General features: G+C 44.6%; 1 protein-coding gene across 1 annotated transcript; it reads right to left on the bottom strand.

Annotated features, from left to right (window-relative positions):
- Positions 1 to 8,456: 8,456 nt before the first annotated feature.
- On the bottom strand, positions 8,457 to 43,580 carry PTGFR (prostaglandin F receptor). The gene is made up of 3 exons (XM_075320255.1): positions 43,346 to 43,580; positions 35,788 to 36,625; positions 8,457 to 11,633 (listed from the first exon to the last, which is right to left on the bottom strand). Exons 2-3 carry the CDS (start codon positions 36,580 to 36,582, stop codon positions 11,298 to 11,300), a joined length of 1,131 nt encoding a protein of 376 aa, XP_075176370.1. The 5' UTR covers positions 36,583 to 36,625; positions 43,346 to 43,580; the 3' UTR covers positions 8,457 to 11,297.
- Positions 43,581 to 72,089: the final 28,509 nt, after the last annotated feature.

A 72,089-nucleotide genomic window follows, 5' to 3' on the forward strand; every position in this document is an offset into this window, starting at 1 on the left:
ACATTAAAGGGATCATCCAGTGATGACAATATCCATAGAACAGGTCATTGATGTGAGACTAGCGGAGGTCCGACACCCGGTGCCGCCAACGAATAGCTGCAAACTGCTCTGATCGAATGCGGAGGTAAGCGATGTATGGGGCAGAACACAACACAGACCATCATCATTGCCGCGTAATGGACTTCACCTCCAACCGATCTCATACTGATGACTAAGGATCGGTCCAATGGTTCAGTCCACGACATTGTACCCTAACATTCTGCATTCACCTTAACAATGTAATACCTCAATGGAGCGGAAACGGATCCCAGAAATTTCCAATAATATGTTTCAAGATGGGTTTTCTAAACCAAATAACTCTATGTGCTAATTCCTGTGTGAAGTCTGATTTAGGAAGAGTTTGACTTATTCCTGAAACAGCCCCCCCACAACTCAATTACTGGAGGGCCCCCCATAACTCAATAACTGAAGGTCTCCCCATAACTCAATTACTGAAGGTCCCCCCCGTAACTTAATTACTGAAGGGCCCCCATAACTCAGTTACTAAAGGTCCCCCCATAACTCAATTACTGAAGGGCCCCCCATAACTCAATAACTGAAGGTCTCCCCATAACTCAATTACAGAAGGGCCCCCGTAACGTAATTACTGAAGGGCCCCCATAACTCAATTACTGAAGGGCCCCTCATAACTCAATTACTGAAGGTCCCCCATAACTCAATTACTGAAGGTCCCCCATAACTCAATTACTGAAGGGCCCCCCCGTAACTGAATTACTAAAGCTGCCCCATAACTCAATTACTGAAGGTCCCCCCGTAACTCAATTACTGAAGGTCCCCCCCGTAACTTAATTACTGAAGGGCCCCCATAACTCAATTACTGAAGGGCCTCCCATTGCTGCCATCTTTGTGGTCCTATGAAGCTCGGCCATCTTTATGTCATTTTGGTACTGCAATGTAACGGCACACACAGAGACAGACAGAAAGAGACAGACAGAAAGAGACAGACAGAAAGAGACAGACAGAGACAGACAGACAGACAGAGACAGACAGAGACAGAGAGAAAGAGACAGACAGAGACTGGGAGAGAGACAGAGAGACAGTTACTATCCCGGGCGCCCGGATACTACAGCTAGTATAATATGAAAATATGGCTCTTGGAATAATGGAAGGAAAAAGTGAATATTTAAATATGTAAAATTGTCGGCTTTAGTCTGGGGTTCCGGGGGCCCGGCCTCCCCCGTCTGACCTGGCACAACACTCTCCGCAGTTATTGCTCAGCACTTTGTTACATTTGTTACATTTTTAATTACATTTCTTTGCAAACAGCAGAATCTTCTTGTTGTTTACAAGTCGCTGGAAATAAACAGAGCGCGGATCCTGAGCGCCGGCGCCGCGACGTAGGGAAGTCATTAGCGGTATCTCAGCCACTATTGATCATTGTAAAAGTCCCGGGGAGATATGGAGCGGATGCGGAGTAAATTATATCTTATCTGCAGCCTTCTGTTGTTTCTGCTCTGGTTATTTCACATGATCAGACTGCAGCGAGTACAGGGAAAGAGGCTGAGAAATTAACAGCAGAAAATATTATTATGTCATAATCTGCCTGAATTGCCGAGATTATACTGGGCTTTATGCTATTGAGGAAATATCCTATGAAGTCAAAGAATCTCATCAATTCCGCACAATGACGGGAGCAGTTAATCCTGTCACCACCTCCTGTTTGTGCCTTTCTGGTCTTGTTATGGATAATCTGGATTATCATGATTCTTGCCAGACTAAGTGGCCACCAAGGAGGTGGCTCCTGGTGGTCTACAAGATCCCCTGTGACAGGGCTTCCACTAGGACTTTCAGGGCCCCTGACTGGCATAATTTTGGGGCCCCCTTGAGACTCCTTCCTTGCTCCGCCTCCACCCCTCACACCTTCCACAGTCCCACCGCCAATCTTGGAAAAACTCTACCTCTGCACCACATCCTCACCAATCGCACATTAAGGCTATGACCCCACATGCCAAAAACCTTCAAATACGTATACAAGATGATCGATGCCCTTCCCCTGATGAAAAATTGATACCAAACACTTCGAAACGTACGTTGGGTATTTTCCTGAGGTTCTTTCCCGTGACCGGACGTTTATTCTGTTTTTACCATCACTGCTGGTGGATATCCATTGCCTGATATTGTCTGTATGTTATACCAACGTATATGGGATCCTGAGGGGATACATCCACTATGGTCACTGCCCAATATGGCTATATTATAATAACAAAATCATTGCCTTACAATTTTGTAAATGTTTTTGTGTATCCTGAATTCCTAGCGATTTGTATATAAGGCCTGGTTTGGGTACATTTTATGTGCTTTTAATGGATGTTCACATAATGTCTTAATAAACTTTTTGTACTATTTTGTACTATAAAAACTCTATGTTCCTTCTTTTCATATATTAAGATGATCTAAGTGTAGCTTATCCGACAATGCTGCATTTACGCAGCAGGCCTGGTTTGTAAACCAATAAATGAAGAGCGAAGGGGCCCCCTTCTGTTGGGGCCCCGGACTAGAGTCCCGTTTCCCCCTCCGGTGGCGGCCCTGCCTGTAAATCACTAAATACCGCCATGCACCACATCCCCCCCCCTCTAGCACTGCTATTCTAACCAGACCACTGCAGACAATCAGTGGGGGCAGCGGTCAGGTTAGAGGTGGTTGGTGACATCACAATTTCTGGCCAATCAGAGAAGATGGCAGGGGTGACTATGTCTTCTACTTTTGTTTTAACCCCTTGGCTGCCCACAGGGAAGTTTACCTGAGACCCATTCAAGTAACTTCTCTGCACGTTTGATTTTTATACAGGCATTGACCACATAAGGTTTTTCTTTATAAAATAGATAAATTTTGCAATAAATATGGATTTATCAATAATAAGATAATAATGAGATTTACTATTTTGCACTTTAGTCTGGTAAAGGCAAACTCTTCCGAGCTTCCACCATGTCCCCATGCAAAATCCTGGAAATCCTAAATTGCTGCATTCTGCGACTCTCTGAGTAGTTTCAGATGTTACTGCGCGGTCGGTAAAGTTATGATTATTAGACGGCAGTGAATCGATTCTAAACAAATCAATTTATTTTATATTTCTCAAAATTTTTGGATTTAGGCAAATACAAATATTAGGGGATACGCTATGCGATTATGACAAGTGGAGGGTGACGTGCATCATGGACATGTGTCATCGATCACCTGACGGGAGGGGTCCCGATCAACACCGGCACGTCCACCAGAAGAATCGGAGGGGGATGAGGATGGGGAGACAATTAGAGGACTGGGTGGAGAACGGCGGTGACAGGTGGACAGGTAGAGGCGAATATAAGAATATCATTTATTTAACACCTTCAATTTGCACCAAATTTATTCACATCTCCCTCCTCGGCATTGTGCAAATCAAACTTTAGGAAATTTGTTCAACTCTAAAGCGGGCTTTACACGCTACGACATCGCTAGCAATTTCTAGCGATATCGAGCGTGTAAGCACCCGCCCCCGTCGTGGATGCGATATCGTGTGATCGCTGCCACAGTGAACATTATCGCTACGGCAGCGTCATACGCACTTACCGGGTCGGCGGCGTCGCTGTGACTGCCGAACAATCCCTCCCTCAAGGGGGAGGGACGTTCGGCATCACAGCGACGTCACCGCAACGTCACTAAGCGGCCGGCCAAACAAAGCAGAGGGGCGGAGATGAGCAGGACGTAACATCCCGCCCACCTCCTTCCTTCCGCATTGTGGCCGGTGGCGGTTAAGGAGACGTTCCTCGCTCCTGCGGTGTCACACACAGCGATGTGTGCTGCCGCAGGAGCGACGAACCACATCGATAATCAACCATTACCGATTTTTGGTTTTGGAACGACCTCTCCATGGTGAACGATTTTGACCATTTTTGAGGTCGCTTAAGGTCGCTGGTAAGTGTCACACGCTGCAATATCGTTAATGACTCCGGATGTGCGTCACTAACAACGTGACCCCGACGATAAAACATTAACGATATTGTAGCGTGTAAAGCCCCCTTTATTGTTATACCGTTACAACAAAAGCTAGTATAGGGCAAGAGGGGCAAACGTTCCCGACCGTACACCTTCTAGAAGTCTCTACTGCCCCGAGGATGACAGCCAAGCCATCAGGAATATATCACATAATATCACCCCCATTCTGATTAATGAACAGTACTAAATTGAATCAAAAATTAACATTGATGTTTAATTAATTAATTCTTACAATAAGGTTACACCTAAGTCATCCAATCACCATATTGGAATTAAACCCAAGAAAGAAAAGAACGAGGAGAGGAGATCTCTGATTAATCCCGATCTTAAATAGAAAGAGGATGATCACAATGTATCACGGCTCCATACACAATATATCATATTATTCATATTTATAGAGTTCGATTCTTCATTCCGTCCACAGGGTGATACTGTGTTAAAATTAAAAATCTACTTTTGTTGCCTCCTCTTAGAGGTCCGTTCACCCCTTCATTACCCATGAATTTAATAGAAGCCGCGTCGCCTCCATGTGTTATTGATGGGGGATCATATATTTGATGACCAATGTTTCCAATATTTTCGCCCTTTGAATTCTCGTCCGGTTTCGCCACATGTTTCACAGTTACAAGTTGCTTTATATGTAGCAATTAAGGAATCTACTGATTTTATGAACTTTCTTTGTGACTTTTCCCCTACCAGTGCCAGTAGAGGGGTCCAGCCCAGGGTATGGGCATGTACCGAGTGTGGGCACTCAATGTATTTTTGTCATCTGCAAATTCCAAGGGTTTTGCAGGCAGAAGACGCTTCAGGACACAGCGGCGTCTTTTATACTAAACTCCTTTTTTTTACTTCTTTTCAACTTTTCAGATATCCTTTAATTAAACTGTGTTAAATAAACTAGTGAGCATCTTGCAAGCGGAAGTTGCCTGAGGAATGGTCGGGTCACTTCATTCATTGGCTTCGCAGCTTTGGAAGCCTGAAGCTGTTAAAAGAAGCTTGAAAGACTGAATATATTAACAGCGAGTCATTTTTACACTGCCGGACGTATATCCAGTCTATTTAGAGCTTATTTAGCGCTTTTTCAGGCGGGTAACGGAGCAGATTTCATCTGAAATACATGTTGTGTGCACATACCCGCTACCGTCAGTCGCCCAGCATCACGACCTGACATCGGGACTTTACACCGACCTACGGACTATTGTAATAATATCAAATCCACACAATCAATCATTTGCAAGGAAAACCATTTAATACTCGGACATTGAACAAATCTAAACAATCTGAACCCAATGATTCAAGACAGAAGACGAGAAACAACATTGCGACAACATTAAACATCAAGATACAATTTTTGGCTTTAAGCAGATTGACGAGATGAGGAAATCACAGCGCGGGGCAAGACGTCGTTCACAAAGTTGCTACCTGATCCTAAAAAATAACTGATTTTGAGAAAATATGAAAATGGCAATAACCTAGAGAATTCTCAAGATCTGACAACCCGAAGACTTTATGTTATGCTGATAATTATCATTTCATTTTAAGGTAAAACCTGACATTAGGGGATTGCGTTTTTAATCGTAAAATGGATGGATTTGTCCTATTACTTAATGGTATAAAATCCAAGAAAATTTAAAAATAGATTTATATAAAGATGAGCGATTCTGACGGAATTTCGACTTGCAAATTTGCTCAAATTCAACAGGAAAATTTGATTTTCATAAAATCTTAGTCGTAGGGAATAAAATTGTTGGTAAGAGCCATTTGTTATGCTCCCGGGTCTCTGAAAACCCCAAAGCATAATAAATTAAGGGGTTAAAAAACAAATTTTATATGTGTGTGTGTATATATATATATATATATATATATATATATATATATATATATAGAGAGAGAGAGAGAGAGAGAGACACACACATTTTTTTTTATTATTATTATTTATTGTTATTTATTTTATTTTTTAACCCTAAATTTATTTAATATATATATATATATATATATATACACACATTTTTTTTATTATCTATTGTCATTTAGGTTTTGTTTTATCCCCTAAATTTTTTTATTTATTTATATATATATATATATATAGATATATAACTATATATATATATATAATATATATATAAATTTAGGGGTTAAAAAATAAAATAGATGAAAATAAATAATAAAATATATACACACACATACACATATATAAAATATATGTGTGTGTGTTTGTATTATATATATATATATATATATATATATATATATACACATATATATATATATGTATACATTACACTCACATGTCCTGGCAGCTCACTGGTTGGCCCTCCGTTGACTCGCTTCCTTCCTCCAGCTCCTGTCTTCTCTTATGTCTTCAGTCTTCAATGACTTTAGCACTTACTGGGCCTTATGACGTACATACATCGTCCCATGGTTTCATGATGTCACAGGAGTAGACGTGGAAGAGAAAACCAAAGTGAGGAAGTGAGTCAGCAGAGAACTAAGCAGCGAGCTCCGGCACTAGGTGAGTAGCAAAGTTAGGCTCTGTTCACACTAGAAAAAGGATTTTTGTCAAGAAATTTCTTGAGAGTCTGAAAAATTAGTGCACTTGTGGTCAAAAAACGCACCAATAATGCACCGAAAACCACATGCGTTTTTACCGCGTTTCTGTGCGTTTTTGGTGCATTTTTTCCTCAGGTTGGTCCCTGCATTTTTTAACCATTATCTATGGCAAAAAAACGCAGGTACCTGCAGAAAAGAAGTGACATGCACATACTTGATTGTATATGTTTATGTATATGATATGTACATGTATATGAGCCTCCTGAATTGTAAAGCGCTGCGGAATATGTTGGCGCAATAGAAATAAAGATTATTATTATTATTCTTTTTCTCAAGAAATTCTGCAGAAAGAATGGTCATGAGAAAAAAACGCAGTGTGCGCAGTTATTTTTTTTCCATAGGTTTTGCTGGGGAATGGCTGCAGAAAGGTTACAACGAATTTCTGCAGCAAAAACGCAAAAAAAATGCGGGTAAAACCGCAGTGTGTGAACAAGGCCTTAGTATAATTTTAGTTTTAATCTTTTAACCCTCCCCCCAGCCTTAAAAAGACTGAAACAAGATAGTGGCCAATAGAATTGCAAATATTTAGATTCTGACAAATCCAAATTTTTAGTAAAATTTTAATTGACCTTGAATCAATTTGCTCATTTCTAGCCTTAAAAAAACCCATGATTTTGTTCATGCAGCATCCATGCAAATAATAATAATAATAATAATAATTTATTCATTTATATAGCGCTATTAATTCCATAGCGCTTTACATACATTGGGAACACTATCCCCATTGGGGCTCATAATCTAAATTCCCTATCTTTATGTCTTTGGACTGTGGGAGGAAACCAGAGTACCCGGAGGAAACCCACGCAAACACGGGGAGAACTTACAAACTCCTTGCAGATGGTGCCCTTGGTGGGAATTGAACCCAGGACCTCAGCGCTGCAAGACTGCAGTGCTAACCACTGAGCCACCACAAGACTGCAGTGCTAACCACTGAGCCACCGAAATCTATGTGATTCCGTGGTCGCAGACTGCAAAGAAGTCAAGTGAAATTTTAAAATTCAGTCTTCCTACAGCTGCCACTAGAGGGAGCTCAGCGCATACTGTATCTACATTGACCTCAGTAATAATGATGTCTGCAGGGAGCTCCCCCTAGTGGCGGCTGCTGGCAGACAATATAATTTCAGTCTATAAGTATTAAGTGGATTTGTAACTTCAAACACTTTTAAAATATATTATTAAATTAATTAACCAAAATTTTGAACATAGACAATGACATTGTGTTAAAAAACAATCACATTAAAGCATTTTAGTGCATTATCTTATTCTTATTCTGGGTTTTACACAAAAAAAACTCCCCGATTGCAGCCAGGAAGAGATTTTTCTACATTGTTGTTTTCTTTCCCAGGGACAATAACAATATTGCTAACAGCTGATAGTAAGATCTGCCAAAAACAGACACCGAGCTAAAGATAATAAGTTATATCATTACTTTAATCCTGGATTTAATAATCCACCAAATCTGATAATCCCCCACATAGTGACATTATATTAGAGAATTTCATAATATCACAAGACTAAATCAAGAAGAAAAATCAAATTAGAAAACATATTAATAGGACAAAGGTTTTCTGTCCTCACAAGTTAGTTTGAAGACTTTTAGATAACTTTTTAGTTCAAATTCTGAAAATTTCATCGTCGGCATCATCATTCCCAGAGTTATTTCTACTGCATTTCAATAAAATCTACAGAAAGTGACAGTATAGTAATTTATTAAAAAGAACCTGTCACTTGCATAAATATTTAATTTTCTTTTTTTTTACCTGGTGTAAATGCCGCCGTTCTCCTGAATCCGGCGATGTTTTTCTTTTGTTCCTGCTCCTCTCCATTCCTGAGATATGGTCTCCTCTTCCCTATCTATAAATCAAGTCTTGTTGCCAACTGGGTGTGGTCATCAAGAAGAGAAAAGTTGACGAGCACTCCCACTTGGCTAAAAACCCCAGATTAAAGAAGAGGCCGTATCTCAGGAATGGAGAGGCGCAGAAACAAAAGACAAACATCGCCGGATTCAGTAGAACAGCGGCGTTTACACCAGATATAACAATGACATATTAATGACAAGTGACAGGGACCTCTTTAATTTTATTATAAAGAAAATTTATTTTGAAAATATTCTGTGTTGAATTTCTTTTTAGCTAAATATTTAAAAATTGGGGGAGATTAAAAAAAAAATAATTACAAAACATCTTCAAATCAACAGCGATCTGTAACATTTCCATTTCTCATAAAATATACGTTTTCTTTCCTAAATAATCGAAATCTGATATTTCATGTTAAATACTTGGACAAATGTACAATAAAAACTCCACATACACAAATACAAAACAGATAGATCTCGACCCTGGACATAAATACTTTTATATACAGTAATATTGCACTATTTTAAAACAACAATGCTACAAAAAAAAAAGCACATGAAACAAAAACATTTAAGACATTTACATTCCTTCATTTTTTTTTTTTCTCAAAAAATATAGATTTAGTTTATCTGTTAATTGTCTATTTGTAAGGCAATACTGACTGTATGTGGCGTGGTGGTTTTGGAGAACATCAAACTTTTCATAAAAGTAGCTTAAAAGAGAACCGTCAATATATTTTTTTTAGGAAGTAACAATATTCAGAATGAATATTTTGTATTGTATCCATAAAATGAAAAAGAAGTGAAGAAACAAAAGATGAAGGAGGAAAAACTCATCATTTCGGTCTTTTGATAAGATTAGCAATCATTTAAACAGTTATGAGTTATCTTGTTTGACAACAGTTTGATTAAATGCTTTATTGGCTTCTTTAGTTTATCGGGATATTTCGACATTAGAGAAAATTTTGACTCTTGGGCCGAGGATCTCCTGTTGCTGCGCTCAATGCAATGGTTCACAAATGGACTAAAAAATATTAATTTTTAAGAACATCTCGATGGTAGTATTTGGTCACCCGGATTCACAACATTCTCTAACTCATGAGCAACTTCTATCTTGTAAGGAAAAAAAGTTAATTTGCAAATATTGTAGGAATTCAGGCCAATCTCAACTTTTTGACCCCTTAGTAAATCACTGAATAAAGGCCCCGTTACACGCAGCGACATCTCTATCGATCTCGTTAATGATGTGACACACCCAGATCGTTGTTACGATTTGCCGAGATCGCTCATTGGTCGTTTAGTAGTAGTCACACGTACACATCTCACAAACGATGCTACATCGTTTAGCGATATATTGTTTGACCAAGGCGGTCGTGTGGATGTTGTTCGTCGTTGGCAGGGTGTCAAACGTAGCAATACATCTGCTGCGTTCCAAACGACGAACAATATTTTGAAACTGAGCGACGTGTCAACGATCAACGATTTTCACCCTATTTGCGATCGTTCGGACTCGCACGTAGGTGTCACACGCAACGACGTCGCTAACGATGCCGGATGTGCGTCACGGAATCCGTGACCCCGACAATAAATTGTAGCGTGTAACTGGGTTTTAAGACTTGGTAATTTTTGGATTTTTCTTGCCATGGAACCATTATTATAACTTGTGTATTTCTAAGCCAAAATACCTAAAACCTGGTCTGAATGATGAGTTATGGCCGCACACTTTAGTGGGTGATACAAAGTGGCCAACCTGTTCACAAAGCTCCAACTTCCATGGGACCAAAAGGAGAAAATATTATAAATTAGTGAATCGATTTGATGTGAATTTTTAGGAATATGTTAAACCCGGTGAATTCAATTTGATATTCACAAAAATAGTTTACACAATGTAGAATGTTGAGCCAAAGAAGGCAAACATGACCTCAGGTGCAGGCTTCCACATAGATATCACATCACATGGTATAGCGCAGCCAATCAGGAGGGACTATCGGAGTCACTATAAAAGCCAAGGCAGGGAAGGCAGCTGCCATGTTGTGGTGAGTCTGGATTGTAAGAGGATATCACAGCTTAGATAGACATAACACACCCAAGAAACTGTACAGATACTGTGTGACAACTCAGCAGTGAAGAGCGTTTCCCGTTCGTTTACCCATAGACAGATATATTGAGGTCACCTAGACATTAATAAGGCTGTGTTGGTGTTAAAATGCTTAAAATGGGGTCAGATATAGTCCTGGGGGATCTCAGAGTTACTCGTCTGGACACTCTGGAGTACTTTTGATTTGTTGTTGGGTAACTGTCCTCCAAACTTTTGGGGACGTTGGTAATTTTGAATTTCAAAAGATTCTCTAATCTCTAGTAAATATTGAAACTGGAAAATCCTTTAAAATGTTTCTTTTTTGTCACAATTAATTTTTCACAGAAATTTTTGAAAATATTCTCTGATATTTTAGGTTAATTTGGTTTTAATATTCAGTTATCCTCAGAGGTTTCTCCTTATCATCACTTGTATATGAGCTTCACGACACTTGCAATGTCAAGTTCTCCACAAATTCAACGAGGCGAAGTTGCCAAAAAGTTTACATGAAATTATCGTTTCCACTTGACAATGATATTTCCATGACTTACAGTCTTCTTTTTGGCATACAATGAGGTCTACGTTGCCGGCCGTGCCACGAAATATTTCACTCTGGACTTTTTTTTTTTTGATGGTCCATGAGATAACTTCACCGATTGGTGCTACGTCACCACGACATAGCACCGTCACTTACATATTTGGAAACACCATTGAAGAAACGGCTCATTTACGTTCGAGAAGTTCACATTTTTGTTCCACATCTGCCTTTGGGGAGATGCTGAAGGTGTTTGTTCGCGAGCTGGCAGGAGAGTCTGAGATCGTTGCGACCTTCAAAGAGTTTTTGATGGAGCTAAATTCCCACGCGTGTAAACTAATGATTTCTACGCCACAGCACCGCCGGGCGATTCTGAACAGTTTCCTCAGGACTGTTTTTCGTAGAAGAATATAAACCCATGGGTCCAATATTTGATTCCAAGTGGCCATTCGGAGAGAAAAAAGTATTGTCTTGTGAGGATCCTGGGATCCATAATTGTTTAGTCCAATGTTTGCCATTGTAACCTGAAAAAAATAAAATGTGTCCATTAATTTTAGATTTTCAGTTGAAAAATATTTTTTTTTAAATTTTTGCAAATGTTTTCAAAATACAAAACCTTCTTAGAATGTGAAGCTGTCACTCAACCTCTCATTTTAGACCTTCAACCTGCAAAACTGCCTAAAGGCTGCTTTACACGCAGTGACATCGCTAGTGATGTCACTAGCGATCACACCCGCCCCCGTCGTTTGTGCGTCACGGGCAAATTGCTGCCCATGGTGCACAATATCATTAGGACGCGTCACACATACTTACCTGCCTAGTGACTTCACTGAGGGCGGCGAACAACCTCTTTTTTAAGGGGAAAGTTCGTGCGCCGTCACAGCGACGTCACACAGCGGGCCGCCAATAGAAGCGGAGGGACGGAGACCAGCCGCATTAACGACACGCCCACCTCGTGGCCGGAAGGACGCAGGTACGTTGTTGATCGTCGTTCCCGGGGTGTCACACGTAGCGATGTGTGCTGCCTCAGGAACGACAAACAACCTGCGTCCTGCAACAGCAACGATATTTGGGAAATTAACGACGTATCAACGATTAGGCGAGTACTTTTGATCGTTAGTGGTCGCTCGTAGGTGTCACACGCAACGACGAAGCTAACGAGGCCGAATGTGCGTCACGAATTCCGTGACCCCGACGATATCTCGTTAGCGATGTCGTTGCGTGTAACGGGGCCTTAATCGTATCACAAGCAGAAGCAGCCGACGACGTAGACAGTTCACGGCATGGCTCAGTGGCCAAAGAGCATAAAAGGCCACAAAGTCTGTTTTTTTTAAAATGTCACCTTTTTTTAATATTTTTAATGTTTATTCTCTCTTATATTGGAAGGTACGTGTCCACACAAAAATGTCAGATATCTAGGTTAATACTATGGTAAAACGGGACCAAAGTCCCGTGAGCTCAACGGCCACTAATGACACATGGTAGAATGCAGGTTCGACAAACCACTGCACATCTGGATGTAGAGTAAAACCCATTTGTGGGAAGGAGTTAAATAATGCGTTTGACCCTTTATTTATTCAGCACTTAGATCTGGAAATACTTAACGAGTGAGATAAAGCTGTGGGCAAAAAAAATAATAATGCAACCTCCGTCCCGGCCATTAGCGAATAAGATTGATGAGAGATTTTATATAGACGTGGAAGGGAAACTTTCCAGGACCGCGGACACGGCAGGTACATTGTGCACTGTGAGATGAGGTCTTCCTCAAATTCCCCAATTTCACAGACTCTCACCTCCCCCAACTTTACATTAAAGAAGATGAAATATTCAGTGGCCGAACCAATATATACAAATTAATTTCTAAAGATCAAATTGTATAGTCGCCATCAATGACACCACAATAACTATAACTGTTGGACATACAATAATTTGGCTTTATGTCAATTTTGTGCCTATTTTTTAATACTTTTTGCTTCTTAATTCATTGTTGCAAATATGTTTTTTTCTGTTTGTAATTAGTTTTATCTTTTTACTTTATTTGCTAATTTATTTATTGTTGCACATATATTTTTTCTGTTTGCAATTTATTTTACCTTCTTACTCTATTTATTTTCTTATTTAACTTTTGTATCTTTCATTACTATTTTTCCTTTATATTCTAATTGTTCCTTTTTTCTTTATTATCATACATTACACATTGTTTTATACTATTTTATGGGTATTTTTTTATTTTATTTATTGTCACATAAATGTTTTTACATACATACTGTATATATATATATATATATATATATATATACATATATATATATATATTTATTTATATTTATATATATTGTATATTTTTGCATATATACAAAAAAGGAATGAAGAAAACCCAAATAAATATATATATATATATATATATATATATATATATATATATATATATGTATATATACGGTATATATATTTTTTTTATTCCTTTTTTGTATTTTTTTGATTATTTATTTCTGTATTTATTGTTGTATAAATGTTCTCTATGTATCTATATAAAGTCTATTTTTGCAATTTTTAAAATCTTTTTCCTTATTTATTGCTGCATATATGTTTTTTGTTTTTTCTTTTTACTATTTTGGATCTATTTTTCCTTTTCTTGTATAATTATGTATTAATTGGTGCAAATACGTGTTTTTGGTGCTTTACTTTTTATTAGCACATAAAAGACAAAATTTTTGTACGGAAAGTCACAAATGGCAGTATATATTAATACTGCTCATGATTCTGCATTTTCCATTTCACTGTATTTTTCTGAAATCAGTGTGGATACACCAAAACCATAATATGTGCCCGGACTGTTTTGTTCAGATTTATAACACGGCACATGTAGAAATCTAATTGGGTCAGGACTAGGCATTTATATGCTACGATTTTATACAAAGACATTTAGACTTTTTTTTTCTTTTCGATTTAGTACATTTTTTTAACAAAGTATGTAAATAAATAAATATATACCGTGTATATATATATATATATATATGAGTTGATAAAATAAAGATGTTTAAGTCCTTTCCACAGGATTGTCGGGGATCATTACTCTATTTCAGGAGGGATTTATTGCCCCTATTGGTTCTAGAAGCACAGGAATTTTCCATGATTGTTTCTCAACTGTTCCTCCTGGGTGTGTTCTTGAGGACCACACCCACTTTTCTAACAAGGCCACATTTCTATACAGAGGATGTGAGGCCGTATCTCAGCAAAAGAATGACGCAGAAGCAAAAGAAAAACATCACCGGATTCAGGAGAATAGCGGCATTTTCACCAGGTAAAATGATGTAACAATTCTTCTTTAATTTGCAGAGATATTTGGGAAAGATGCAGCATGTACCAGTGCTGCTCTTCTCTACCATGCGCTTTCTATGATACTGTCTGACAAGTTGCGTGGAATTAATTGAACCCAGCAGAAGTCTGAAAGCTTTTTTGTTTATTGGGGCTTATGTATCAAGCTACAGGTGCCAGAATTGTGTGTGTGTGTGTGTGGAGGGGGGGGGGGGTGTGAAACAGTCTTTCACGATGCCGCAAGATTTGTGATTCGTTCTAGATATTTTGGGCACAGATCCATTATTGCACTTGCTTTCTTTTTCTTTGTCTAGTTTTTGGTGTTTTTCACCTGTTTTTCTTTTGCTCTTTATTTTTCTTTTTATTTGCACCTTGTTATATAAGTTCAACTATTATTTTTTCATATTTGACATTGTTGGCGGAGTTTGGGGTTTCCAGATGTTTTTGGCTGATACATCAATTGCAAGATTGCCTTCTGGTATTTTTATGTACGCCTGAAATTTCTATGCAAAATTTGCAACATTTTATGCTTAAAAAAGTTTCAAAACAAGTTAGGCTGCTTTCACACTACGTTTTTTTAACATGCGTCATGAACATTTTTTTGTTGTAAAAGCGGATCCTGCTTTTACAGCAAAAAAACGCATGCAAACGCATGTGTTATTTTGCAGGATCCTGTCACTTTAAGTTTATGGGCGGGCATTGGAGTCATGTGATCGGGAGTCAGTGGAACTGAACGTGATAGACTGGGAGCCGGCATCTGACAGCTGCGGAGGCTCGTAACCAAGGTAAACATCGGGTAACTTGCTTGGATACCCGATATTTACCTTGGTTACGAGCATCCGCAGCTGCTAGGAGCCGGGCTCCCTGCACACGTAACCAATGTAAACATCGGGTAACTAAGAGAAGCGCTTTGCTTGGTTACCCAATATTTACCTTGGTTACGAGTGTCTGCAGCTCTCAGGCGGAGGAGAGAGAGGAGAGGGAGAGGGAGGGGGAGAGAGGGAGGGGGAGAGAGACAGAGAGGGAGAGGGAGAGAGGGAGGGGGAGAGAGACAGAGAGGGAGAGGGAGAGAGGGAGGGGGAGAGAGAGACTGATCACCCGAGGCTGGTTTCTGTGCATGCTCAGTAGAGCAAGCAGGATCCTGTCTATCAGCATGCCACCGTTCACATACGTTTGCATGCAGTATAGTCAGGATCCAGCAATTTGCAATATTTGGACGCAGCTCAAAAACGCTACAAGTAGCGTTTTTGAAAAATGTTAAAAAACAGCAAGTCGCTGGATTCTTATTATAACGCACGCAAACGCAGGTGAACGCATGTTGACGCGAGTCCATTGCAAATGCATTGAAATGAAAACGCATTTGCACTGGATCCGGTTTTGCGTTAAAAAACGTTCAGGACGCATGTTAAAAAACGTAGTGTGAAAGCAGCCTTAAAGATAAAAATGAAGATCATTTTGAAGAATTTGTCTCAAAAAGCATCAATAAATCCCACAAGTAAAAAAAAATAGCAACTTCAAAAATACTACAAATGACAAAAGTGGGTAATTTTTGCTCTTTCTCTGATGAAATGGGCATGGTTTACTACGAAATGATTGTGGCATAATGTTTGCAAAAAACCAAAAAAATAAATAAATTTTGTCACGAACGTCTGGCACAAAGTTATCCAATAGGTAGTGTAAACTTAAACTAGACAATCTTAAAGTTAGGACAAACAAATAAATGTCTATGAGCTCGCCACGATGATTATGGTATAAGATAATTTAGTCAGATTTATGAAACAGTTTGAACTATTGTGATAAATCTGGTGAATTTTAAGACTTAGGCTATGTGCGCACTAGAAATGTGAAGTTTCTCAAGAAAATTTCTTGAGAAACTTCTGCCAGTGAAAGATTTCCGGACCTGCGGAAAAAATCCGCACCAAATCCGCACGCGGTTTTGCCGCGGATTTGCCGCGGATTTACTGCGGATTTACCGCAGGTTTGTCCCTGCAATAAATAATAAAGATAATCGATAGACAGATAATGGATAGAGGGAAAGATGGATAGATAGATAGATGAATAGATGAATAGATAGATAGATAGATAGAGGGATAGATGGATAGATAGATAGAGGGATAGATGGATAGATAGATAGAGGGATAGATAGATAGAGGGATAGATAGATAGATGAGAAAAACCTATATAATGTTCCACCTCCCTGCATTTTCTAAGCTGGCACCCTTTGGTGACTTTCATGTGGCACTAAAGGGTGCTTAGCCTTGTATTTAGCCATAAAATAAATAAATAATTAAAAAAAAACGACATGAGGTCCCCCCATTTTTTGTAACCAGCTAGGGTAAAGCAGACGGCTGCAGCCTGCAGACCACCGCTGGCAGCTTCACCTTGGCTGATAATCCAAAATAGTGGGCACCCCACGCTGTTATTTTAAATTATATAAATAATTTAAAACAAAAAACGTGCGGTCCCCCCCATATTGGATCACCAGCCAAGGTAAAGCGGACAGCTGGGGTCTGATATTCTCAGACTAGGGAGGTCCACTGTTATTGGACACTCCCCAGCCTAAAAATAGCAGGCCGCAGCCGCCCCAGAAGTGGCGCATCCATTAGACGTGCCAATCCTGGCGCTTTGCCCCAGCTCATCCCGCGCCCTGGTGCGTTGGCAAACGGGGTAATATATGGGGTTGATGCCAGATGTGTAATGTCACCTGGCATCAAGCCCTGGGGTTGGTGAGGTCAGGTGTCTATCAGATACCCGACATCACCCACCCAGTCAGTAATAATTAAAAAATAGACAACAAAAAAAGTTTTATTTGAAAAAACACTCCCCACATAGCCTCTTTAACCAATTTATTGAAAAGAACAATCAATCCACGTCCGGCGTAATCCAATAAGGGGGGGGGGGGGGGTCCCACGGCGATCCATACCATAGTCACTGTCCCAGTCGATGAAGAACAGAATGTTCCCCATTGGCTGGGAGAGCAATGCAGTGACCTGAGCTAACATCAATAGGTCAGCTCAGGTCACTGCAGGGGATGCCGAGTGCTGCCATCAGGAGCATAGATGAGATCATTACCTTCTGTGATCATCTCCTGTACTGCTGATGTCAGCGCTGTCACTGACTTCTATGCCCGCCGCGTTGTCAGAAGTATCGCGAGAGCCCGTGACGTCACCGCTAGTGACAGTCTCGGGCCGCTCGCGAGACGGGCATAGACAGCAGTGACCGCGGTGACGTCAGGAGGCAGGAGATCGTCACAGCAGGTAATGATCTCACCTCCTGACAGCAGCGATCGTCATCCCCGCGGCTCCCAGCACTGCAGGATGTCAGTGTCTGCCTGCGCTGCCGCGTGACAGGCTGCTGACACTGCGGGCAGACACTGACACTGCAGTGCAGGCAGCCGCGGGGCCGGAGCAGGACACAGACTGCACGGGCACCTGGAGGTCACACGGAAGTGCTTCTGTGCGGCGTCCAGGGAGTGTGACGTCTGTGTTTACTCTGCTCCGCTTCCTCTTCCTGGCATAATGACATCGCTTCCTGCAAAACCGCAGGCAGCGATGAGCATTCCCGCAGGTAATTCGCGGCTATTCCGGTGGTATACCGCACATCATTGCTACCTGCGGAATACCCCCGGAATACCGCAGGTACCTGCGGAAATTAATGGACATGCACATTTTCTCAAGAAAGTTTCTCGAGAAAATTTTCTCAAGAAATTTTCTTGAGAAAAATCCGCACAGTGCGCACAGCTATTTTTTTTTCTCATTGAATTTCATGGGAAATGTCTGCACAAAGATTGCAGACATTTCTCAAGAAATTTCCGGGGCAAATCCGCGGGTAAATCCGCAGGTAAAAAGCTCTAGTGCGCACATAGCCTTAGCCTAATTTAGATCTATCTAAGAATTTGCAAAGTAAAAAAAAGTACAAAACTGTCAAAAAGTCTTAAAAAGTCCCAGATAGAAATGAGCAAATTGATTCAATGAGAGTCAAAATTGTGTCATATTAAAAGTTTTCCCCTCAGACCCCACTATAGCTTCTCATAAGCCGGATCCGATCTCATACTTTGCACTGACGAGGGACAATCATCCCGAAACAATGTGTCTGCAAATTGAGGTTCTGGTCTGGCATAAATCCTAGGTCATATGAAAAAACTCATTGGAGAGTCACTTTTGACTTTTAAGCCCGCTACACACGCTTCAATATATCTCACAATCCGTCGTTGGGGTCAAGTTGTAAGTGACGCACATCCGGCATCGTTTGTGAGGTATCTGCGTGTGACATCTACGTGCAATCAGGATTGAACGCAAAACCGTTGATCGCAAACACATCGTATCTTTGTCTAGAATTGAGCGTTTTGTTGCACGAACCTAGTCAATTGTAACGTGTGACATCCCTCATACGATTTTGGTGTCTGAGGCTATGTGCGCAGGTGTGCGCTCTGCACCGCAGCTTAAAAAAGGTCCGCTTCAGAGCGCAGCTGAAAAACTGCGTTCTGAAGCGCCTCACAATGTCTGTCATTCAGTAATCTCTGTCAGTCGATCACTATCTCTGTCCCTCACTCTCTGTCCATGTCAGTCTATCCCCCTCTCTCATATACTCACCGATCCCCGGTGCAGCGCTGCACGGCATTCACACTGCTCCGGCGGCTTTTACTGTTTTGAAAAAGCCGGCCGCCCATTAAACAATCTCGTATTCCCTGCTTTTCCCGCCCACCGGCGCCTATGATTGGTTGCAGTGAGACACGCCCCCACGCTGAGTGACAGGTGTCACACTGCACCCAATCACAGCAGCCGGTGGGCGTGTCTATACTGTGTAGTGAAATAAATAATTAAATAATTAAAAAAACGGCGTGCGGTCCCCCCAATTTTAAAACCAGCCAGATAAAGCCATACGGCTGAAGGCTGGTATTCTCAGGATGGGGAGCTCCACGTTATGGGGAGCCCCCCAGCCTAACAATATCAGCCAACAGCCGCCCAGAATTGCCGCATACATTAGATGCGACAGTTCTGGGATTGTACCCGGCTCTTCCCGATTTGCCCTGGTGCGTTGGCAAATCGGGGTAATAAGGAGTTATTGGCAGCCCATAGCTGCCAATAAGTCCTAGATTAATCATGTCAGGCGTCTATGAGACACCCTCCATGATTAATCTGTAAGTTACAGTAAATAAACACACACACCCGAAAAAATCATTTATTAGAAATAAAAAACACAAACATATACCCTGGTTCACCACTTTAATCAACCCCAAAAAGCCCTCCATGTCCGGCGGAAGCCAGGATGCTCCAGCGTCGCTTCCAGCTCTGCTGCATGGAGGTGACCGGAGCTGCAGCAGACACCGCCGCTCCGGTCACCTCCACACAGCAAATGAAGACAGCCGTGCGATCAGCTGATCTGTCACTGAGGTCACCCGCTGTCACTGGATCCAGCGGTGGCCGCGGGTAACCTCAGTGACAGCTCAGCTGATCGCGCTACTCACCTCAGTTACTGCGTGGAGGTGAGAGGAGCGGCGGTGAGTAGCGCGATCAGCTGAGCTGTCACTGAGGTCACCCGCTGTCACTGGATCCAGCGGTGGCCGCGGGTAACCTCGGTGACAGCTCAGCTGATCGCGCTACTCACCTCAGTTACTGCGTGGAGGTGAGAGGAGCGGCGGTGAGTAGCGCGATCAGCTGAGCTGTCACTGAGGTTACCTGCGGCCACCGCTGGATCCAGTGACAGCGGGTAACCTCAGTGACAGCTCAGCCGATCGCGCGGCTGTCTTCAGTTGCCGCGTGGAGGTGACAGGAGCGGCTGTGTCTGCTGCAGCTCCGGTCACCTCCATGCAGCAGCGCTGGAAGCGACGCTGGAGCATCCTGGATTACGCCGGACATGGAGGGCTTTTTGGGGCTGATTAAAGTGGTTAACCAGGGTATATGTTTGTGTTTTTTATTTCTAATAAAGGATTTTTTCGGGTGTGTGTGTTTATTTACTGTAATTTACAGATTAATCATGGAAGGTATCTTATAGACACCTGACATGATTAATCTAGGACTTATTGGCAGCTATGGGCTGCCAATAACTCCTTATTACCCCGATTTGCCAACGCACCAGGGCAAATCGGGAAGAGCCGGGTACAGCCCCAGAACTGTCGCATATAATGTATGCGGCAATTCTGGGCGGCTGTTGGCTGATATTGTTAGGCTGGGGGGCTCCCCATAACGTGGAGCTCCCCATCCTGAGAATACCAGCCTTCAGCCGTATGGCTTTATCTGGCTGGTTTTAAAATTGGGGGGACCGCACGCCGTTTTTTTGAATTATTTAATTATTTATTTCACTACACAGTATAGACACGCCCACCGGCTGCTGTGATTGGGTGCAGTGTGACACCAGTCACTCAGCGTGGGGGCGTGTCTCACTGTAACCAATCATAGGCGCCTGTGGGCGGGGAAAGCAGGGAATACGAGATTGTTTAATGGGCGGCCGGCTTTTTCAAAACAATAAAAGCCGCCGCAGCAGTGTGAATGCCGTGCAGAGCCGCGCCGGTGATCGGGGAACGGTGAGTATATGAGAGAGCGCTGCTCAATTCAGTTACTCAGGAGTTTAGCGGTCACCGGTGAGTCCTTCATAGGTGACCGCTAATCAGGACGCGACACAGACAGAGCCGCAGCATGACAATGAAGTCGGGTGAAGTTCACCCGAGTTCATTCTGACAGTACGGCTCTGTCTGTGTCTGCTGTCATCGGCCATTCAGCTCTGCTACATGGCTGTCTGTGTCTGCTGTCAGCGGCCATGTAGCAGAGCTGAATGGCAGATGACATAGTAAAAACGCATCCCTACACATTACACACACTTGGCAAGTCAATAAATAAAAAAAAAAAAAAGGTGCCCAATGCATACGTCACAGAACACATGATCTAAAGGATCGCACACAAAATTGATCAATTTAACATAGACTACTAACGCTCGTGTGACAGCAAATGAACGACCTACGTGCAATCTCATAAGATCCCGTATGCAACCTGGGCGTGTCACATCGCAAATGCGATTGTACAACTAATTGCAACGTGTAAAGCAGGCTTTAGGATTGCTACTTCCAATAGGTGGCGCTAGAGTTTGTCTCCTTCCTCCCTGAAGAGACAATTTGGGAATTTTTAGGAATTCTCTGGACCTGGCATATTGAAACAATGTACGATTTTCATAATGCGAATTGCTTAAGGAGGCCTTCTCCATTTTTCATGTTGCAGAAGATTTTATCCGCCAGTGAAGAATCCCGCCCAGACTTCCCCATAATTCTCTGCTTCTAACAAATAACATTGTATAGTGCAAGAAATCAGGAAGGACTACCATAGCCACTATAAAAGCCGAGGCAGGGAATGCAGCAGAAGTGCGATGGCTCTAGATAGTGAGAAGATTTCACAGCTTACAACTCATTTTTTACAACTGTGGGCTCTGGATCAATTCGATTTGCTGTGAATTACATTTCCTAGGAATATTTTGCAAAACTGCTAAATTTGAATTGGAAAAGTTTCCAGCCCTACTGTAATCTGACCTGACCTAAGTGAATGCTTTGTCTGCTTTTAGGAAAAGTTGCAATTCCAAATCCTTCCTGGAGTGATTAGGAATATCCAGGATTACCAAGAATGGTCCCAAAATGAGCTAACGGTAAAATGACCAGTGAAGGTGTTCAGGGAAATAACTGCCGGCGTTTTCCTGAAGCAGCTTTGTCTGGGAAAACTCTGTGGCTGCACCGACGTTGAGATTATGCAAAGTGCTCCCACCCTCAGGTTTTTACAGGACAGGACGTAATTTCAGCATTATTAACATTTTATTTGTCAGGTCTCCGTAAGGAGAATAGTCTTCCCCCATGGTCCCCACATAGCTTCTCATAGGCCAGATCAAATACCCACACTTTGCACTGACGAGGGGCAATCACCCCGAAACACTGTGTCTGCAAATTGGGATTCTGATCTGGCATATATCCTAGGTCATATGAAAAGGCTTGTTAAAAAGGCCACTTTTGACTTTTAGGATTGCTACTTCCAATAGGTGGCGCTAGAGTTTGTCTCCTTTCCTGGAGAGACAATTTGAAAAATTCCCAGAGGGTCATTGCAGCTATAAGTCCCCTTACCACTGACAGCCAGACTGGTTTGTCAGGTCTCCATAAGGAGAATAGTCTTCCCCATGGTCCTCACATAGCTTCTCATAGGCCAGATCAGATACCCACACTTTGCACTGACGAGGGGCAATCACCCCGAAACACCGTGTCTGCAAATTGGGATTCTGATCTGGCATATATCCTAGGTCATATGAAAAGGCTTGTTAAAAGGTCACTTTTGACTTTTAGGATTGCTACTTCCAATAGGTGGCGCTAGAGTTTGTCTCCTTTACTGGAGAGACAACATGAAAAACTGGGGATTTTTCATGCTAAAAAATGCACATCATGAAAAAGCTTAAATAAAAAGGTTTCAGTTCTTGCTGTTCTTGCTTTGGTGCATTATCTGTAGTGGGGTTTTTTTGGGGGGGGGGAAATTTTCTTCTTTAATTGATTCAGAAGTCAAATTTCAAGAGTTTTTTTGAGCAGAAACGCTTCAAGAACTGCAGGGTTTTTTCTGCAACAATCTAGCAAAATGCGGGAACGGACGCTGCTGATGGTCGTCCCTTGTAGAGAGGATGTAGGCTCCGATATTGGCGATATTTTTTGGGTTCACGTTTCGAGACTGTATTGTCTTCTTCACGGTATGTGTTTTCTGTTTTCGAGTTTCAAAGAGGTTTCCTTGAAGAAAGTGGTGGTCTTTTTCCATGGAAGTAAGGAAGAAGTTTGGGAGTTCTACGAGTTGTTCTTACACAATGTTTGTGTCCTCGGTGTTTACATTTCCTCAGACTTAACTTTGTATCAATTGCAAACATCAATCTTGAAATCCTCATGCGTCATATGGGTGAGCGCGGTGCACGGAGCGTCACCAAAACAAGGTGATTTCCTGCGTGAAGAAGTGTAAACAACATTCTCCAAGCACTTTCTGTAGTGGAAGAAAGTGCATAAGACATAATGTCAATTCCACTAATCCAGCACAAATCCTGCTAATGTCTTATGGCTAATGAGTGACAGCGCGGGGTCCTGGGCCTCAGTCCAAAGGCTATAACTGGCCCCCAGATATTACATCTTATTTATGGCACCAGCTTCCTCTACCACCAGGGCACCTGCAACATCTGAAACTCCTACAGATAAGCTACAACTGATAGTCCAGGGGGCAGCAATGAGGTATGGTAAAGACAGCTGTAGAGAAAGTCCGGGGAGCAGCAGAAGAGCATGCACCTACAGGAGGAAACTGTGCAACAGCAGAAGAGCATGCATCTACAGGAGGAAACTGTGCAACAGCAGAAGAGCATGCATCTACAGGAGGAAACTGTGCAACAGCAGAAGAGCATGCATCTACAGGAGGAAACCGTGTGACAGCAGAAGAGCATGTATCTACAGGAGGAACCTGTGCAAGAGCAGAAGAGCATGCATCTACAGGAGGAAACTGTGCAACAGCAGAAGAGCATGCATCTACAGGAGGAAACTGTGCAACAGCAGAAGAGCATGCATCTACAGGAGGAAACTGTACAACAGCAGAAGAGCATGCATCTACAGGAGGAAACTGTGCAACAGCAGAAGAGCATGCATCTACAGGAGGAAACTGTGCAACAGCAGAAGAGCATGCATCTATAGGAGGAAACTGTGCAACAGCAGAAGAGCATGCATCTACAGGAGGAAACTGTGCAACAGCAGAAGAGCATGCATCTACAGGAGGAAACTGTGCAGCAGCAGAAGAGCATGCACCTACAGGAGGAAACTGTGCAACAGCAGAAGAGCATGTAGCTGCAGGAGGAAACTGTGCAACAGCAGAAGAGCATGCATCTACAGGAGGAAACTGTGCAGCAGCAGAAGAGCATGCACCTACAGGAGGAAACTGTGCAACAGCAGAAGAGCATGTAGCTGCAGGAGGAAACTGTGCAACAGCAGAAGACCATGCATCTACAGGAGGAAACTGTGTGACAGCAGAAGAGCATGTATCTATAGGAGGAAACTGTGCAACAGCAGGAGAGCATGCATCTACAGGAGGAAACCGTGTGACAGCAGAAGAGCATGCACCTACAGGAGGAAACCGTGCAACAGCAGGAGAGCATGCATCTGTAGGAGGAAACTGTGCAACAGCAGAAGAGCATGCACCTACAGGAGGAAACTGTGCAACAGCAGAAGAGCATGCATCTACAGGAGGAAACTGTACAACAGCAGAAGAGCATGCATCTACAGGAGGAAACTGTGCAACAGCAGAAGAGCATGCATCTACAGGAGGAAACTGTGCAACAGCAGAAGAGCATGCATCTACAGGAGGAAACTGTGCAACAGCAGAAGAGCATGCATCTACAGGAGGAAACCGTGTGACAGCAGAAGAGCGTGTATCTACAGGAGGAACCTGTGCAAGAGCAGAAGAGCATGCATCTACAGGAGGAAACTGTGCAACAGCAGAAGAGCATGCATCTACAGGAGGAAACTGTGCAACAGCAGAAGAGCATGCATCTACAGGAGGAAACTGTACAACAGCAGAAGAGCATGCATCTACAGGAGGAAACTGTGCAACAGCAGAAGAGCATGCATCTACAGGAGGAAACTGTGCAACAGCAGAAGAGCATGCATCTATAGGAGGAAACTGTGCAACAGCAGAAGAGCATGCATCTACAGGAGGAAACTGTGCAACAGCAGAAGAGCATGCATCTACAGGAGGAAACTGTGCAGCAGCAGAAGAGCATGCACCTACAGGAGGAAACTGTGCAACAGCAGAAGAGCATGTAGCTGCAGGAGGAAACTGTGCAACAGCAGAAGAGCATGCATCTACAGGAGGAAACTGTGCAGCAGCAGAAGAGCATGCACCTACAGGAGGAAACTGTGCAACAGCAGAAGAGCATGTAGCTGCAGGAGGAAACTGTGCAACAGCAGAAGACCATGCATCTGTAGGAGGAAACTGTGCAACAGCAGAAGAGCATGCACCTACAGGAGGAAACTGTGCAACAGCAGAAGAGCATGTATCTACAGGAAGAACCTTTGCAACAGCAGAAGAGCATGCATCTACAGGAGGAAACTGTGCAACAGTAGAAGAGCATGTAGCTGCAGGAGGAAACCGTGTGACAGTAGAAGAGCATGCATCTACAGGAGGAAATTATGCAACAGCAGAAGAGCATGTAGCTGCAGGAGGAAACTATGCGACAACAGAAGAGCATGCATCTACAAGAGGAAACTGTGCAACAGCAAAAGATCATGCATCTGTAGGAGGAAACTGTGCGACAACAGAAGAGCATGCATCTGTAGGAGGAAACTGTGCAACAGCAGAAGATCATGCATCTGTAGGAGGAAACTGTGCAACAGTAAAAGACCATGCATCTGTAGGAGGAAACTGTGCAACAGCAGAAGAGCATGCATCTGTAGGAGGAAACTGTGTGACAACAGAAGACCATGCATCTGTAGGAGGAAACTGTGCAACAGCAGAAGATCATGCATCTGTAGGAGGAAACTGTGCAACAGTAAAAGACCATGCATCTGTAGGAGGAAACTGTGCAACAGCAGAAGAGCATACATCTGTAGGAGGAAACTGTGCAACAACAGAAGAGCATGCATCTGTAGGAGGAAACTGTGCAACAGCAGAAGAGCATGCATCTGTAGGAGGAAACTGTGCAACAGTAAAAGACCATGCATCTGTAGGAGGAAACTGTGCAACAGCAGAAGAGCATGCATCTGTAGGAGGAAACTGTGTGACAACAGAAGACCATGCATCTGTAGGAGGAAACTGTGCAACAGCAGAAGATCATGCATCTGTAGGAGGAAACTGTGCAACAGTAAAAGACCATGCATCTGTAGGAGGAAACTGTGCAACAGCAGAAGAGCATACATCTGTAGGAGGAAACTGTGCAACAACAGAAGAGCATGCATCTGTAAGAGTAAACTGTGCAACAGCAGAAGAGCATGCATCTGTAGGAGGAAACTGTGCGACAACAGAAGACCATGCATCTGTAGGAGGAAACTGTGCAACAGCAGAAGATCATGCATCTGTAGGAGGAAACTGTGCAACAGTAAAAGACCATGCATCTGTAGGAGGAAACTGTGCAACAGCAGAAGAGCATGCATCTGTAGGAGGAAACTGTGCAACAGCAGAAGAGCATGCATCTACAGGAGGAAACTGTGCAACAGCAGAAGACCATGCATCTACAGGAGGAAACTGTGCAACAGCAGAAGAGCATACATCTGTAGGAGGAAACTGTGCAACAGCAGAAGAGCATGTAGCTGCAGGAGGAAACTGTGCAACAGCAGAAGACCATGCATCTACAGGAGGAAACTGTGCAGCAGAAGAGCATGCATCTGCAGGAGGAAACTGTGCAACAGCAGAAGAGCATGCATCTACAAGAGGAAACTGCAACAGCAGAAGAGCATGCATCTGCAGGAGGAAACTGTGCAACAGAAGAAGACTATGCATCTGTAGGAGAAAACTGTGCAACAACAGAAGAGCATGCATCTACAGGAGGAAACTATGCAACAATAGAAGAGCATGTAGCTGCAGGAGGAAACTGTGCAACAGCAGAAGACCATGTATCTATAGGAGGAAACTGTGCAACAGCAGAAGAACATGCTTCTGCAGGAGGAAACTGCATCAGCAGAAGAGCATGTAGCTGCAGGAGAAATGTGATACCATGTGAGGAGCATGCATATGTAGGAGGAAACTGTGCAACAGCAGAAGAGCATGCATCTACAGGAGGAAACTGTGCAACAACAGAAGAGCATGTAGCTGCAGGAGAAATGTGACAGCATGTGAGGAGCATGCATTTGTAGGAGGAAACTGTGCAACAGCAGAAGAGCATGCATCTACAGGAGGAAACTGTGCATCAGCAGAAGAGCATGCATCTACAGGAGGAAACTGTGCAACAGCAGAAGAGCATGCATCTACAGGAGGAAACAAGTACAAAAAACAAACAAAACCGCTCACCACTGCAGAGACAAGCCTGAATATATCCTCCTGTTAGTCCCCTTTGGTCCGGCACGGATTACGGCAGCAAGCCGAGAAGATAATAGAAGAAAGCAGTGGAAAAATCCAGCTGGACTCCAAAGGGATAAATAAAAATGCTTCTTTATTTATATCAACTCGATTAAAAATATATATCCATTTCTCAATTAAAGACACCGGCTTGTTCACACTGATGCATGGCAGATGTATACTACTACGCGTTTCGGCGGAACGCCTTCCTCAGGTCATGAGGTCTTTACTTGAGAAATGGATATATATTTTTAATCGAGTTGATATAAATAAAGAAGCATTTTTATTTATCCCTTTGGAGTCCAGCTGGATTTTTCCACTGCTTTCTTCTATTACAGGAGGAAACCGTGTGACAGCAGAAGAGCATGTAGCTGCAGGAGGAAACCGTGCAACAGCAGAAGAGCATGCATCTGTAGGAGAAAACTGTGCAACAGCAGAAGACCATGCATCTACAGGAGGAAACTGCAACAGCAGAAGAGCATGTAGCTGCAGGAGGAAACCGTGTGACAGAAAGAGAAGAGCATGCATCTGCAGGAGGAAACCATGTAACAGCAGAGGAGCATGTAGCTTCAAAAAGAACCTGTGCAACAGCAGAAGAGCATGTAGCTGTAGGAGGAAACTATGTGACAGCAGAAGAGCAAATAGCTGCAGAAAGAACCTGTGCAGCAGCAGTAGCGTATGTTGCTGCAGGCGGAAACCGTGTCCCAGCAGAAGAGCAAGTAGCTGCAGAAAGAAGCTGTGCAACAGCAGAATGTAGCTGCAGGCGGAAACTGTCACAGCAGAAGAGCATGCATCTGTAGTAGTAAACTGTGCAACAGCAGAACATGTACCTGCAGGAGAAAACTGTGACAGCATGCCAGGAGCAAGCATCTGCATGAGAAACCATGCAACAGCAGAAGCGCATGTAGCTGCAGGAGGAAACTGCAACAGCAGGAGAGAAGCATGCATCTGCACGAAAAAAACATGCAACAGGACGAGAAGACAATGCACCTGCAGAAGCAAACCATGAAACAACAGAAGAGCATGTAGCTGCAGGAGGCAGCCATGTGACTGCAGGAGTAGAGCATGCAGCTGCAGGAGGAAACTCAGAGGAAGCAGGAAGAGACCATGTGCCAACAGGAGGTGAGGTGCAGCTGTAGGAGGAAACCATGTGCCAGCAGGAATGACAGTGCGGCAGCAGAAGATGGACCATATGGGAACAAAAAAAAACAACATACTGCAGCAAGATGGAGACCATGCAGCAGCAGGAGATGATTATGCGGCAGGAAGAAAAGATCACGAGATAAGAGAAGACCAAGTGGCAGCAGCATGAGGTGCTTATAACTGTGAGAGGTTTTGTCAGTTCCAGCGCTCTGCCCAATCCTCCATGTTTAGAAATTACCCTGATGAGGTGACTCTTACAGTGACATCACAGAACCACAACGGCCAATCAGGGCTAAAGATGAGTGAATAACATTGAAAATTGCAATGAAAAAAAGTTAACTTTTCTTCGGGTGACTCTTTCGTGCCTGGTCATCTATTATCACTGCCCATCCCCCGCTCATCTATAATCACTGCCCATCATCCGCTCATCTATAATCACTGCCCATCCCCCACTCATCTGTAATCAATGCCCATCCCCCGCTCGTTTGTAATCACTGCCCATCCCCCGCTCATCTGTAATCACTGCCCATCCCCCGCTCATCTATAATCACTGCCCATCCCCCGCTCATCTATAATCACTGCCCATCCCCCGCTCATCTATAATCACTGCCCAACCCCTGCTCATCTATAATCACTGCCCATCCCCCGCTCATCTATAATCACTGCCCATCCCTCGCTCATCTATAATCACTGCCCAACCCCTGCTCATCTATAATCACTGCCCATCCCTCGCTCATCTATAATCACTGCCCATCACCCGCTCATCTGTAATCACTGCCCATCCCCCGCTCATCTATAATCACTGCCCATCCCCCGCTCATCTATAATCACTGCCCATCCCCCGCTCATCTATAATCACTGCCCATCCCCCGCTCATCTATAATCACTGCCCATCCCCCGCTCATCTATAATCACTGCCCAACCCCTGCTCATCTATAATCACTGCCCATTACTCGCTCATCTATAATCACTGCCAATCCCCCGCTCATCTGTAATCACTGCCCATCATCCGCTCATCTATAATCACTGCCCATCCCCCGCTCATCTATAATCACTGCCCATCCCCCGCTCATCTATAATCACTGCCCATCATCCGCTCATCTATAATCACTGCCCATCCCCCGCTCATCTATAATCACTGCCCATCATCCGCTCATCTATAATCACTGCCCATCCCCCGCTCATCTATAATCACTGCCCATCCCCTGCTCATCTATAATCACTGCCCATCCCCCACTCATCTGTAATCAATGCCCATCCCCTGCTCATCTATAATCACTGCCCATCCCCCGCTCATCTATAATCACTGCCCATCATCCGCTCATCTATAATCACTCCCCATCCCCCGCTCATCTATAATCACTGCCCATCCCCCGCTCATCTATAATCACTGCCCATCCCCTGCTCATCTATAATCACTGCCCATCCCCCACTCATCTGTAATCAATGCCCATCCCCTGCTCATCTATAATCACTGCCCATCCCCCGCTCATCTGTAATCACTGCCCATCCCCCGCTCATCTATAATCACTGCCCATCCCCCGCTCATCTATAATCACTGCCCATCCCCCGCTCATCTATAATCACTGCCCATCCCCTGCTCATCTATAATCACTGCCCATCCCCCACTCATCTGTAATCAATGCCCATCATCTGCTCATCTATAATCACTGCCCATCCCCCGCTCATCCATAATCACTGCCCATCCCCCGCTCATCTGTAATCAATGCCCATCATCTGCTCATCTATTTAACTGCCCATCCCCCGCTCATCTGTAATCAATGCCCATCATCCGCTCATCTATATTCACTGCCCATCCCCCGCTCATCTATAATCACTGCCCATCCCCCGCTCATCTATAATCACTGCCCATCCCCCGCTCATCTATAATCACTGCCCATCCCCCGCTCATCTATAATCACTGCCCAACCCCTGCTCATCTATAATCACTGCCCATCCCCCGCTCATCTATAATCACTGCCCATCCCTCGCTCATCTATAATCACTGCCCATCCCCCGCTCATCTATAATCACTGCCCATCACCCGCTCATCTATAATCACTGCCCATCACCCGCTCATCTGTAATCACTGCCCATCCCCCGCTCATCTATAATCACTGCCCATCCCCCGCTCATCTATAATCACTGCCCATCACCCGCTCATCTGTAATCACTGCCCATCATCTGCTCATCTATAATCACTGCCCATCCCCCGCTCATCTATAATCACTGCCCATCCCCCACTCATCTGTAATCAATGCCCATCATCTGCTCATCTATAATCACTGCCCATCCCCCGCTCATCTATAATCACTGCCCATCCCCCGCTCATCTGTAATCAATGCCCATCATCCGCTCATCTGTAATCACTGCCCATCCCCCGCTCATCTATAATCACTGCCCATCCCCCGCTCATCTATAATCACTGCCCATCCCCCGCTCATCTATAATCACTGCCCATCCCCCGCTCATCTATAATCACTGCCCATCATCCGCTCATCTATAATCACTGCCCATCCCCCGCTCATCTATAATCACTGCCCATCCCCCGCTCATCTATAATCACTGCCCATCTCCTGCTCATCTATAATCACTGCCCATCCCCCACTCATCTGTAATCAATGCCCATCATCTGCTCACCTATAATCACTGCCCATCCCCCGCTCATCTATAATCACTGCCCATCCCCCGCTCATCTGTAATCAATGCCCATCATCCGCTCATCTATAATCACTGCCCATCCCCCGCTCATCTATAATCACTGCCCATCCCCCGGTCATCTGTAATCAATGCCCATCATCTGCTCATCTATAATCACTGCCCATCCCCCGCTCATCTATAATCACTGCCCATCCCCCACTCATCTGTAATCAATGCCCATCATCTGCTCACCTATAATCACTGCCCATCCCCCGCTCATCTATAATCACTGCCCATCCCCCGCTCATCTGTAATCAATGCCCATCATCCGCTCATCTATAATCACTGCCCATCCCCCGCTCATCTATAATCACTGCCCATCCCCCGCTCATCTGTAATCAATGCCCATCATCTGCTCATCTATAATCACTGCCCATCCCCCGCTCATCTGTAATCACTGCCCATCCCCCGCTCATCTGTAATCAATGCCCATCATCTGCTCATCTATAATCACTGCCCATCCCCCGCTCATCTATAATCACTGCCCATCCCCCACTCATCTGTAATCAATGCCCATCATCTGCTCACCTATAATCACTGCCCATCCCCCGCTCATCTATAATCACTGCCCATCCCCCGCTCATCTGTAATCAATGCCCATCATCCGCTCATCTATAATCACTGCCCATCCCCCGCTCATCTATAATCACTGCCCATCCCCCGCTCATCTGTAATCAATGCCCATCATCTGCTCATCTATAATCACTGCCCATCCCCCGCTCATCTGTAATCACTGCCCATCCCCCACTCATCTGTAATCACTGCCCATTCATCTGTAATCACTGCCCATCCCCCGCTCATCTGTAATCAATGCCCATCATCTGCTCATCTATAATCACTGCCCATCCCCCGCTCATCTGTAATCACTGCCCATCCCCCACTCATCTGTAATCACTGCCCATTCATCTGTAATCACTGCCCATCCCCCGCTCATCTGTAATCACTGCCCATCCACCAATACCGCCTTTATCCTGTGGGCTGCAGCAGAAATGAACACTTGCTTCTAGGTTCCTCTGCTGATTGTTTGGGACCTTATGAGAGGAACACCCCAGCATAAGCTTATGTTACGGGGCTCCCTAACAAAAAGGAATTGTCAAAAGAGCCAAGCGCAATATATAATATATGATGGGGCTTTACAGGTTCCCTTACATCAATAATTTGCAGATTAGGGATCTTTTCTTCTATATTTGGTTAATGCTCAGATCAGCCGTGAAAAGCGTCTTTGGCTTTGGAGAACCTGGAATGTTAAATTACACAGACAGACCATTAAAGGGAATCTGTCAGCAGGATTTGGCTTCCTCATCTGATGGCAACATAATGTAGGCAAAGAGATTCTGAATCCAAAAGTGTATCACTTAGATTACTGGCTGCAGCAGTTCTGAAAAAAATCAAAGAATTGAGTTTTCAGCATAGAGCTGAGCTAAGAGCTGTTCTGCTGACACCAGGCTCCCTATAGATATTGTATATTGACTGTGAAGTGTCAATCACAGCAGGGGGCGTGCTGGGCTTCTCTGCACCTGCAGTTACTAGTCCTGCAATGTTAATCACAGGGTAATAAAGCCTTTAGTTTAAGTAAACAATAGCACACACACTGATAAGAGAGGCATAGTTGCTTTTTGTTTCTTAACCCTTACAGCATGCTGTCCTCAGCTTACATAGCAAAACCCTGCTGACAGATTCCCTTTAATTTTAAAAGGCGCTGTGTAATATTTCCCTTCATCCTGTGGTAGCACTACAGTAGAAGTGAACAGTTGCTGATCCTTTAGTAATCACATGGGATCTAAGTAGAGGAACATCATTAAAGAGTTTATTTTCAAAGCTTTTTCTACATAAAGCAATTGCCTAAAGGGGACTTTCCCTTGAGATAATTTTAAAGGGGCTCTAGAGTTTTCCTTTTTGATTACTAATATATAATTACACATGGGAATAGGGAAGGTTAAATTCACAATTGGTGATGTCACATCTCACCTCCACCTCCTCCTGTACAATGAGTGATAACACTTCTATATAAAGTAGATAATGTAGATAACCCAGAATCCACCATTCAAAATGGGTGATGTCACAGCTCACCTCCTTCCCCTCCTGTACAATGACTGATAACACCTCTATGTACAGTAGAAAACACTGGATCCACTTTTCACAATAGGTGATGTCACAGCCCACTTCCTCCCCCTCCTGTACAATGACTGATAACACCTCTATATACAGTAGATAACACAGGATCCACCAGTCCCAATAGGTGATTTCCCAGATCACCTCCTCCCCCTCCTGTACAATAACTGATAACACCTCTATGTACAGTAGATAACACAGGATCCACCTTTCACAATAGGTGATGTCACAGCCCACCTCCTCCCCCTCCTTTACAATGACTGATAACACCTCTATATACAGTAGATAACACAGGATCCACCTTTCACAATAGGTGATGTCACAGCCCACCTCCCCCCCTCCTGTACAATGGCTGAGAACACCTCTATATATAGGAGATAACACAGGATCCATCATTCACAATAGGTGATGACACAGCTCACTTCCTCCTCCTTCCTTCACCATGACCTTTGTACACACTCATTAGCTGCTTCAATACAAAAGATAGGGTCGGAGTCTTTTCATTGCAGCTAGTGTGAATTTCTTAATTTCTTGAAACAGGACATTAATAGCCGCAATGACTAGCGTGAAAATTGCAAGATTTCTATATTATATATATATATATATATATATATATATATATATATATATATATATACAGTGCCTACAAGTAGTATTCAACCCCCTGCAGATTTAGCAGGTTTACAGATTCGGAATAACTTGGCATTGTGACATTTGGACTGTAGATCAGCCTGGAAGTGTGAAATGCAGCAAAAAAGAATGTTGTTTCTTTTTTTATTTTTTTTTTAAATTGTGAAAAGTTTATTCAGAGGGTCATTTATTATTCAACCCCTCAAACCACAAGAATTCTGTTTGGTTCCCCTAAAGTATTAAGAAGTATTTCAGGCACAAAGAACAATGAGCTTCACATGTTTGGATTAATTATCTCTTTTTCCAGCCTTTTCTGACTAATTAAGACCCTCCACAAACTTGTGAACAGCACTCATACTTGGTCAACATGGGAAAGACAAAGGAGCATTCCAAGGCCATCAGAGACAAGATCGTGGAGGGTCACAAGGCTGGCAAGGGGTACAAAACCCTTTCCAAGGAGTTGGGCCTACCTGTCTCCACTGTTGGGAGCATCATCCGGAAGTGGAAGGCTTATGGAACTACTGTTAGCCTTCCACGGCCTGGACAGCCTTTGAAAGTTTCCACCCGTGCCGAGGCCAGGCTTGTCCGAAGAGTCAAGGCTAACCCAAGGACAACAAGGAAGGAGCTCCGGGAAGATCTCATGGCAGTGGGGACATTGGTTTCAGTCAATACCATAAGTAACGTACTCCACCGCAATGGTCTCCGTTCCAGACGAGCCCGTAAGGTACCTTTACTTTCAAAGTGTCATGTCAAGGCTCGTCTACAGTTTGCTCATGATCACTTGGAGGACTCTGAGACAGACTGGTTCAAGGTTCTCTGGTCTGATGAGACCAAGATCGAGATCTTTGGTGCCAACCACACACGTGACGTTTGGAGACTGGATGGCACTGCATACGATCCCAAGAATACCATCCCTACAGTCAAGCATGGTGGTGGCAGCATCATGCTGTGGGGCTGTTTCTCAGCAAAGGGGCCTGGCCATCTGGTCCGCATCCATGGGAAGATGGATAGCATGGCTTACCTGGAGATTTTGGCCAAGAACCTCCGCTCCTTCATCAAGGATCTTAAGATGGGTCATCATTTCATCTTCCAACAAGACAACGACCCAAAGCACACAGCCAAGAAAACCAAGGCCTGGTTCCAGAGGGAAAAAATCAAGGTGTTGCAGTGGCCTAGTCAGTCTCCTGACCTTAACCCAATTGAAAACTTGTGGAAGGAGCTCAAGATTAAAGTCCACATGAGACACCCAAAGAACCTAGATAACTTGGAGAAGATCTGCATGGAGGAGTGGGCCAAGATAACTCCAGAGACCTGTGCCGGCCTGATCAGGTCTTATAAAAGACGATTATCAGCTGTAATTGCAAACAAGGGTTATTCCACAAAATATTAAACCTAGGGGTTGAATAATAATTGACCCACACTTTTATGTTGAAAATGTATTAAAATTTAACTGAGCAACATAACTTGTTGGTTTGTAAGATTTATGCATCTGTTAATAAATCCTGCTCTTGTTTGAAGTTTGCAGGGTCTAACTTATTTGCATCTTATCAAACCTGCTAAATCTGCAGGGGGTTGAATACTACTTGTAGGCACTGTATATATATATATATATATATATATATATATATATTTTTAAAGATTGTTATATGGGAAGAAAAACACCTGATTTAAACAATTAGTAACTTTCTGGTGACACATTCCCTTTAAGACACCGAGCAAAGTGTTTCTTCCGTGCTCCAGAACTTACCAAGAATGGAGTCCAACAGATACAGGAGACGCACATGATGGCCAGGAGCTGGATGATCATCTCCAGGTGGTGAGACCGGCCTTGCCGATGCTGCTGGCTCTTCAGTTTGGCTCGGAGTAATGTAATTCCAGTCATGGCGTTGCATACGAATGAGATGGCCAAAGAAAGGAGCCCCAGAGAGGAAAAAAACAGCAGATGGAACTGATCCATCCAGTCCTCAATATTCTCAGTCTTTAGAAAGCACCACGTCTTGGTGGCCTGGATGTGGTAGGACCTTAAAGTCACAATCGGCAACAAAGCCACCAAGATGGCGAAAAGCCAGACGAAAGCCAAGATCATCTTCGCGTGTCTGGAAGTCATTTTGGTAGAGTGAAAGATGGGCTCGGTGACTCCGATACACCTCTCCACCGCCATCACGCTCCCAAGTAATAGCGGGCAGAGGCCGAAGAACACCATGCACATTCCGAAAATGCTGCACAGGACGTCCGCGTGGTCAAACTTTGACCAGTCCCGATTGGAGGCGTAAACAAAGACCGCAATTGTCCCATTAATGAGATGGCCGAACAGGTCGGTGAAGACCAAGCCGCTGGCAAACAGGAGGAAGGAGGCCTTGGACTTCTTCCTGAACCGCTGGTAGGCTTTCAAGAGGATGACGATGGCGAGACTGTTAGATGCGATCCCCACCGTCATGAACACTATGGAAAAAAACACTGATATCTTCAGGTCCCTGAGATCCGTACTGTTTGGCGGAGACACGGCTCCGCTGTAGAACGTCACCTCCGTACTGTTATTCATGGTTAGATGAGTGGATTAAATCATCTCCAGAGCATGAAGAGACCTGAAAAAAAGGAAAAGATAATAAAGGAGACAATGTGTAACCTGGAAAGGACAGGAAGAAAACCAGCAACACTATCTATCTAAAGATAAGATAAGCCACGCCCATGAATATAAGCCCCACCCCCGAGTAAATAGCTGCTGAACTGAAGGTATTAGGAGAAGACTCATGTTTTAAGTGTCAGATTTCTATACAAAAAAGATATCTGTTATCTATTATCTATCTATTATATATGTATATATCCATCTACATATTATCTTCTATCTATCCTTCCATCTATTATCTAGTATCTATCTATTAACTATTATCTATATATTATCTATTATCTATTTATCTATCTATTATCTATCTATCTATTTATCTATGTATTATCTATATAATATCTATCTATTAACTATTATCTATTTATTATCTATCTATCTATTTTCTATCTATTATCTATCTATTATCTATCTATCCATCTATTAACTATTATCTATCTGTCTATTATCTATCTATCCATCTATTAACTATTATCTATATATTATCTATCTATCAATCTATCCATCTATCTATCTATTATCTATCTATCTATCTATTATCTATCTATCTATCTATTATCTATCAATCTATCCATCTATCTATCTATTATCTATCTATTTTCTATCTATTATCTATTATCTATCTATTATCTATCTAGTCCTCCACCAATGCCGCATGATCCCTTTAATCCTCACAATTCGAGGGCTCTAGAGAGAACATACGAGATAGAATAACTCACCATGCTTTTGTGGTCTATGGCAGTGAAAGAGGCGATGGTAGATTCAGGTTATCATAACATGGTCACCCCCAGCATTCACCTAACAGCTGCCTTGGTTTTATAATATTTTAGAGGGGGAGCAGACCCCTATGAATTATTTCTATTTTCTGCTGTTGAGTTTGCTCAAGCTTGGACTGGCCAGCAGGAGAGCCGGAGAATCCCCCGGTGGGCCCCTGGGCAGTATTACATCACTTTGCCTCCAATATATCAATAGTTTGCACAAGATCGGACTGGCCAGCAGGAGAGCCGGAGAATCCCCCGGTGGGCCCCTGGGCAGTATTACATCACTTTGCCTCCAATATAATCAATGGTTTGCACAGGATCGGACTGGCCAGCAGGAGAGCCGGAGAATCCTCTGGTGGGCCCCTTTTGCAGTAGAACGTTACTTACCCTCCAATATAATCAGTAGTTTGCACAGGATCGGACTGGCCAGCAGGAAACCCGGAGAATCCCCCGGTGGGCCCCTGGGCAGTATTACATCACTTTGCCTCCAATATAATCAGTACTTTGCACAATACACTTGTATCACTATGTATGGACGATGGAAGCGTCTCATCATTCACTACCCCGTATATTATTATATAGAAGCAGAGGTAAATTTGTGAATGTAATATTTGCATGTAGTTGACCAGTGGCCCCCAGAGTCAATGTTACTGGTGCACCCCCGCCACCCCAGTCTGATTCTGGGCTTCTCTGCACACTCTTTCCTTTATACTCTGAGATTGACTCCTACAGTCTGATGTTGTTAACTTGTCCTATAAGGGATTTTTTTGTGTAGTTTCACCAAAGATCAAACTTTACTTTGAAGGGTTAATCCCATGATAGTAAGCTACCTCTTTCCATAGGATAGGGGATAGCTTACACATTTCGGGGGGTCCGCCTGCAGGGACCCCCAACAATCCTGAGCATCGGGGTCTATGGAGCTCCCTTGACTTCTGCTCCATGTATTGTCGGAGGGACTGTCGGATGGAGCCGAGTGCAGCCCCCCATTATCTCCTGCACTCCAGAGCCCCGTTCTCAGGGTGCGGGTGGTCCCCAGCGATCAGCAAAGAGGGGATAACATAATATCTTGGGATTAACCCTTTAACCTTCATTGAAAATCATCTGATGAGAAAAATACAATCTAAATAAACATTGCCGGATCCCCCCGGTGGAATCCTCCGCCGTCTCCTTTAGAACTTCCCATTCTTTCCATTCTTACACACACGTGTTTTCTCCTAATCCTGGAGCAATTGGGAAACATCATAAAGATCTTTCATAATATTCTTTAGCTTTTTAAGCATAGCAGAGCTGAGTTTGTCAGTCGGCACAATATATCCTGACATCATGATGTGTTTATTTCCATAAGTGCAGATGAATGTACAGAGGTCACCACCGGTGAAATGACACATTCAGCTCTGCTACATCCATCCGAGGTTGCCAGGAAGCCTATGGCCTGCAGTGAAGGGCGGTGAGTCAGATCCGTCCGGCCCTGATCTCTATTTCTCCATCATTCTCTCTGCACATCACATATTGATGTCTCCGCTCATCACTCATTAGATACATTGTATCTTACCGGGATGGATAATATTAATATCATTCACAGTCTACAAGAAAAACTGCTGGAAAAGTAAGAAAAATCCGCACCGAGAAGAAACCGAATCCGGAAACACCGAGTACAACCCAATAATAGAACAGGTCTGAGAATAAGAAAACACGAGCGCTCCTGCCTATATATAGAGCGGCCCGGACACCGGCACTAATGTCTTATTTACAGAACATCCACCCAGCGGAGACAGTTCACACCAGACGGTCAGAAACAAGCTCCGGGCTGGAGACACATGCATTCTATGAGAAAATCGCACAACTAGCAATTGCTCAGTGGTGAGATTTTAGTAAAATGCCATCACATTAATAAAATCGCAGGAAAAATAGAGACAATATTAATAAATATGCTTTTATCGATCTAGAAACATTTGTCTTTGCGCCTGGTCTTACAGCGATATTGCAGTTGCAATTCCGAACACAGCCTGTGGACTGGAGGGGCGCTGTTTCTAGAGTAAATAAAGACAGAGCTCCTCGGTTGTAATCTCCTAGATCGCATCAGATCCCATTCCCTTGCTATTATCTGACTGCAGCACGGATTGTTAGTACTGCGTCAGATGGTAGTTGTTAGCTGTGTCAGCTCTGCAATGTAAGCTCTGCTATGTCAGCTCTGCTATATAAGCTCTGCTATGTCAGCTCTACTATATCATCTCTGCTATGTCAGCTCTGCTATATCAGCTCTGCTATATAAGCTCTGCTATGTCAGCTCTGCTATGTGAGCTCTTCTATGTCAGCTCTGCTATGTCAGTTCTGCTATGTCAGCTCTGCTATATCAGCTCTGATATGTCAGCTCTGCTATATCAGCTGCTATATCAGCTCTGCTATATCAGCTCTGCTATGTCAGCTCTGCTATATCAGCTATCAGCTCTGCTATGTCATCTCTGCTATGTAAGCTCTGCTATATCAGCTCTACTATGTCAACTGTGCTATATGAGCTCTGCTATGTCTGCTCTGCTATATCAGCTCTGCTATGTCAGCTCAGCTATATAAGCTCTGCTATGTCAGCTCTGCTTTATAAGCTCTGCTATGTCAGCTCTGCTTTATCAGCTCTGCTTTATCAGCTCTGCTATGTCAGCTCTGCTATATCAGCTCTGCTATATCAGTTCTGCTATGTCAGCTCTGCTGTCAGCTCTGCTATGTCAGCTCTGCTATATAAGCTCTGCTATGTCAGCTCTGCTTTATAAGCTCTGCTATGTCAGCTCTGCTTTATAAGCTCTGCTATGTCAGCTCTGCTTTATCAGCTCTGCTATGTCAGCTCTGCTATGTCAGCTCTGCTACATCTACAGCACAAGTACAAGAAATGGGAAATGCATGTTTAGTGTAAGAACGATACAATCTGTAACAATAAGATTTCAATCTGACTCATCATTTACATTTTTTGTCACTTTTTTGTTTTGTGGATTTCCTGGACCTTACTTTGCGTCAATTTATTTATAATGGTGCACACGGGTCATGAATTTTGCACAAAATAAAAAACTCTCATTATTTTTCTATTTTATCAATTCTGCACCTTTTTAAGATAAAAATCTGCATTTTCAGCTAAAATTTCCTATAAAATTTCAGGTGTACTGTACATAAAATCACTGTGGGAAGAGGTGTGGGGGTGGGGCAGGGTGGACATTGTGCCAAAAATGTTCTAAAGATCCAAAAAAACAAAACAGCAGACCTTCAATGGCCAACATAAAAAAACAAGCAAAACAAACTTACAAAAAGCATAAATTAAAAGAAGAATAAGCGGCCGTTGTTTTATGTCGTTGCTATTTAAGCAATTGTCCATTTATTTTTTATTTTTTTATTTTTTTTAAATAGTTCAAAGCTTCCGTTTACTGTTTTGATCCAAATCACGGAGATGTCCCAGTTTTGGTAAAAGTATCACAGTTTGGATCTTTTCACATGAAGTTTTACGACTTCTCAGACCCCTCCCGAATTGTTGGGTTTTCCTTATTGACTTCAATGTGGGAAAAACAGCAGGAAAAAAAAAACATGAAAAAGTCTGTAAGTGAAGTTGTAACTTTGAGGGAGTTGTAGAAACTTTTCCCAGAATGAACTGAATTCAATTTCGGAATTTAGAAGGCATTTGACCTATAATAAACTCTCCGGACTCCGGGGACTGTTACCCTGCTGGCGCCATCCGCTGCCATCGCCATGTTTGCTCGTACAGGCTGCAGTGGAGGTTCGAGCAGATGGACAATTGCTTATACTATTACCTAACACGACCCCTGGAGCCGGGCAGAGCAATGTGCCGGAGCCGTAATGTGCCACATGGAACCCCATGCACCATAGCACTTTGTATCTGCACGGCTGCTGTACATCGCTCCATATATTCTCTCTATAAGCAATGTCCTGGTGGTCCGAGCTATACATTATATACACTTGTTCTAATTCTTTACCATCTGGAAATTATACGCAGCCGTAATAGTCATATGTATGAGCCGTAAGCGTTTGGAACTCTTCCATCCCATCGTGGTGCCCCTGCCGCCTCCAGAAAGGATCCCGTAACAAGAACCAGTGCTGTGACTGCAAGAATGACCCTATAATGTTTCCATACAAGACCATTGCGGCTCTATACAAGACTCTATAATGCCTCCATACAAGACCCTATAATGTCTCCATACAAGACCCTATAAAGTCTCCATACAAGACCCTATAATGTCTCCATACAAGACCATACCAACTCCATACAAGACCATACCAACTCCATACAAGACCATACCAACTCCATACAAGACCATAGCGGCTCCATACAGACCATAGCAGCTCCATACAAGACCCTATAATGTCTCCATACAAGACCATAGCGGCTCCATACAAGACCATAGCGGCTTCATACAAGACCATAGAAGCTCCATACAAGACCCTATAATGTCTCCATACAAGACCATATAAGCTCCATACAAAACCATAGCGGCTTCATACAAGACCCTATATTGTGTCCATACAAGACCATAGCGGCACCATACCAGACCATAGCAGCTCCAAATAAGACCATAGCAGCTCCATACAAGACCCTATATCGTCGCCAAACAAGACCTTACCGGGTCCATACAAGACCATAGCGGCTTCATACAAGACCCTATATTGTCTCCATACAAGACCATAGCGGCACCATACCAGACCATAGCAGCTCCAAACAAGACCATAGCAGCTCCATACAAGACCCTATATCGTCGCCAAACAAGACCTTACCGGGTCCATACAAGACCATAGCGGCTTCATACCAGACCCTATATTGTCTCCATACAAGACCATAGCGGCTCCAAACAAGATCATAGCAGCTCCATACAAGACCCTATACAGTAATGTCTCCAAACAAGACCTTACCGGGTCCATACAAGACCATAGCGGCTCCATACAAGACCCTATATTGTCTCCATACAAGACCATAGCGGCTCCATGCAAGACCATAGCGGCTCCATACAAGACCATAGCAGCTCCATACAAGACCCTATAATGTCTCCATACAAGACCATAGAAGCTCCATACAAGACCATAGCGGCTCCATACAAGACCATAGCGGCTCCATACAAGACCATAGCGGCTCCATACAACACCCTATAATGTCTCCATACAAGACCCTATAATGTCTCCAAACAAGACCTTACCAGGTCCATACAAGACCATAGGAGCGCCATACAAGACCCTATAACGTCTCCATACAAGACGATAGTGACTCCATACAAGACCATAGCGGCTCCATACAAGACCATAGCAGCTCCATACAAGACTGTATAACGTCTCAATACAAGACCATAGCGACGCCATACCAGACCCTATAACGTCTCCATACAAGACCTCTCCTCTAATATCATAGTATCGATCAGAAATGCTGCATAACCTGGATACAAAGTCTGATACATTGTTTCCTTTTAGGTTCTTTCTACAGAACTCCCATAAAACAGCACAAGGAGCCTCGGACAGATCCATAATACCCCCTACCAGGAGATTACCCCCTACTACTCCTAGAATACTCAATTTACTGACATTTACATATTTTGAAGCAACTTTTTAAATCATAGAATATTTAACTCCAGTTAAAATAAAAATATAAAACAGCCGTTATATAAACCTCATGTCAAAATTAAACTAAGTTAATAAGTTTCCAATTCCTGCGACTTTGTGGCAAGTAAGAGCAGTAGATGATAGCCCAATGATGGGGGCACAGATACCCGGGGGTCTTGGATTAGAGGAATCATTGAAGAATGAGCCACTCAACAATTTAAGGATATGGGGTCATTTCTTTTTAATGTCTCCATCCCTTTATATTTAATGCCAGCGATCAATACTGATCCATACTCAGTAGATGGGGCATTATATACAGAATATAGGAAGGTTCTCCGTACCTGTCCGGGCGTCCCTCTGGCCGTCACCAGTCACAGCGCCCACCATCCTACACCAGGCTTATTCTTCATAAAGTAAAGGAGCAGAAGTCCTCAGAAAGAGCGATGCCCCCTCTGCCTGGACAGAAATCCCACGACTTTCCTCATATCCCCAAGTGTGGGGTCCGGGGGTCTGGACCTGGGCATCCAAGGGGCATAAACCAGCAGTGGGTGAGAGCAGGACCATCCAGCAGCAGCCAGGTTCTCGCTCTGAACATAAAATCAATGTGGTTCTCCAGGAGCTCGTCCAACCCCTCCCACACGATTTAACCATTGTGAGACGTGGAAATGACACACACTCACTATTACCATCCACAGCTACTGTGTATACAGCATATATCTCCTGCCAGGGGGTATACAACGCCACACTAAAGGGGGCTTCTACACAATAGGGTGACATGGACAGCTAAACTATGCCCTAATCCATGATCTATGATCTATGATCATATCTATCTAATCTAATCTATGACCCTAATCCATAATCTCAAGGGATGCAGGTGTAGTAGATGGTAGCGGGCGATAATTGAATGTATACATATATTCATAAAGAATTCTATATGGAAGCGATATGTGCGGAGGTAGCAGAGCTGAGTTGTATCAGTTATGCACTGTGTTAAAGAATTGAAAAGTTTCATAATTCACACATACGTACGAGCAAACTGATGTAGCTGAGCTGATACTGCCTTATAAATGCTGCTCTGCGGCTCGGTAACTCGACCCTGGATTATATTGTAAAAATGTTTACTGTCTCTTTAAGTGAATGTTCAGATTTTGCTCTTGTATTTCTACATGTACAAAATAATGTCCTGTTATTGTTATAGAATTTAATATCTTTATATTTTCCATGTATATTTGAATAGTTATTGGAGGTTATCTAATATAGAGTGCCAAATCCCTTGCACAGAAAGGATGTTACATGAAAACATTCCACCTAATTGAAGCCACCACTAGAGGGAGCTCCCTCTAAACAGAGATACATAAGATTCTGTCTGCAGCCAGCACTATTGGGAGCTCCCTGTATACAGAGATACATGATAAGATTCTGTCTGCAACCACCACAAGGTGATGCTCCCTGTATACAGAGATACATGATAAGATCCTGTCTGCAGCCACCACTAGGGGGAGCTCCCTGTATACAGAGATACATGATAAGATCCTGTCTGCAGCCACCACTAGGGGGAGCTCCCTGTACACAGAGATACATGATATGATTTGTTCTGCAGCCACCACTAGGGGGAGCTCCCGTATACAGAGATACCTAATAAAAATCCTGTGGGCAGCCAACAATAGGGGTAGCTCCCTGTATATAGAGATACATGATAATATTCTGTCTGCAGCCACCACTAGAGGGAGCTCCCTGTATACAGAGATACATGATAACATTCTGTCTGCAGCCACCACTGGGGGGAGCTCCCTGTATACAGAGATACATGATAAGATCCTGTCTGCAGCCATCTCTAGGGGGAGCTCCCTGTATACAGAGATACATGATAACATTCTGTCTGCAGCCACCACTAGGGGGAGCTCCCTCTATACAGAGATACATGATAACATTCTGTCTGCAATCACCACTAGGGGGAGCTCCCTGTATACAGAGATATATGATAAGATCCTGTCTGCAGCCACCACTAGGGGGAACTCCCTGTATACAGAGATACATGATAACATTCTGTCTGCAGCAACCACTAGGGGGAGCTTCCTATATACAGAGATACATGGTAAGATTCTGTCTGCAGCCACCACTAGGGCGAGCTCCCTGTATACAGAGATACATGATAAGATTCTGTTTGCAGCCACGACTAGGGGGAGCTCCCTGCATACAGAGATACATGATAAGATCCTGTGTGCAGCCACCACTAGGGGGAGCTCCCTGTATACAGAGATACATGATAATATCCTGTCTGCAGCCACCACTAGGGGGAGCTCCCTGTATACAGAGATACATGATAATATCCTGTCTGCAGCCACCACTAGGGGGAGCTCTCTGTACACATGATGAGAAACAGATTTTTAAACCATAAAAAATAACATTTATTAGACGTCTCAGATTCACTTTAATACATTGGAGTCAGTTAATCTGCAGAACTGATGATATATAGTGGATATGAGAATGATCAGAGCCATATGATGAGCTGAGTTCTGCTCCACATCTACATACATCTACATGGACATATCATGAGCATAACCTACAGGAAAATAGATTCAGAAACCAACTTTCTCCTATTTTTACTGGAAAACTCAAATTCTAAATACTGAACAAGGTGAAACCATTGGATTTTATTCTTTCCTGTTTCTTAGTAAATTCCGCGTTCGTGGTCACTTACTGATGATTCACACATTGTTGACAAAACACAAGTTTTTGATTGTAAAACTTTCCATCGTGTTACTAAAAGGTTCAGAATTGAACTCATTGTGGAATCCCAGCTATTGGCGGAAGACAAGCTAGATCTAGTTGTTACTTCTTTTACTCATTTTTGGTTTCTATATTTTTATTTTACATGAATTATGTTACATTGTAGCACGGGTGAATATACACTGTGTCCACCCATATTCTGTCCTCTGCCATTAACTTGAGAACGGCAGCAGCTATAGGCATAGAAGTGGTGTCTAGGTATAGTAAAGTATCCATGTGCTACGCAATGAAACCACCTATAGCGCCACCTGGTGGAAAACAACGGAGTTAGCATTTTTATTTCAAAAACGGAACGAGATAGAGAAAAAAAGTGAATTACAAAGTTGTAGGGCATCATCAATTCAATACGAATCGACACCTTGCATACAGAAATGCTAGGATTAGAACGTGTAAAACTCACAAGGCTGCGGACGTGAAGAGATACCTCATGGAGACCTTCCTACAAGTCATTGGGTATGGTGGCTGCGTGGAGTGGCCTCCACACTTACCTGACCCCATTGGACTTCTTCCTGTGAGGTTACATCAAACAGCAGGTGTATGCGACCCCTCCACCAACATTGCAGGACCTACAACGGCGTATCACAGATGCTTGTGCAAACGTGTCAACTACCATATTGCACAACGTATACACAACAGGAGGAAACGAGTAGAATTGCTTCAAAAAATATATGTATTTTTATTCGTTATGGTTTTTTAGCAGTATATATTTTAATGACTAGAGCATAATAGGTCAAAATACATATATATCTATATATGAAAAAATTACAGAATGGATAAGGGCGGCCAAGAGGAGGGATATTAAAAAAGGCACTTACATAACCCGCCAAACTTATAGTACATGGTATTTGCGAGCAAAGAAGAGAGATTCAAGTGTAAGGGTAAATTCACATAGAAAAAGTCCTTATTCATGAGTGAATATGACCAAAACACATTGTTACACCAAGAGGGGATTAATTGAATATCGACAAACTGATTCTGGATTATTGCACCAAGGAAGACTATGCATGAAGCTCAGACCATGCATTACAGGTACTGCTGGCCATATCAGGAAAGAATCCCACAGTTGGCGCTACTCTCATAAAATGTACCGTACATCACATGAATCAGTAGTCAAAAGCAGTAATGCAAGGGTCCTATCCGCAGAGTGCCAGAATGCTGCTGTGACAATCAGAAGGATAAATAGCAATAGTATGCAGATAAATAAACTATGACATTAGTATGCCAAAAGCATATGTCATTGCAGCAATACAGGCACATGCAAAGAAAGAGAGCCGCTACATACCGCAGTGTACTAGTTTTCACGGAGGATAAAAATCAGGCAGGTTAGTCAGGTGAGGAGGGGGTTAAAACCCAGAAATAGACTCCAACGTACGTTTCACAAGGAATATGTACTATTGCTTCATCAGGGAGCAACATACAGTATGCTGTGCAGAGTCCAGATGTGCATTGCAGCTGACGGCCACTTTGAGCATCAAAGTTAAATGAGCGCCATTTGCGTGACCAGCATTCAGTGTTTTGGGGGGGTCATAGGTTTCATATCATAGCATTTCTGTATGCAAGGTGTCGATTCGCATTGAATTGATGATGCCCTGCAACTTTGTAATTCACTTTTTTTCTCTATCTCGTTCCGTTTTCGATATAAAAATGCTAACTCCGCTGTTTTCCACCAGGTGGCGCTATAGGTGGTTTCATTGCGTAGCGCATGGCTACTTTACTATACCTAGACACCACTTCTATGCCTATAGCTGCCATTGTTTTCAAGTTAATGGCGGTGGACAGGATATGGGTGGACACACTGTAGATGCGTCTGTGCTATGACTTTCCATTGACTTGTGAAGTTGCCAGTTGTGTTTAATGAGGATCATTCTTTTCCTGGAGTTCACGGAGGAACGTTCCCATAAGTAGAAGATACACGGGAGCACAGTTTATGTAGCGTGTGCAGATATCTCCAGCGGTGTAAGGTGGAGTGATGCCCTCCTGGAATCCTGGAATTCCCTTCTTACAATTCTTAGGACTTGAAGTTAAAGTTTAAAACAATTGAAATTTTCCCGATTGTTTCCGATTGTATAAATTTGAGAAGAGAACGAGGCGCATTACACATCACTGCTAACAATAGTGGAAGCGCTTATTAAAAATTAATGTCTTCCTCTTGTGAGCGCTCGACTGCTGTTCTGGATTCGTTCCAGTTTAGCCATAGATTCCAAGAACTGATACATTTGTTACATTGGTGTGAAGTTTTTATGTTACCAATTTTTCATAATTAGACCCAATAAGTTCACATCCGCGTATTACACATCTGTACAACATCCGAGCTGCACAATACAGAAGCGCGGCCGCCATGGAAGTGTATAGGGCCCACAGCAAACGGTGTAAGGCGGATAGTGGCATGTTTCATCAAGTGTCACGCGACAACAATGTTCTACTCTGGAATATTTGCTTCTATGGCTAAGTGCAGATTGCTTTTTAAGGAGATTTATGTATGAGTTCATTAAAAAAACACCATAAAAATTGCCTAAAAATCACTTGAAAGTTGTTTCCTATTCATTTCAAATTAGTGTCTTTGCTTTATATATTAGGAGTTTTTTGAGCGTTTTTTTTTACACTTCAGGTGTTGAAATTCTGCTGGAAAAAGAGAAAGTGCAAGTCACTTCTTTGAAATAGATCATGATGGGATCAATTCTAAACTAGATATTATCCAATCAGAAGGCTGAAAGGGACAGTTCAGAAAAATAAAACTTTTAGGCCATATGCACACGAGAGATCGTACCTGCGGACTATTCTGCAGGTATTTCCGCAAGTTCACGCAGCAACTCCCTGGAATCCGCAGCTATCCATTGCTGTGGTATTGCTGTGTTATTGCTGCAGAAACAGTGCAGATTTCGTGCGGAATTCCCGCCCTGTATCTCCATAGTGGAAAGGCGGGAATTCCGCAGATAATTCCACATAAATAATGGACATGTAGTTACGTACGGCTGCGGGACATCCGCAGCATTTTCCGCAGCCGCACAGCATTGATGCAGCACTCCCCAAATCCCATAGGATAAAATGGGGAGTCTCTGTGCTTGCGTAAACCTGCGTATTTATCTGGAAAATCTAGAAAATCTTCAGGTTTTCCACTGAAAAATCCACAGTTAGTTTCTCCCATGGGCACGTGGCCTTAAAGCACTTCAACAACATAAAAAACTGTTGAGGAGAGCCTTTCCATTAAATAACCTCTTGACAAGGGATTGTAGGAAATATGTCTTACATAATTCAGGTTTCAGATCATACATATGACAGAGAGCTAAAGATGGCCACTGATGGCATCATAGACCCTTCCATCAGCATGGATCCACCAGGTAATGTCCCTTCCATCAGCATCACCATGGATCCGTCCAATGACGTCATAGACCCACCTACGATGACACCCACCAATCAGCTCATGAACTAAAGGGTGCTTTACACGCTGCGACATCGATAGCGATAGCACCCGCCCCCGTCAGTTGTTCGACATTTGGTGATCGCTGCCGTAGCGAACATTATCGCTACGGCAGCGTCACACGCACATACCTTTTCAGCGACGTCACTGTTACCGCCGAACAATCCCTCCTTCAAGGGGGAGGTGCGTTTGGCGTCATAGCGACGTCACTAAGCGGCCGCCCAATAGCAGATTGTTTGTTGTTCCTGCAGCGTCACACATCAGTATGTGTGACACCGCAGGAACGATCTCCTTACCTGCGTCCACCGGCAATGAGGAAGGAAGTAGGTGGGCCGCTCTTCTGCGCCCCTCCTCTGCTATTGGGCGGCCACTTAGTGACACCGCTGTGACGCCGAACGAACCGCCCCCTTAGAAAGGAGGCGGTTCACCGGTCACAGCGACGTCGCTAAGCAGGTAAGTCTGTGTGATGGGTGTTAGCGATGTTGTGCGCCACGGGCGGTTTTGGTGCGTTTTTTTACCATGGGTGCGGGATTCTTCACGAGGGTCCGGATTTTTCTTGAGAAAAAGTTCATTTCTAGTGCGCACAAAGCCTAAAGCTGCATTCCCAAGTTATGAACTTTACTCTCATCCGTTTTTGGATCCAGTTTTCATCCGTTTTTGGTCTGTGTCGTAAGAAAACTGTTAAAAGAAAAAAATGTTTTGGTACAGTGTTAGCCAGAATAATCAATCATAAGAAAACTGGTGACAGTTACACGAGCTTTTCCAAAGAACTAACTCTAGAAATTATAATTTTTTTTTGTTGATATCTTATTTCCTTGAATGGACGAGTTTGGTCTAGAATTCAGATTAGAGGATACGCCGTCTCCATTTTTCTTTTATGTTTATCATCAGTTCATGAAGCCGCACACTTTGTGCTTTATCTCGGTTTTATTGCAATTTTTTGCAAAACCACAATGTTTTTTCTTCACTAAAGCCATGTCGAAACCACATAAGTCATAATAATTTTGCCAAAACTGCAGCGCTAAGGTGTATTGTTTAGCGACAGTAATGCAGGCACATTTTAGCATCCTGAACTTGTGAAATTTAAGCTAATCCTATATAACTATAGGACCCGACATTGAACTAAGCTCATTTGACTTCATCCCGAGGGGATCTGTTAAGATGCGTCTTCTAAATTAGATCTATGGCTTTATTTGCCTTGGTTCTTGCTATTTTGTACTTACAAGGAATCTACAAAACATACTTGATTAAGAGGCGCCTGGTACAAATTGATCCTTAGTTCAGAGCTTCCTGCAGTCAGGGTACTCGGAGAAATTTGGTGGAATTGGATTAAGTTGTTAGGAAGACATTAAAACCATGAACCAAGATCTATGCGGCTTTCCAATTAGGAAGATGAGCGTTGACTCTCGCAAACACCTACTTAGCCCCGGAGGCATCACAACGCGAATGTGGAGGCCGATAACAAATAATTACAATTATTCTATTGGAATAATTTTATAATGAGAGGTCTCTGGTTTCCAGGTTTGTGATTTTTTTTTTGTCTCATGTTCCAAAAATATACAGACATTATTGGCTTTCGATGAAATTGAGTGGGGGGCTCCTAGGTGACCCCAGAGCTCACAACCCGTAACATAGGAACTACAGGTTCCCGGTATCTCTTGTGTGGCAAAACTGCCTTACAAATGTTGCAATTTCACTTTTGCATCTTTCCTGCACCAGCAATTTTTTTTTTTGTTATAATTTTTATAACTTTTCCGTGATGTTTTTCAGTTTACGACAACATATGATGGCTTGATTTGTTTTTAGAGAAAGGGTTTTATTTTTTTAATGCCACCATTTAATCTACCTTATAAAATATGATCAAAGTGGGAAAGGAATTTTATGTGGGGTGGAAGGTAAAAAAAACAAGAGCAATGCCACAATTTTTGATACTTTGCAAATAGTCTGGAGTAAAGTTCATCTACAGGTTTGGCTACTTTCACACATCCGGTTTGAGCCGTGCGGCTCAATCCGGCTGTGAAACCTATGCACCGGATGCGGCGAAAACACCGCATCCTTTGCATACGTTTTTACATGCGGCCCGTCCGTTTTTTTCCGGTTGCGGCATGCTACTGAGCATGCGCAGTGGAAGAAACCGCATGCGGCGGCCAGATGCGTTTTTTTTCCGCATCACGCCGCATCCGGCGTCCATAGGCATGCATTGAAAAATGCGCCGCAGCGGCCGGATGCGGCGCGATGCGTTTTTTTTTGCCGGAGTAAAAAACGTTCCAGGCAACGTTCCATCCGGCCGCCGCATCGGCTAAATCTGCCGCATGCAGCAAAAACCGGACCGAACGCAAGCCCATGCGGCACAATACTGCACTAATGTAAGTCTATGCAAAAAAAAACGCAACCGGCGGCAAAAAAAAACGGTTGCGGTTTTTCTGCAGAGCGCCGTATTGTGCCGCAGAGCAAAAACCGGATGTGTGAAAGTAGCCTTTGAGTTTCCCGCTCCTGTGAAGATCTGTCTTCGAGATTTCCTACTGAGGAGTCTGGTAATGCAGACATGTTTTATTGTATTTACATCCGATTACCCCCAGACCGTGGAAGAGAAGAGAAGGTCACCAATCACCAGAATTTTCCTATATAACCTAAAGCCAGTGCTATATCAGGCTGATTCTTTGCCGACCTTTAGTTGTCAGCTCGGATGTATAGGTTTTGAAATACAAGCAAGTAAAGTTTGTAAAATGAGCAGTTTTTTGATTGACAGCAGCACCTAATAAATCATTGAAAAAAATACACATGGGGTCACCCTTACTTTTGATAACATAACCATCCAAAGTAAAGCAGACAGCTGGGGGCTGGTATTATCAATCTGGGAAGGTCCATGGTTATTGGGCCCTTCTCTGCCTAAAAATTCCAGCCTTCAGCCACCTCAGAAGTAGTGCATTACATTAGATGCATCAATTGTGGCGCTTTGCTTGGCTCTTCCTGATTGCCCCCAGCGCCTGTCATCGCACGTTGAACTGTATCGGCATCCTTGATACCAAAAGAGTTTAAAACAATGATGAAAGAGGAAGTGCTTCACTCCTTCCTCAATCATCCTCCCTTGCCACCTTATGTCTCAGCACAACGAGCGCAATGACATCACAACAGTGCGCTATCTGTGCCAAGATGAGCAGAGCTGCAGACTTCTCACCACCGAGATTAGAGAATCAGGGGGGAACGGTGGGAGATGGGTATTTATTTTTTTGATGAATGAGTACACTAGTGACTATATTACTATACAGATGACTATGTGGGGTACATTATAGTATACTAATGACTATGGGGTGTGCATTATACTATATGGAGGACTATGGGGTGCATTATATTATAAGGAGGACTGGGGGGTGCATTATATTATAAGGAGGACTGGGGGGTGCACTAGACTATATAGAAGACTATGTGGAGGCTATTATACTATTTGTAGGGCTCTTTGAGGGCCATTATACTGTATGCAAGTATAGTGTATACAATGTGAAGATTTGTGTGGGCTCTGTTAGACAATGCCGAGGGCTAGTGGTGGACATTTTACAGTGTGGAGAGGTGTGGGGGCTACTATACTGTATGTACTTGAGGGGGGGGTACAGTAGGGTCATTATACTGTGCATGAGGAGGGTACTGTGGAGGAATTCACTGTGGGGGATCACACATGGTTTGGGGGCACTTTTGTTGGTATCATACTTTATGGGTGCAATGAAAGAGGAATCCGGGAGCTTCAGTAGAAGGAAAATTACATTGTAAGGGCTTCAAAGCTGTGAGGTATGGTCTTCTTTGAACCAGCCGAAATTTAATATAGTTTTTTCTTTTTTTGTTGGGCGGGTGGGCCAATTAGACCTTTTGTTATGGGACCCCTTGATTTCTATGTATACCCCTGGCTGAATAGTCAATTTTCAATTAGGTCACATGATTGTGTTTAAAGCACATGTGAGAGAGGCAGAGCCTCACAGAAGCAAAGATGGTTAGAGGTCAGCGATCTGTAAACAACTGCGCCTAAAATTGTTGAAGAATTTTTAAAAAAACCCTTTCTCTAGGTCAAATTACAAAGACTTTGAATATCCGCAATCTGCAGTACAAAATATCATCAACAGATTCATGAATTCTGGAGAAATCCATAAGTAAGCAGGCTATTCACTGGAAGTCCTTGGCATGCTGCCTTTTTTCTTCAGATTGTATCTTATAGACATTTGGTAATTGGAGGCGTACACCTTCTATTTATGTTTAATTAGCCCATGGTGGTGGTTATGTTTCGGTTACAAAGAACCTTTATCAACCATAATAAAGGTTCAAGCATGATAAAGTATCTTTGTAACCAATATGTCACCACGCCATATGGGATCATTAAAGGCCATTTACTTTTTGCAATAATTTTGGAGCGCTGCCTTGTATTATTTTGCTATTTATCTTTACAATTATATTATTGTGTGGGAGGCCTTGCACCTACTTATTTTTGTCATTATGATGTTCCATTTTTCCTTTTTTGGATGGATGGATAGATAGATATATAATAGATAGATAGATAATAGATAGATAATAGATAGATAATATATAGATAATAGATAGATAGATAGATAAATAGATAGATAGATAGAGGGATAGATAGATAGATAATAAATAGATAGATAATAGATAGATAGAGGGATAGATAGATGGATGGATAGATAATAGATATAGATGATAGATAGATAGATAATAGATATATAATAAATATATAATAGATAGATAGATAATAGATAGATAGATAGATAAATAGATAATAGATAGATAATAGATAGATAATAGATAGATAATAGATAGATAGATAATAGATAGATAAATAGATAGATAATAGATAGATAATAGATAGATAGATAGATAGATAGAGGGATAGATAGATAATAGATAGATATATAATAGATAGATAATAGATAGATAGATAATAGATAGATAGAGGGATAGATAGATAGATAATAAATAGATAGATAATAGATAGATAGATAGATAGAGGGATAGATAGAAGGATAGATGGATGGATAGATAATAGATATAGATGATAGATAGATAGATAATAGATATATAATAGATAGATAGATAATAGATGGATAGATAGATAGATAGATGGATAGACAATAGATAGATGATAGAGAAATAGATAGATAATAGATATATAATAGATAGATAATAGATAGATGGATGGATGGATAGATAATAGATAGTTGGATGGATAGATAGATAATAGATAGATAATAGATAGATAGATAGATGGATAATAGATAGATACATGGATAGATAGATACATAGATAGATACATAGATAGACAGATAATACATAGATAGATAGATGGATAGATAGATACATAGATAGATAGATACATAGATAGATGGATAGATGGATAGATAGATGGATAGATAGATGGATAGATAGATGGATAGATGGATGGATAATAGATAGATAATAGATAGATAATAGATAGATAGATAGATCGATGGATAGAAAGACAGATAGATGGATGGATACCACATCAGACAAACCGAGTTTCGGCTTACACTTTGATACAATGTGTCATTCTTGGTGTTCCCTTTTCTTCAGCTCTCAGGGAAACGTTTTTGCAGATAAAGAGATTCAATCAATGCAGATAATAAAACTAATTTCTGAAATCAAGACAAACTTTGCACAGACTATAATTATGTGAGGAAGGATGATTGCGACATACCGCGCATTGGCTTGGAATAAACAAGCCGTTGGCAGGAGTCCTGGCATCTCAGAAGGATCCACACCCAGAATTAAGGCTAACACTCAGCAAGTTACTGCAGCATGAAGACCGGTGGATACATAGGAGCGGAGGTCTGATGGGAAACATCGTAACACCCACACACTACATCAATATGGTGCCAGGTTCTCCCGTTTGTTGTTTGTCCCCCTCCAGCGGCTCCCATGACCCTTCATGATCAGTTCTCCACCCAGCTTTGCTTTCCATAGTCCTCGTGACATCAGCATGGGCACCTGTTGGCCTCTATATACCCATTATCTGCTCATACCCTACGGTATTTACGAGGTCATCGCCGTGTAGTCTATGTAGTACGGTTGTCACCAGTCCTGAATGTGATGTAACTGCTCGACTTCTAGAACAACTCCTGCCAACTTTGGGCATATCTTGGCAAAAGGGATTGGGGTTTATTTAATCCACAGTCAAAAGTGGGTGTTTCTGTCCAGATTGGGAATTCCTCGAGCCAGTATTAGAGCAAGATTTAAATATACCTAGATACTGAACTGTCTAAAAGGTATTTATTACAGAGTCTTTGGCAGAGGGCTCCGCACCAATCATCAAAGTGTTATTTGGCATATGTGCACATCCTCCTTCTAACCAGATTCAAACCATAGTAGTCACGCTCATTAGTGTTATGTTCATACAAGAACTCATAAAAGGGGTAAAGGTAACACAATAAAAACTGCAAATGACCCTGTCAGTTCCTGTATAGACTAGAGGGCCCGAACCCTGCAGTCCCTAGTAGTGTTGAGCGGACCCGGATCCGCAAAATCCGGATCCGCACGGTTTGAGCGCCCGATCCGAGTCCGACCAGTACCCGGGATTCGGGGTGCACGATCTGTTTTTTGGTTTTTTTTTTCTCTCTCTCGCTCTCTCCCTCTCCCTCTCTCTCTCTCGTCCCGGATCCCGTTCCCCATTGATTTGTATGGGCGCGGATTCCGGATCGGATCCGGACTTCGGCGGCAACCCGATCCGGATCCGCCGGACCCGGATTATGACCGATCCGCTCAACTCTAGTCCCTAGTGGTTCCTGTGTCAGTTTGAATAGTTCTGACCACAGCTGGTAACTCGGGCCTATACTGCCTGATCACCCATCGAGCGAACTTCACGTTCCTCCTAAGGAACTGGAGGGCAAAACAGAGTCCAAATTACCTACAGAAGGGAAGGTGCTGAAGAAGAAAGTAATCCCAGAGTGAGACAAGTAAAGATAAAAATACCAGTGAAGATAAAAATTGCTAAAGAATTTGCCGCCTACTTACTGACAACAAACATAAGAGAGGTGCAGAGTGGAGACCATAAACAGCAGCGAGGTATCCTGGCTGGTCTTCCACTGACTGGCAGGAACTAACAACGTTATGTCTAGATCTCAAAATGAGAATATCACCAGAAGGGAGAACGTCCTGAAAGGTGATTGGGCAGGCAAATGAGTAAATGAATACACCTGTTACCCTAATAGAACCAAAGCACTGATAACAGAAGCTAAACACCCCCAAAAAAGGTGTATCTGATGTGGTCCGTGGACAGAGAATCTGACCACAGAGAACAGACTCAAGGGTTCGAATCCAGACAAAATGATCATTATATTCCATTGAAAAAGAAAAGGTTAACATTAAAATAATCTTAACTTGTGGCTACTTGGGTCCCAAAAGTGTGGAAATGTGGTCTTACAAGTATGGACTAGTCCCTGACTGTGTCTTTAAGCCCTAAACCTTAGTGTTTAACACAGGAAATCATCTGCCACTCCTACTTCATTGGTGGCCCACACAAGAACATGGGGGATACCTATTCTTTTAAAAAACATGTGAAGAAGCGGGTGATGACAGCACTGACCCTTTATACAGTGGAGGACTGAGGAGAAGCTCGTGATGACAGCACCAACCCTATATACAGTGGAGGACTGAGGAGAAGCGGGTGATGACAGCACCAACCCTATATACAGTGGAGGACCGAGGAGAAGCGGGTGATAACAGCACCAACCCTATATACAGTGGAGAACTGAGGAGAAGCGGGTGATGACAGCACTGATCCTATATACAGTGGAGGACTGAGGAGAAGCGGGTGATGACAGCGCCAACCCTATATACAGTGGAGGACTGAGGAGAAGCGGGTGATGACAGCACCAACCCTATATACAGTGGAGGACTGAGGAGAAGCTCGTGATGACAGCACTGATCCTATATACAGTGGAGGACTGAGGAGAAGCGGGTGATGACAGCGCCGACCCTATATACAGTGGAGGACTGAGGAGAAGCGGGTGATGACAGAACCAACCCTATATACAGTGGAGGACTGAGGAGAAGCGGGTGATGACAGAACCAACCCTATATACAGTGGAGGACTGAGGAGAAGCGGGTGATGACAGAACCAACCCTATATACAGTGCCACAGTGGAGGACTGAGGAACCATCCGGCTTGCCAAGTGTTTCTCCCACAGCGGCCACTGCTGCACCATGATAATTACAGCCATGCAATCCAAGGAATGTGCAACATCCAGCTTCCTCCAGTGATCAGAGTCCTACAGATAATTATATGATTGTGAACTCGTAAAGTATTTAGATAGTCAATCAAATGGCACATGTGAAATATAGAAGTGTGGACACCGGGTCCTGACAGCACTTTATTGTACTGATAAGAAGTTTGGGAAAACTTTTAGACAGATTATCTATGCGACTGGGATCAAGGTTTGCTGGCACCGCATCAAGGCCTAGAGTTTACAAAAATAGTTTTCAGAGGATGGTGTGTAGGACTCTGGATACATCCAGCCTGGTGCGGTCCAGGAAAAAGGGAGAGGAGATTGAACTCGAAAAATAATTAATGCGACATCCATCTTCTGGAGCACTCAAAGACCAGAGCTCCGACTCTCCAGGAGTTTGCTTTAGGCTCTTGGGAAAAATATGAGATCTCCAAGAAAAGAGCGAGCAGTATTTCCAGAAGGCTCCTTTATGAGATGGAGCCTTGCTGCCCAATGGCACATACAGGGGCAGAAAATGAGCAAAACCGCGTTTTCGTTTTTGGAAGGAACATGGAGAGATGGGGCCTACAAAAAGCGAGCATGAAAAAAAGTTCCAAGATTCGAGCTTTGCATGCTGCAATTGTGTTTCTCAGAGAGTCTGGAAGTTGGAAACTATTCCCATGCCTCCTTCTCTTGATGTCTATATGTGAAGCCCCACAGGTGTTGTGTCGGTGCATTACCTTCAGGGACTCCACGTGGGATGGTCTGGTCACAGGTAGGGAACCTTCTCTTTAGGATTTTCGTGACGCCACTCTCGGTATTGCGGTCAGGGGACCACCACTGCAGGTTAAGGGACGCCTGGGGTTGTTGGTAGGTGCAGTTAGATGGTGTGGCCCCCGGAGAGTAGGGCTGGCCCCAGGGTCCGTTTTGAGTGGGTGGAACCACAAGGCGCAGAATGACTCAAACACAGTCCAGGCAGTCTTTCAGGGTTTTTACTCACAGTTGATGGTAGGGTGAGTAACCCAGGCGTAGCTGGGATGAACCAGGCTGGAACCAGGTATCCTTCCAGCTGGCTGATGAGGGTGACTACCAACTCGCCTTCCTAGCCCTGTGTGTTTTGGGGTGACCCCTACTTGAAGCCTTGCTGGGGTCGCCCAGGGAAGTTGCTGATGCCTCTCTCCCCTTCTTTTGGCCCGTTTGCTTGTAGCCTGGACCAGGTCACTCCGGCTGCTTGCCTCCTGTGAACTATGGGCCTTCTCTTCGCTACGTGGCTCCAGACTCTGTGGTGTTGTGGAGTGAGTCTGAAATGCCCCCTCAGGCAGGTTTGGCAGAGAAAATTGAATAAATCACTGCACTGGGACCTGTTACCCTTTGCGGGCCTGGTACCTCCCTGGTAGTCCCTTTACTCTGCCACCCCTTTGCTCTCTCTAGCCTAGGGTGGATTTCGGGTGGCACTACCAGGTGACCGATCTCCCCCGTTGGTAGTCACTGCCCGTACGTTGTCTGACTAGTGGCAGCCTCAGGTCTCCTCTTTGCGTCTGCTCTCCCTGAGCTCCACTTCAGACTCAGCTCCCTCCTTCCTACTCTGTCTGCCTACGCAACCTAGCAACCAGGCTCTCTACCACACCCCTTAAGTGGAGATGGAGGCCACGCCCCCTCCTGGATTCCAGAGGGGTCCACTCAAAGGTAGATATGTGAGACCTGATCACTATGCGCCTGTGTAGTCACACCTCGGTCAGCCTTCTGGATCACCTGTATTGTACTGCCCCCAGCATGGGTGCAGTACTCAGTGGTGCCTGACAAGGTCAGGGGCGCCACATATACACAGCCATGACCAAACTTTATCCATGCGGTCAAACACCCATATTCACGTAGGCAAGAGACAACCAATGGTAACAGTCAACACCATGAATGTAAAGCAATATATCACCAACTGTGACCTAACCCATGACTCGGCCAGCACTCTGCCATTGCCTAGGTCTATGGATGTGCAAAATGTAGATATTATGATTAATTCTAATATTTCCAGGAGGGACTACAGATGCCACAAACACAGAGTTGTACCCCAAAAGCAATACAGGTATTTATTGCATACAAGATTTCTCTCGTGCCTCCCCCATACTCTGGAACACTCTACCCCAGCAAATCAGACTCTCGCCTATCATGGAAACCATCAAAAGGAACCTGAAGACCCACTTCTTCTGACAAGCCTACAACCCGCAATAACTCCCAGTCCAATACACCACTCCGCAACCAGGTCTACCCTCACCTACTGTATCCTCATTCATCCACTGTAGACTGTGAGCCCTCGTGGACAGTGTCCTCTCTCCTTCTGTAGACTGTAAGCCCTCGTGGGCAGGGTCCTCTCTCCTCCTGTAGACTGTGAGCCCTCGCAGGCAGAGTCCTCTCTCCTCCTGTAGACTGTCAGCCCTCGCGGACAGTGTCCTCTCTCCTCCAGTAGACTGTGAGCCCTCGAGGGCAGGGTCTTCTCTCCTCCTGTAGACTGTGAGCCCTCGTGGGCAGGGTCCTCTCTCCTCCTGTAGACTGTGAGCCTTCGCGGGCAGGGTCCTCTCTCCTCCTGTAGACTGTGAGCCCTCGTGGGCAGGGTCCTCTCTCCTCCTGTAGACTGTGAGCCCTCACAGGCAGGGTCCTCTCTCCTCCTGTAGACTGTGAGCTCTCGCAGGCAGAGTCCTCTCTCCTCCTGTAGACTGTCAGCCCTCGCGGACAGTGTCCTCTCTCCTCCAGTAGACTGTGAGCCCTCGAGCGCAGGGTCTTCTCTCCTCCTGTAGACTGTGAGCCCTCGTGGGCAGGGTCCTCTCTCCTCCTGTAGACTGTGAGCACTCACGGGCAGGGTCCTTTCTCCTCCTGTAGACTGTGAGCCCTCGCGGGCAGAGTCCTCTCTCCTCTGTAGACTGTGAGCCCTCACGGGCAGGGTCCTCTCTCCTCCTGTAGACTGTGAGCCTTCGTGGGCAGGGTCCTCTCTCCTCCTGTAGACTGTGAGCCCTCGTGGGCAGGGTCCTTTCTCCTCCTGTAGACTGTGAGCCTTCGCGGGCAGGGTCCTCTCTCCTCCTGTAGACTGTGAGCCCTCACGGGCAGGGTCCTTTCTCCTCCTGTAGACTGTGAGCCCTCGCGGGCAGAGTCCTCTCTCCTCTGTAGACTGTGAGCCCTCACGGGCAGGGTCCTCTCTCCTCCTGTAGACTGTGAGCCCTCGCGGGCAGAGTCCTCTCTCCTCTGTAGACTGTGAGCCCTCGCGGGCAGGGTCCTCTCTCCTCCTGTAGACTGTGAGCCCTCGCGGGCAGGGTCCTCTCTCCTCCTGTAGACTGTGAGCCTTCGCGGGCAGGGTCCTCTCTCCTCCTGTAGACTGTGAGCCTTCGTGGGCAGGGTCCTCTCTCCTCCTGTACCAGTCTGTTTTTTTAATGTTCATGATTATTGTACTTGTTTTTATGTATATCTTTTTCACTTGTAAAGCGCCATGGAATAAATGGCGCTATAATAATAAATAATAATATTTACTAAAATAAGTCATTGTCATTTATATTTACATCTGGAGAACACTGCGGGAATTGTATCCATGATTAAAAAAAAATAAAGAATTAACTGTGCAAAGTGTAACTGGATCTGTAAACTCCGGGATCGGGTTTCTGAAGCCGGCATTTCTGGCACGGAGCGGCACTGCTGGCACCGGCCTCACGCCTTGGACGGGGGTCCGTCTAGAATAATTATTACTTCTGAGCTGCAGACATTTTCATTCTTCACAGATGGTTTTTTACGGCTTTTCGTGGGATATAATATCAAAACAAGCAAGAAAAAATGTCAGAGAATAGAAAGGTTTACACCCTTTTATTGTAAAATATGTCTAAATGTCAAATATAGAAGCCGTAATACACAGTTATTACAGCTCTGTCCCGAGATTATGGTCACTCCTCAATGTTTGCTTCTATTTTCTACAATATAAAATAGCGAATAAAAACAAAAGAGAAGCAAAAATAGGAAATAAAAGATACAAGCTGACATATAGCTGTTATTTTTCTTTGGACACTTTAGCTTTGAAATATCAGACCAAATCCAAACCAGACCCCATCACATGGACCCCAGACCAGACCCCATCACATGGACCCCAGACCAGACCCCATCACATGGACCCCAGACCAGACCCCATCACATGGACCCCAGACCAGACCCCATCACATGGACCCCAGACCAGACCCCATCACATGGACCCCAGAATAGACCCCATCACATGGACCCCAGACCAGACCCCATCACATGGACCCCAGACTAGACCTTATCACATGGACCCCAGACCAGACGCCATCACATAGACCCCAGCTCAGACCTCATCACATGGACCCCAGAACAGACCCCATCACATGGACCCCAGACCAGACCCCATCACATGGACCCCAGACTAGACCTTATCACATGGACCCCAGAACAGACCCCATCACATGGACCCCAGACCAGACCCCATCACATGGACCCCAGAACAGACCCCATCACATGGACCACAGACCAGACCCCATGACATGGACCCCAGACTAGACCTTATCACATGGACCCCAGACCAGACCCCATCACATGGACACCAGAACAGACCCCATCACATGGACCCCAGAACGGATCCCATCACATGGACCCCAGACTAGACCTTATCACATAGACTCCAGACCAGACCCTATCACAAAAACCCCACACTAGACCCCATCACATGGACCCCAGAACGGATCCCATCACATGGACCCCAGACTAGACCTTATCACATAGACTCCAGACCAGACCCCATCAGTCACCCCATCACTCAGACCCCAGGCCACCATCACATAGACCCCAGAGCAGACCCCATCACTCAGACCCACACCAGACCCCATAACTCAGACCCCAGACAAGACTCCATCCCATAGACCCCATAACTCAGACCCCATAACTCAGATATCAGACAAGACCCCATCACTCAGAACTTAAGGGGGCTTTACACGCTATGACATCGCTAATGCGAAGTCGTTGGGGTCACGGAATTGGTGACGCACATCCGGCCGCATTAGTGATGCCGTTGCGTGTGACACCTATGAGCGATTTTGCATCGTCGCAAAAACGTGCAAAATCGCTCATCGGTGGCATCGGGATCCATTCTCAAAAATCGTTAGAGCAGCAGTAAAGAAGTTGTTCCTCGTTCCTGCGGCAGCGCACATCGCTGTGTGTGACACCGCAGGAACGAGGAAGCTCTCCTTACCTGCCGCCGGCCGCTATGTGGAAGGAAGGAGGTGGGCGGAATGTTACGTCCCGCTCATCTCTGCCCCTCCGCTTCTATTGGGCGGCGGTTCAGTGACGCAGCTGTGACGTCGCTGTGACGCTGAACGAACCGCCCCCTTATATAGGAGGCGGTTCGCCGGTCACAGCGACGTTGCAGGGAAGGTAAGCAGTGTGACGGCTCTGGGCAATGTTGTGTGGCACGGGCAGCGATTTGCCCGTGTCGCACAACAGATGGGGGTGGGTACCCACGCTAGCGATATCGGGACCGATATCGCAGCGTGTAAAGCGGCCTTTAGTTCAGACCTCATCAGTCAGATTCTAGAACAGACCTATAATTGGGACCCCTATAAGACCCCTCTGTCCAGTCACCTCTGCTTCCTCCTGACTGCAGTACAGCATCTTCGGCTCTGGGCACAGACTAAAATACCATTTGCACCAGATAATTGTAGATTTGACCGTCACCAGATGCCCCAATTCTACCACATGCTGCGTAACAGATTGGACTCATCGGCACACTACACTTCTCCGTTCTTCGGATATTTTAGATTTTGTCACTGAAAAGTAGCGCTCATCATCAGTAATACGTTTGCCACATTTTTCAACTCCATTTTCAGGACCTTGTGACAAATGTAAAGCAAGGAGCGAACATCTGATGTCCTCGGTGCAGGACCGGAGCTGGATCCAGGAGGGGGAGTAATATCAGAAATTACAGGACGGCAGCTACCTACAATGCCCAAATAAAGAGAACAGAAAAAGAGACAAAAAGGAAATAAACTGAGATTATAAATAATCCAAAATAATAATTCAAGGATCGGACGATGGTGATTTGAGCTGCGGTTCTGCCTCCTCTGATAGGGAATGTATAATCCCCGGAGCGTCGGTTCTGCCTCCTCTGATAGGGAATATATAATCCCCGGAGCTGCGGTTCTGCCTCCTCTGATAGGGAATGTATAATCCCCGGAGCTGCGGTTCTGCCTCCTCTGATAGGGAATGTATAATCCCCGGAGCTGCGGTTCTGCCTCCTCTGATAGGGAATATATAATCCCCGGAGCTGCGGTTCTGCCTCCTCTGATAGGGAATGTATAATCCCCGGAGCTTCTGCCTCCTCTGATAGGGAATGTATAATCCCCGGAGCTGCGGTTCTGCCTCCTCTGATAGGGAATGTATAATCCCCGGAGCTTCTGCCTCCTCTGATAGGGAATGTATAATCCCCGGAGCTGCGGTTCTGCCTCCTCTGATAGGGAATGTATAATCCCCGGAGCTGCGGTTCTGACTTCTCTGATAGGGAATGTATAATCCCTGGAGCTTCTGCCTCCTCTGATAGGGAATATATAATCCCCGGAGCTGCGGTTCTGCCTCCTCTGATAGGGAATGTATAATCCCCGGAGCTGCGGTTCTGCCTCCTCTGATAGGGAATGTATAATCCCCGGAGCTGCGGTTCTGCCTCCTCTGATAGGGAATATATAATCCCCGGAGCTGCGGTTCTGCCTCCTCTGATAGGGAATGTATAATCCCCGGAGCTTCTGCCTCCTCTGATAGGGAATGTATAATCCCCGGAGCTGCGGTTCTGCCTCCTCTGATAGGGAATGTATAATCCCCGGAGCTTCTGCCTCCTCTGATAGGGAATGTATAATCCCCGGAGCTGCGGTTCTGCCTCCTCTGATAGGGAATGTATAATCCCCGGAGGTGCGGTTCTGCCTCCTCTGATAGGGAATGTATAATCCCCGGAGCTGCGGTTCTGCCTCCTCTGATAGGGAATGTATAATCCCCGGAGCTGCGGTTCTGCCTCCTCTGATAGGGAATGTATAATCCCCGGAGCTGCGGTTCTGCCTCCTCTGATAGGGAATGTATAATCCCCGGAGCTGCGGTTCTGCCTCCTCTGATAGGGAATGTATAATCCCCAGAGCTGCGGTTCTGCCTCCTCTGATAGGGAATGTATAATCCCCGGAGCTGCGGTTCTGCCTCCTCTGATAGGGAATGTATAATCCCCGGAGCTGCGGTTCTGCCTCCTCTGATAGAGAAAGTATAATCCTCGGAGCTGCGGTTCTGCCTCCTCTGATAGGGAATGTATAATCCCCGGAGCTGCGGTTCTGCCTCCTCTGATAGGGAATGTATAATCCCCGGAGCTGCGGTTCTGCCTCCTCTGATAGGGAATGTATAATCCCCGGAGCTGCAGTTCTGCCTCCTCTGATAGGGAATGTATAATCCCCGGAGCTGCGGTTCTGCCTCCTCTGATAGGGAATGTATAATCCCCGGAGCTGCGGTTCTGCCTCCTCTGATAGGCAATGTATAATCCCCGGAGCTGCGGTTCTGCCTCCTCTGATAGAGAAAGTATAATCCCCGGAGCTGCAGTTCTGCCTCCTCTGATAGAGAATGTATAATCCCCGGAGCTGCGGTTCTGACTTCTCTGATAGGGAATGTATAATCCCTGGAGCTTCTGCCTCCTCTGATAGGGAATGTATAATCCCCGGAGCTGCGGTTCTGCCTCCTCTGATAGGGAATGTATAATCCCCGGAGCTGCAGTTCTGCCTCCTCTGATAGAGAATGTATAATCCCCGGAGCTGCGGTTCTGACTTCTCTGATAGGGAATGTATAATCCCTGGAGCTTCTGCCTCCTCTGATAGGGAATGTATAATCCCCGGAGCTGCGGTTCCGCCTCCTCTGATAGGGAATGTATAATCCCCGGAGCTGCAGTTCTGCCTCCTCTGATAGAGAATGTATAATCCCCGGAGCTGCGGTTCTGACTTCTCTGATAGGGAATGTATAATCCCCGGAGCTGCGGTTCTGCCTCCTCTGATAGGGAATGTATAATCCCCGGAGCTGTGGTTCCGCCTCCTCTGATAGGGAATGTATAATCCCCGGAGCTGCGGTTCTGCCTCCTCTGATAGAGAATGTATAATCCCCGGAGCTGCGGTTCTGCCTCCTCTGATAGAGAAAGTATAATCCCCGGAGCTGCAGTTCTGCCTCCTCTGATAGAGAATGTATAATCCCCGGAGCTGCGGTTCTGCCTCCTCTGATAGGGAATGTATAATCCCCGGAGCTGCGGTTCTGCCTCCTCTGATAGGGAATGTATAATCCCCGGAGCTGCGGTTCTGCCTCCTCTGATAGGGAATGTATAATCCCCGGAGCTGCGGTTCTGCCTCCTCTGATAGGGAATGTATAATCCCCGGAGCTGCGGTTCTGCCTCCTCTGATAGGGAATGTATAATCCCCGGAGCTGCGGTTCTGCCTCCTCTGATAGGGAATGTATAATCCCCGGAGCTGCGGTTCTGCCTCCTCTGATAGAGAAAGTATAATCCTCGGAGCTGCGGTTCTGCCTCCTCTGATAGGGAATGTATAATCCCCGGAGCTGCGGTTCTGCCTCCTCTGATAGGGAATGTATAATCCCCGGAGCTGCGGTTCTGCCTCCTCTGATAGGGAATGTATAATCCCCGGAGCTGCAGTTCTGCCTCCTCTGATAGGGAATGTATAATCCCCGGAGCTGCGGTTCTGCCTCCTCTGATAGGGAATGTATAATCCCCGGAGCTGCGGTTCTGCCTCCTCTGATAGGCAATGTATAATCCCCGGAGCTGCGGTTCTGCCTCCTCTGATAGAGAAAGTATAATCCCCGGAGCTGCAGTTCTGCCTCCTCTGATAGAGAATGTATAATCCCCGGAGCTGCGGTTCTGACTTCTCTGATAGGGAATGTATAATCCCTGGAGCTTCTGCCTCCTCTGATAGGGAATGTATAATCCCCGGAGCTGCGGTTCTGCCTCCTCTGATAGGGAATGTATAATCCCCGGAGCTGCAGTTCTGCCTCCTCTGATAGAGAATGTATAATCCCCGGAGCTGCGGTTCTGACTTCTCTGATAGGGAATGTATAATCCCTGGAGCTTCTGCCTCCTCTGATAGGGAATGTATAATCCCCGGAGCTGCGGTTCTGCCTCCTCTGATAGGGAATGTGTAATCCCCGGAGCTGCGGTTCTGCCTCCTCTGATAGGGAATGTATAATCCCCGGAGCTGCGGTTCTGCCTCCTCTGATAGGGAATGTATAATCCCCGGAGCTGCGGTTCTGCCTCCTCTGATAGGGAATGTATAATCCCCGGAGCTGCGGTTCTGCCTCCTCTGATAGAGAAAGTATAATCCTCGGAGCTGCGGTTCTGCCTCCTCTGATAGGGAATGTATAATCCCCGGAGCTGCGGTTCTGCCTCCTCTGATAGGGAATGTATAATCCCCGGAGCTGCGGTTCTGCCTCCTCTGATAGGGAATGTATAATCCCCGGAGCTGCAGTTCTGCCTCCTCTGATAGGGAATGTATAATCCCCGGAGCTGCGGTTCTGCCTCCTCTGATAGGGAATGTATAATCCCCGGAGCTGCGGTTCTGCCTCCTCTGATAGGCAATGTATAATCCCCGGAGCTGCGGTTCTGCCTCCTCTGATAGAGAAAGTATAATCCCCGGAGCTGCAGTTCTGCCTCCTCTGATAGAGAATGTATAATCCCCGGAGCTGCGGTTCTGACTTCTCTGATAGGGAATGTATAATCCCTGGAGCTTCTGCCTCCTCTGATAGGGAATGTATAATCCCCGGAGCTGCGGTTCTGCCTCCTCTGATAGGGAATGTATAATCCCCGGAGCTGCAGTTCTGCCTCCTCTGATAGAGAATGTATAATCCCCGGAGCTGCGGTTCTGACTTCTCTGATAGGGAATGTATAATCCCTGGAGCTTCTGCCTCCTCTGATAGGGAATGTATAATCCCCGGAGCTGCAGTTCTGCCTCCTCTGATAGGGAATGTATAATCCCCGGAGCTGCGGTTCCGCCTCCTCTGATAGGGAATGTATAATCCCCGGAGCTGCAGTTCTGCCTCCTCTGATAGAGAATGTATAATCCCCGGAGCTGCGGTTCTGACTTCTCTGATAGGGAATGTATAATCCCCGGAGCTGCGGTTCTGCCTCCTCTGATAGGGAATGTATAATCCCCGGAGCTGTGGTTCCGCCTCCTCTGATAGGGAATGTATAATCCCCGGAGCTGCGGTTCTGCCTCCTCTGATAGAGAATGTATAATCCCCGGAGCTGCGGTTCTGCCTCCTCTGATAGAGAAAGTATAATCCCCGGAGCTGCAGTTCTGCCTCCTCTGATAGAGAATGTATAATCCCCGGAGCTGCGGTTCTGACTTCTCTGATAGGGAATGTATAATCCCTGGAGCTTCTGCCTCCTCTGATAGGGAATGTATAATCCCCGGAGCTGCGGTTCTGCCTCCTCTGATAGGGAATGTGTAATCCCTGCAGCTGCGGTTCTGCCTCCTCTGATAGGGAATGTATAATCCCCGGAGCTGCGGTTCTGCCTCCTCTGATAGGGAATGTGTAATCCCTGGAGCTTCTGCCTCCTCTGATAGGGAATGTATAATCCCCGGAGCTGCGGTTCTGCGTCCTCTGATAGGGAATGTATAATCCCCGGAGCTGCGGTTCTGCGTCCTCTGATAGGGAATGTATAATCCCCGGAGCTGCGGTTCTGCGTCCTCTGATAGGGAATGTATAATCCCCGGAGCTGCGGTTCTGCCTCCTCTGATAGGGAATGTATAATCCCCGGAGCTGCGGTTCTGCCTCCTCTGACACAGAACATCGATATTTTCTTTGGATGCTGAGAAAAAGCAGATGGAGCAGAATTACGTTCTCCAGAGCAGATTGTGATTGTACGACTAGAACAATGTGAGAAAAGTAAACAAACTAGGAGTGATGAAAACAAGAAAAACACAAATGAGGCGCATCGTCTACAGGCAGCCGCAGAACACGGAGGGGGGGGGGGGAACAAGGTGCAAAATCCAAAACATCTCTATTCTGCAGATTCCTAGTAGTTGTCATAATTGCTGCCGGTATCTAGTGCAGCTCCTATTATAGGGAATCTGTCAGCAGGTTTTTCCTTTGGAATCTGATAGCAGCATGATATAGAGACTAAGATCCTCATTTCAGCGATGTGTCACTTACTGGACTAATTAGTGCAGTTTTGATACAATTCTTGTTTTGTTTGATGTAGATGTAGCAGAGCTGACTTGTGGGCTGTGTATAACTCCGCCCACACTCCCGATTGGCCGCTTTCTGTGTACACTCCGAACAAACTGCCAATCAGTAATGGGGGTGGGGTTACATAGATTAGCTGGACTGGCCTGTAGCAATAATCTCTTGCTGATAAAACACTGATTGTGCTGAAACTACAGTCTAATAAATGACACATCCCTGGAATCAGGCTCCGTGCTTCTTCTTTATGCTGCTCTCAGATTAAATAACAAAAATCTGCTGACAAATTCCCTTTAAATAAGATGGTTAAGTTTGTATGTAAGCCCTGAGATATATTAGCGAGGCACACAATTTCATCCTCCTGATTAAAGGGCTTTTTCTTAGCCCAAATTTGCAAAGAAATCAGTTTTAAATAGTTGTATCATCTTTTACTAAAATGTAAACAGATCAGGTACCTGGATCCCAGCCGCTCCTCAGCTTTATTATGGGTCCTGTGCTGTGTAGAAAAGTGAACAAAGCCGCACATAGGGGCTGTGTCACTGCTAACTTCAATAGCTAAGTCAGCCCTTCCCGGTGTATGCACAGAGCAGTGATTTGTTATATAAAGCAGAGTCATCTGTTTCTAATATTTAGATTTTGTCTTTTTCTGTTTGTATATATTTTTTTACTGGAAAACCCCATTAATACGAATATTTTCATTTCCTGAAATTGTCGTAAGGAACTGAGCTCAGCTCAACCGTGCATAAACTATCCACAGCTCCGATGGTGCATTACTGCAGCATATTAGGAGGAGAACAGATAGAAGATAAAAGGATGGATGATGGATGATGGATGGGTGCATGGGTAGATGGATGCGTGGTTGAATGGGTGGATGGATGGGTGCATGAGTGAGTGAATGGATGGATTGGTGGGTAGGTTGATGGATCAATAGTTTACTGGGTGCATGGGTGGAAGGGTGAGTGCATGAGTGGAAGGATGTATGGATGGGTGCATGGGTGGATGGATGGATGGATGGTTGCATGGGTGGATGGATGAGTGGTTGCATGGGTGGATGAATGGGTGCATGAGTGAGTGAATGGATGGATGGATGGATGGGTTGGTGGGTTGATGGATGGATCAATAGATTTGTGGGTGCATGGGTGGACGGATGGGTGAGTGCATGGGTCGATGGATGGATGTATGGATGGGTGCATGGGTGAGTGGATGGATGGATTGGTGGGTGCATGGGTGAATGGATGGGTGGGTGCATAGGTACATGGATGGGTGGGTGCATGGGTATATGATGTATGGATGGGTGTATGGGTGAATGGATGGGTGGGTGCATAGCTACATGGAAGGATGGGTGCATGGGTGGATGGATGGATGGGTGCATGGGTGGATGGATGGATGGTTGCATGGGTGGATGGATGAGTGGTTGCATGGGTGGATGGATGGGTGCCTGAGTGAGTGAATGGATGGATGGGTGGGTGGGTTGATGGATGGATCAATGGATTTGTGAGTGCATGGTTGGATGGATGGATGCGTGATTTCATGGGTGGATGGATGGCTGCATGAGTGAGTGAATGGATGGATGGGTTGATGGATGGATCAATAGATTTGTGGGTGCATGGGTGGACGGATGGGTGGGTGCATGGGTCGTTGGAGGGATGTATGGATGGGTGAGTGAATGGATGGATGGATGGATGGATGGATTGGTGGGTGCATGGGTGAATGGATGGGTGGGTGTATAGGTACATGGAAGGATGGGTGCATGGGTGGATGGATGGGCGGGTGCATGGGTGAGTGAATGGATGGATGGATGAATTGGTGGGTATATAGGTACATGGATGGGTGGGTGCATTTGTGAATGGAAGATACCCCATCACTGGATCATGTTGATACCACTATGGGGGAGCACAATCCCATGTTCTCTGGGATCTTTCCGTTGTTCTCTGTGTTATGGGGATAGATTTCAGTTTCTGGTTTTTAGTTACAGACGAGTTTCTGGAATAATCAAATCGGAAGTTGTTTTTAATCCACTTAAATTCTTTTCCCATTAACATTTCTTATTAATCTAAACACAAACGTTCCCATAAATCCACATGTCCCAGTAGATTACACGAGTCACTTTTCCATCTAAACTTCATTTAAAAGTTTTTATTATAGAAAATAACCCCTTTGGTATTGATCTGCCAGCGGTCAGTGTTGAGGGGCGGGGAGCAGCCACCGGACAGCGGTGACCGGACGGACCACAGCACTGCTCATGATACCAGCTGCAGATCTCCGATTATTAGGCATCTTAGCTGGGTCTGGGGCCACGGACGGAGAGGATTCTGGGGGTCCCTCTCCCTCTGTGCCAAAAAGCATGTCAACTTTCACAAAGTGACCCTGAATAGACCCTATTGGGGCCCATTATGATGTTAGATCCGGGGCCGGTTGGAGGAACAGTCTGACCCTTTTGTAGGTGCACTATGCAAGGAGCTGACATATTCATACATAGGGGTCTCTACGTTCATGGACCACCCTGGGGTGACTGCTCCTTTTTTGGGACCTTAGTCTATTCTGATCCATTAGTCGTCTGTGCTTCGCCTGGTTTACATACGGCGTGACCACTATGCACACATTACAGTCCGCAGCCATGGTCTGTCATACAAGTCTTCATTGTCTTCGCCCTCGGCGTCCTCCAGTTCTGTGGGTGTAGGCTCCCGGCCAGACCTCTGGAGTCTCGGAGCGTTCCCATAAGACTCCAGGGATTAGGAGCATTAATATCTCTTCTTCCCGAATGTCTGAATTACAGTCAGTGTTGCTGGCTTATTACGTCACATTATGTATTAATATCTACCTGTATTATTTGTTGCTCACACATTTACGCTAAAAAAGAAAAAGCTAATATCAGGACACGACCTCAAGAATGATGTGTACGTCAGTTCCCATATGGATCAACCAAATGCTGGCATTTTTCTCATCGATTTCTGCTGTGATCTAGGACCACGGTTTAGCTACAGTGAGTCTGCAGTAGTCTGAGACACACCCCCTGTTTCATGATTGGCCCAGGCTGCTTTACCCTCCCATCTCCTGCAGCTCTGCCTCCTCCAATTGGTTGCTGTGTATAAAGACAAGTTCTCCATTTGTGGCGCCCCTGAACATATCAGGGTGCCACAGGGTACTGCAATCTTTACCCAGGGTGCAGGGCCTACCCCCCCCCATGATTCCAGGTTAAGTGGGTTGGTTAAGCTGGGATAGCACCAACCACCTAGGGGTCAGGCAGACTGGTGGGAGGGAGGAAGTGGAGAGCAGAGCTTAGAGTCAGTTCTGTAGTAGCCCTCAGAGAGTGAGGGGCTGGGGAGTTGGAGCTCCCAGGGAGGCGACAGGTTGGGATGCAGACGGTGGTCCGGGACCACAGGAGTCAGGGACCAGTGGCAGCGACCTTGGAAAGGGTGCGAC

This window comes from Anomaloglossus baeobatrachus, chromosome 8, assembly GCF_048569485.1.
Source record: "Anomaloglossus baeobatrachus isolate aAnoBae1 chromosome 8, aAnoBae1.hap1, whole genome shotgun sequence".
Lineage (NCBI taxonomy): Eukaryota > Metazoa > Chordata > Amphibia > Anura > Aromobatidae > Anomaloglossus > Anomaloglossus baeobatrachus.

Bases quoted from the DNA above. Each gene is read 5' to 3' on its own strand.
- PTGFR (XM_075320255.1), bottom strand. From the start codon at position 36,582: ATGAATAACAGTACGGAGGTGACGTTCTACAGCGGAGCCGTGTCTCCG. The intron at 11,634-35,787 runs GTAAGTTCTGGA...TATTTTTTTCAG, and splicing joins TCTGTTGGACTCCATTCTTG to GTTACAATGGCAAACATTGG.